This window comes from Malurus melanocephalus, unplaced genomic scaffold (assembly GCF_030028575.1).
Source record: "Malurus melanocephalus ecotype Western Australia unplaced genomic scaffold, MMel_1.1 scaffold_437, whole genome shotgun sequence".
Lineage (NCBI taxonomy): Eukaryota > Metazoa > Chordata > Aves > Passeriformes > Maluridae > Malurus > Malurus melanocephalus.
In genome coordinates, this window is record NW_026623669.1 from 81390 (window position 1) to 140444 (window position 59055).

At 38.5% G+C, this 59055-nt stretch overlaps 2 protein-coding genes and 1 long non-coding RNA gene across 9 annotated transcripts in view; 1 reads left to right on the top strand and 2 right to left on the bottom strand.

Annotated features, from left to right (window-relative positions):
• UHRF2 (ubiquitin like with PHD and ring finger domains 2) overlaps window positions 1–12045 on the bottom strand; it is a 75845-nt gene extending 63800 nt beyond the window's left edge. For 2 of the 3 annotated variants that reach the window (XM_057380107.1, XM_057380106.1), the window contains exon 1: window positions 11440–12045. In XM_057380107.1, coding sequence (XP_057236090.1) covers window positions 11440–11592 — 153 coding nt within the window. In that variant the 5' untranslated portion in view covers window positions 11593–12045. The remainder of the gene's footprint in view (window positions 1–11439) is intronic. The other variant, XM_057380105.1, reaches the window with a different exon arrangement.
• Window positions 12046–35578: 23533 nt separating this feature from the next.
• LOC130581800 (uncharacterized) lies at window positions 35579–50138 on the top strand. Of its 2 annotated transcripts, none has more exons than XR_008966267.1 (3): window positions 35579–35669; window positions 43781–43840; window positions 49960–50138. It is a non-coding gene; the product is annotated as an uncharacterized LOC130581800 (long non-coding RNA). The 2 variants fall into 2 exon arrangements; XR_008966268.1 differs by lacking the exon at window positions 35579–35669 and adding an exon at window positions 41362–41464.
• LOC130581799 (uncharacterized) lies at window positions 36997–56679 on the bottom strand. Of its 4 annotated transcripts, XM_057380110.1 has the most exons (8): window positions 56468–56679; window positions 55085–55135; window positions 53323–53487; window positions 51321–51443; window positions 49264–49335; window positions 46850–46938; window positions 45204–45296; window positions 39763–41365 (listed from the first exon to the last, which is right to left on the bottom strand). In XM_057380110.1, exons 3-8 carry the CDS (start codon window positions 53432–53434, stop codon window positions 41153–41155), a joined length of 702 nt encoding a protein of 233 aa, XP_057236093.1. In that variant the 5' UTR covers window positions 53435–53487; window positions 55085–55135; window positions 56468–56679; the 3' UTR covers window positions 39763–41152. The 4 variants fall into 4 exon arrangements, with proteins under 4 accessions (XP_057236096.1, XP_057236093.1, XP_057236092.1 ...); XM_057380113.1 differs by lacking the exons at window positions 39763–41365; window positions 55085–55135 and adding an exon at window positions 36997–39756 and having other exon boundaries at window positions 56468–56541; XM_057380109.1 differs by lacking the exon at window positions 55085–55135 and having other exon boundaries at window positions 56468–56678.
• Window positions 56680–59055: the final 2376 nt, after the last annotated feature.

The window sequence follows — 59055 nt, forward strand, 5'->3', positions numbered from 1 at the left end:
CAGAAATGACGTAACAAGGTCAGTCCTTGAGTAAGAAGCTGCCTTCTGTAACAGCAAGCACACACACACCACCATGCACAGACTACCTGCTCCTGCACAAGAGAAGCCTCTCCTGTGTAGGCACTCAAAACCCACCTGGACAWATCCCTACTAACCTGTTTTAAGTGCCCTTACCTTGGTGTGATAGGGTTGGAGAATAGGACTTCTAGAGTCCCCTTCCAAATCTAAATACTCTGTCATGTGGTGAAGACAGCTTTGATGAACTTAAACTAAATGGTCAGCCAAATAAACTGCTGACTGCAAAAATATCTAATTGAAAGAATGTATTTATAATAAATTAGACTGTTAGATGGTTAAGAAAATGGTTTGATGGTGGCATCCAGAGGGTAGTGGTCAGCAGCCCAGAGTCCAAATGGACATCAGGGACAAATAGTGTCCCTCAGGGTCCATACTGGGACCAGTGTTATTTAATTAATGATGCAGACAATGGGATCGAGAGCTCTCTCAGCAAGTTTGCCGATGACACCAAGCTGAGTGCTACTGCTGTCACACCTGAAGGATAGGAGGCCGGCCATCCAGAGGGACTTGGACAGGCTAGAGAATGGGCACCTCATGAGGGTTAATATGATCAMGTGCTGGTGCCGCACCTAGAGCAACCCCCAGTCTCAACACTTGACTGGGGATGGACAGATCAGAACAGCCCTGCTGAGAAGGATTTGGGGTGCTGCTGGGTGAGAGGCTGGACATGACCCAGCCATGAGCACTCCCAGCCCAGAGACCAAACGTGTCCTGGGCTGCATCCAAAGCAGGGTGGGCAGCAGGGCCAGGGAGGGGATTGTGCCCCTCTGCTCTGCTCYGTGAGACCCCACCTGCAGGGCTGCATCCAGCTCTGGGGTCCCTGCACGGGAAGGACATGGAACTACTGGAGTGAGTCCAGAGGAGGSCAAAAACATGATTAGAGGGGTGGAGCACCTATCCTGTGAGGAAATTGAGATTGTTCAGCCTGGAGAAGAGAAAGCTTAAGTGTCACCTAATTGCAGCCTTCCAGTTTCCAAAGGAAGCCTAAAAGAAAGATAAGAAAGATGGAGAGGAATATTTTGCAAGGGCATGTAGTAATAGAACAAGGGGCCATGGCTTCAAACCTGAAAGACAACAGGTTTAGATTAGATATTAGGAAGAAATTCTTTTCTGTGAGGGTGGTGAGGCATGGCTGCCCAGGGAAGCTGGGTGGATGGGAAGTGGATGCCCCATCCCTGGGAGTGTTCAAGGCCAGACAGATGGAGCTCTGAGCAATCTGGTCTATGAAAGGTGTCCCTGCCCATGGCAGCACATTTGGAACAAGATAATCCTTATGGTCTGTTGCAAGCCAAACCATTCTATGATTCTACAATCTGCCAAAGTGATTGTGGTTTGTGTTTGTTCCCTGTTTTTATCATCTACACTCTTTGCAGGAATATTTTATGACACATTATTCTGTGACTAGAGAGGCCACACTTAAGACTCAAAGCACAGTAACAGATGTAAGATTAGTATAAGCACACTTCACATGAGACGAGTTGTAATGTCTGGCAACATGATAGGGAAAGAGCACCTGTCTACAACTTAGGCAACAAATATGTTCATGARTATGAGGAACTGTATAAATTTAGACCAAGTGGATACACTGCAACACTGTCTGCTTAGTACAATGCAGAGTAACACAGAAACTCCACCAATGGAATCAATCTTTCACTTGCAAGAACTAACGTGTGAAGCTACAAGTATACCTATGCCTAGCATTACTGCAGCACTGACAACTGAAATCCTTGGAGTAGCAAAGTTGGAAAACAGTGTTTAAAGAAATCCATTTTACAAGAAGAGCAGAACTATATGTTTTCTTGAATTACAATAGACAAGGTTATCCCATTCTGCTGCATAAAAATACTAGGAAGATTCCCTGAAAATATGCTTGCCTGGACAGCACATTAAAAAAAAAAAGAAACAAACATTACACTTAAGGTCACTTGTCATTCMCAAGTTTATATATGCAAACAAGAAACAAAAATAATCATACAAGTACCAGATAACCAATCTCCTTCAAGTCAGCTATGATTTCTTAATAGGTGATTAGAGCATATACTAAAGCAAAAATAACTGAACCAGTAATTTTATTTATGAGATTTTACTAGCTCTTCTGATCCTACTGTCATAACATGCATTTGCTTCCTTAGTAGTAGATTTCACTTTCAGTTTTAATTCCTCTTAAAAGATTGGCAAGCTTCAAAAGCCTTCAAGGCTTCATTAACATATTCTGAATGAAATTACACTAAAGAGCAGCTAGCTTTACTGTATCTAACACTCTAGCACTATTCTAAATACACTCAAGTAGATAAACTTATTACATTTTTCACATTTATTTTCATCATATGTTACAGACACTATCCATTTCAAAATAGTCCTAGAGAAGGTTGTTATAAATACTTAAAGGTAACACAGCACTGTGCTTACACTACTACACAAGAGCAGCTGTAGCAATGCAATACTGGAATTGATACCTACTACCTACTACCACTGTTAGAGCTGTCTTGAAACATCAAGCCACAAATTACTTTAAAAGCATATAGAAGCTGCACTTACTTGAACATGAATAATTATGGAGAGTGTGGTATGATTACTGCATTACTTGGGAAAAAAATTGTCTGACAAGTAATTTACCAATTACTATCACATTAACTACAAGTCCCAGCAGAAGGACAGCTCATTATGGCTTATAAAGCATGTACAGAGACCTCTCAAGAAAGCACATAATTCTTATAAGAATGTCTTATGTACTGTTTTTATCTTAATGTGTGATCCAGGAGCCTAAATTCCCCGGTCATCTCAATCCAGCCATTCCACTTGACAATCAAAAGCYTTAATCACTTATTAAAGTGTGCCTTTAAGCATCTTGTGAGGCTTTCTTTTCCAATAAATGTGCCTGTATCTAGCAATACAGATGAAATAAACGAAAATCAATCAGACGAGCTCTTTGATTAACAAAGTACAATGAAAAGCTAAGTGGTATCAATCTTATTCTGCACAGACATTACACGCACCCCGCAAATTTAACAGGAAATACCTAAGGGAAAAGAGCTTCAAGCTCAAGTTCAGTAAAAAACCTTGATTAGGAGTTGTCAGAAGTTATCCAGAGGGTATTAGTCTGAARAAATCAAGAACCTGTAACTCCTAACTGGGTACTTAGTGAAAGCAAGTGAAGGGGACTTCTAGAAGTTCTGGCACTCTTCATCTKAAGACTGATGTACAAACCTAACTTTTTCTGCCTGCAGAAAGCTGTTTGAATTCCACAGAAGCATTCAAATGTATCTCTAATGAGCAACTAGTAGTGAAAAGCCTAGCTGAAAACTCAAAATCAGCTTTTCAGCATGTCACAGTTAGTTTTGGGCAATGGGCCCAGCTCAGGACAAAAAAATTTCAATAACCTTTACTACCCAACACTTAAGGACTTCAACCATTCTCAGAGTGTGCTCAGTTTGCTTACATTTTCAAACCTGAAAGAGAACCTGACCAGTATTTTTTATTTCACATGGAAGAACTGTAACCTGCACCTGGATTACTTTGTATCTGAAAAGAATGCTTAAGGACTCTGGTCTAAACCATGTATTAACCATTCAAAGTAGCAGGCACATGGTCAGGTTTTTACAGTAACTCTGTACTGATACTGTTTCCCAAAAAAGTACAGTTGTCTGAGCTGCAATAGARACAAAAGCTAAATAAAGGGGGAATCTAGTAGCCAACCCCTTAACAAAGTTACTGTCTTTATATGAATTGGGATGTTCAATATAGACTGCCTTCAAGTGTTTGCAACTCCAAGAGATCCACTTCCTCCTCAAGTAACTGTAATTTTAGCAGTACTTCTTACAGGTTCAGTACAGTACTTCTTACAGTCTGTTCAGTCAAAAAATATTTTGTCTGGTCATCACTCTACTAAAACATCCCATATTATTCTGTCACTTGGGGCAGTTTTGATACCATCAGTGATGTTTTATAGACATATATCAGTACCTGTTGGGTGTCCGAGAAGATATTTCCAGCCCTAAACAATTAAACTCCTCAAAGAATCCATTATATTTAGAGAATAAGAAGGCAAGCATCTTTAAGGAAAGATAGTACATCTAAGAGTTTAGAGGCTCCCTCTCACATGTCTACAGCAGACCAGTTTTGAAGTGCTCTTCCCACAATTAACTGAGGTTTTTACATATACACTCTGCAGTCATAAAGACACCCTGTTCTTACTGATTTTACTCGGCTACTCCTGAAAGTTTTCTCCTAACTCTCCCCTCCTTRTTGTTGCTGGCATTTTTAGCAGAGATTCTAATACAAACCAAATAGCAACACCTATCAGTCTCACACAAAAACCAACTACAATATACAGATTGATTTTCACAAGTAGGAAATAACTTCTATCTTGCTTGAAAAGAACCATCAAAGAAACCCTTGGTCACCATTAGAAATGAAAAAGAAACCATAGGTTACCCTTACTAATGTTTTTTGTCCTGATCTGTAGTTCATGGCTTGCTGTTGAAATTAAACAGATGCAAATTACAGATCATTTCCTCATTTCAAGAAGGAGTATTTACTGATCAATTAAAAAGAAAAAAAAAAAAGGTACAATCATTGTTCTGTCTTTGCTCTCTCTTTAGAGAAACACATAAGTAGGTGAATTATCTGAACAACCAAGTTCTCTAAYAGGCACTAGATCCACATTCCTCCAGATCAGAATACAGAGAGACCACAACATTTCATAACACAGTAACCAAAGAAGTTATTAGTGTCTGGAGAATATGATCCAAACTAGATTCAGTTCTGTCAATTTTTTTGCCACAAGATTCACATTTCAAAGCAGCCTACAAGAATATTTGAAGATACGACACCACCAAAAATCCCAACAACAAGGTAACACAGACTAGCCTTTACATCAGAGAATATGCTCCCTTTTGACTGCTTATGTGTTATACAACAGCTAATGATCTGCCCTGAACTCAAGGAAGAAGGCAGTCATAACACTGAATAGTATCAAATGACTTACTGTCAATAAACTGTATTCTACGTAAGTATCATAGTCTCACAGAGACTCACACAGTCTCAACAGAAAGCATACAGCAAAAGGAATTCCTAGGTAAGGAAGAATATGGAAGCTTCCATATTCTAAAAAAGGCTTTTCTACAACTTTAGTACAAGAGTTTGATGGTACCACAGTGTGCATATGCTGTGCTTGTTCAGTTCTCCCCAAAAAGAGGAAGTCTGGCAAGCTATAAAAAGCCACACAAAGAAAACATATGAAGAAATTTACAGAGTCTTGTTGCTGACACTATCTGTAATTACACATCAATCTCAGTATAAACACCATGATAAATGTACATCAGTCATCTTCATACTCAATCAACAAGACTAGCTTTCTCTGAGAAGAYGCTTATACTCTTCCTGAAGTTAAGCACGAAAGCCTACATTCTCCAAGAAACAAGAGGGTTTTACACCCTTTCTACACAATTATTTGCAGAGTGCATAGGTGGTAGTAATATATTTTATCTTTTGGTTTGCAATAAATACAATCCAAAATAGATTCCAGTGTACATGATTAGTACCAACAAAAAAACCAGCTGAAAGTCAAGAGCTGCAAGAAAAGACTTCTTGACTTTACAAGAAGATCATGGCGAAGGCAGCTATGCTCAGTCTCAACTAATGACTTCAGGGGCATCAGGTGTGCACCTCTTACAAGTTAAACTTTTTAAAAAGCAGTTCATGTTTTGAAGATTATTTATTCCTTTATTACTCGGTGAGATACATTAAAAAATAGTTAATTTAGATATGGTAGTTTCTTCTTGGATGCAACTCTAAATCCCATTAAAGGAATACTTGCTCAGTAACTGCTAGCTGGAAGATAGAGCAGCAAGGTTTCTTTTCTTTTGCCATTTTAAGTAGACTTCTAAATAAATAAATAAAAGTTAATGGTGTCTTTTGGACACTGTTTGGGATTACCTGATACTTGCATTAAAAAAAGAAAACAAAAGCAAGCATGTCAAATTATAAAGCTGCATGGCGATCCTCAGCAGCATGGAAAGATCATCATTCCTGTGCTGACCACATGAGAGGGGTCAAGTACCGCCTGCATGCTGGTAAGGGCTTCTACAGCAAAGGCAACTGAAGTTCAGCAACAGTGGTGCCAGCGAGAGCAAAAGGCTATCTGCAGCTTGTGACRACACTTGCCATGAAGAACAGGTTATTATCTCAAGCTTCCATACTCAACAACAAAAACCCAAAAACCACACCAAAAAAAAACCCCAATAACCAAGTAAATTTTAACATCATTTTACAGTTAAATCATTAAGACTAGAGATTTAACTAATATCTTTTAAAGAAGAGAATCCTCTCACATCTTCCATCTGCACTACTGGTATCGATGTTTGATTACATTTCATCATGGGCAATCCTCATCATCTTGTCAGTGTAGGCCTTGCATCAGATGTGTTCTGCATCTAAGGTTTTGTTTTAATACAAAAAATATTAATTTTTCAAGAGCTTCCAGATTAATTTTAAAAGTATATTTACTAAACTCTCCTAACTAAATTACTTGAATATGTTACTTTCAGGGGCATGATGTGACTCTCAGGGATGTCCTGTGCACAACTAAGAGCAGAATTCGATGATCCTTGTGGGTCCCTTCAACTCAGCATATTCTGTGATTCTGAGAGTAAACATACATGCCTTAAAATACAGCCTTAAAGTTGGCTGCAATTTCTTAGAGGCTACATCATGCTTTTCCTATTTCCTAAATAATACATCCAAGTAATACATACAAAACAGTATAAAGTAGTCTGTTTTCACCCATTTTTCTTTGCTTTGCCTTCTGTTTTGTTAGGTGTTTTAAATAACAGCACAAGACAATTGCACCAAAGAATGGTAAATTGCATTATTAGCTTTACAGCAACAATTTAAAAATACGATGATTCAGTAAACTTCTGCAATTATATAACAAAAACTCATAGGCCTACCGGACCTACTACCAGCTAAGTTTTGAGTATACACCACGAATTCACCATGCTGGGAATTCTGGCATGCAGTTTGATCATATCTGACCCAAAGACTCCAGACGACTCTCCTGACACTACAGAGCTACTTGTCACCAGCTTCATCAAAGAACAGTGATAACTTCCCTTCTAAGATTTCTTCAAACTGTTTCTCTAATATAAAAAACTTGACCACTCCAGCTGAAGATTTCTCACCCCAGATTTCTGCCTGAAGCAGATGGGGTTTGGACAGCTTCAGCTAAAAATGTTTACAATTTTCCAAACAAAACAAGCTGGGAAGAGTCTGCGCTAGGAAATTCAATTGTTCCATGAATAGGCTTAGAACTCCCATTCTTGGGGGAAAGCCTTCACAAGTATTGGTTTTCTAGTCTTCAGGAAATTCACTCAAGTTATATTAAGAAGGACTTAAAACATACAGTTTACAAACCTGAAGCTTGGAAGCTTAAATTCATCTGTTGATTCCATCCGTTACTCATGCSAGGTCACCTAGAAGCTAGAGATCTTGTATAACAAAGGCATGCCCTACTGCCACACTTCTAACTGTGCATTTTACTGAAGCTACTTTACCAGAAGGATGTTCTCATGCAAAGCTAAAGCTCCTCCACTCTTCCTACCCCTCCATTGTTTCAGTTAAATTTTACAGAAACAAAGCCCTAAACACTTGGATATTACTGCTTGGGTCTCACAAACTAGATTTCAAATATTCAACTTGCATAGCTAAGTAACATGATGTGTACTACCATACTTCTTCATGCATAAAAGCAAAGCTGAATTTCTTCTAGAGAAGTAGGCCTGATTTGCAGCAACTCTCACCTCAAGCAAATAAGCAACTTTCGCTTCAAGCTTCAATACTCTCACCTCCTCCTGATKACTTCAGTCTCTCATGAAACAGGTTAGGAGTGGTTTCCTCATCAACAGGATTAATGACTTCAAAAGCAGTTTCAGTCACTTCCTCCTACATATATTGGCAAAGAAACCCTTGGGCTCTGATGTCTTTTTTCCCCTCCTTTGGTAAGCATGACAGAAAAGATATTGAGATAATGGGGTTTTTTAACAGCACCCATTTACAAATTTTCACTGAATTCAAATTCCAACACAGTGGGATAGGATGATGAGAGATGCCAAGACATTACTTCTTATCTTCCACCAACAGTAAATATTGCTGAAATACAACAGTGTGCATGTTTAGCTCTATGCAAAACATAAGGTACAATCTAACAGAAAACCTTAAGCTCTCTGGTATGTTTTCAAATTTAAAATTTAATGTATTTTTACTATTCTAGCATTGTAACTGAAAGCTAGAAATCCCACAATGACTACAATTCAGTCCGACAGAAAATCTGCTCTATGCCAAGATATCTTCTTCCTTTCACAAATAAACTTAGAACTTCTATTCTCAAGAACAGCTTCACAGCCTTTCCAGTTAGGAGAGAGAATATGCTGCTGGAACTCAGATCGTCTTGTCTTGCTTTTCTAAATTTCTCTAAGAACAAGTTTACTCTGAGTTAATACATAACACAGAAAATGTATTAGATGTGAATAGTCTTTGGCAGAACAAGGCTAAAATACAATTTATTCCAGAGTAAGGAAGTATTTGCTGCCCTCTAGGAAAATCCTTCCGGACAATGATCCACCATCTTCAAGAGAGAAAGAAAGAGACATCACTGCAGGTTTCTGTGTTCAGTAGACTTCTCTGGCTAACTGCAGAGTAGGCTATTGCACCAGTAATGAACTATGTATGCATTACTATCCTGTTTCTTCTGAAAGTTCCACCTCAATCTAAAATATGGATTGACTTCTGTGGCGAGCAGACAGTCATTCAGCTCTGCAGAAATGTGGAACCCCAGAAAGCACAGGATGTCCTGTACATGTTAGAGAGTAATACTATCTTGGTCAATCTTCAGTGCCACATGTGAATGATAGGTCTTTCTGGCAATAAAAGTTTAAAAAACCTATTCAACAGAGTAGTGCTATTCCTGTTGTTGACAAAAAGAAGAACAAACAAAACACAGTAATACAAAGTACTGCAATAATGAGAACACTAAGCTTTCTCCAGTAGTTCTAGGGTGTTTTAACCCTCAAAAACCCACATGTGAAGCACTGCCCACTTAAGTTCTTGTAATTGTCTCTGAAGGTCTGACAACAGCAAATTACTGTGTAGCATGTAAATTACATTAGCTCATACAGATGCTCCTAAAAAACTGCAAAATAATGGCTCCAGCTCAAAATCTTAGTTGAAGTTGTATTCTACTGCCAGCTAAGAACATGACACTGTTGAAATTCAGCCCATAAACAGTGACTCACTTAGGTTTCTACATTCTTATAACCTCATATACCTCCCATTTTTAGGAGGACATTACTTAACCAGTCTTCCCACCTTCGGCAAGATTCAAGGAATTCTAGAGGTTTCCAGGGAGATAACAGGAAGCAGTACTCAGTAGCAGGATCATGGTTCTACTAGCAGACTGTACAGGTTTAACCATACTGAGTGATAACCGGATGAAATAGGAAAAGAATTTGGCCTAGGTAGTAGTTTTTACAACACATACACCAATCTTCAGGGKTTTTTTAAGTTTCCACCTCAGCATTCTCTTCATCTCACATTCAATGGGAGTGCCCGTTTTTATTCTTAATATTAAAATATTAATTATTTTATCACAGCCCTAAGAGAATGGAAGTTATTTACAGTTTCACATCTCTCAACATCCAGTTCTGATTGTGCAAGAGCAACCCTTCTGACCTTCGTTCTTATGAGCACCATGGAAACAGAAAAGCAACCCATAATCAAGAAGGAAACTTCAGAATTAATTACGGTAAATATACAAGAAAATTAACATTTGAGGGGAGTGAAACTATAAAAAAGAATTCCCTAACTCTTCACTGAACATGATCCCAACTGTGTCCGAAACTGGATATAGTAAGTACCAAACTCACAAATGCTGCTCATGTAGGCAACTTCATCTATAATATTTCACTATCCCATTTTCTCAAGCAAGACATCTGTTAACTAAAATGTTCACACTAATTGGTCTGGCCWCTGTCAGACTACACAGAAAAACACAACTCATCACAGCTCATCTTCCCCGCCTCTCAAATAAAGATTCCGGGGTAAAAACCTGGGGTTTGTCCCACACACACAYCATCTGTACCTGAAGAGGTACGTCAGCACAGAATAAAGGTAAGCAGGTCACACAGCTCCAAACTCATGTTCCTTGATTTAACCCCTTACAAGAAACAGGCGATTGTACACAATGTTCCCTATAGATCAGCTCTCACAAACGTTCATTGTCACCAAAGTGTAGAACACAAAACTCTAGTAATTTGCTATTGGGTTCACAATGTAGGCTTAGATTGCCTCCTGGTCAAGAGTTAAATTCCTATTTCTTAAGTTTTTTCCACTTATTTGTAAAGATACACACTTTATCTATCTCTTTTGGGGCAGAAATCTCACTGCCCTGAATTACTCAGCCCTGAATTACACTTCAACACTCATCTGCTCAAGAAGATGCATCTTAGGAGTCACTTTCCCAGAAATGTACCACACATCCGGTGCCTTTGCTGTCAGGTAATAGCTATGCCTCACTTTCACAACTCGAGCACTGCGCTCACCTCTTAGTTTACGTAACGCAGCTTCAAAGGTTACACCCTTCAGCAAAGTTACAGCCTGAGGCGACCTATTCGAAATCACATCCATTCATTACCCCAGGTGACAGGAGGTATCACCTCACGGAACGCTTCCAGCCAGTCACCCCTGCCATACCGGCTTCCCGYGGTGGGGATGAAGCACCTCTATGGACTGCCAGTCGTCGCCCTGATCCCGCCCGGGACACGCCGGGACTCACACATCACAACTTCTGCCCGCGCGAATTAACCCGGCGCCGCCGCCTCTCCCCGCCCCGCCACGTGTGGACCCGGGGCGGCGTTTTTCCTGGAAGCCTGTCGCGGTCGGGCCGCTTTCCCGCTCTGCCCGGCCGGGGTTGCGGAGGGGCGCAGGAGAACGGGCGTTGCTCCCTCCTTGCCCCCCGCATCCCTCGGGCTGCCCTGTCACTTGGGCAGGATGAAGGCGGGGGTCGAGGGAGGAGCCTCCCGCCGCTCAGGTGGGAAAACAAACACACAAAAGGTCTCGCCAGGACCCGCAGAGGGGTTTTACTCTCTGGGGTTTTTCCTTCATGGGGAAAAAGGGGGTCCCGGAGCATTCCGTCAGGGCGCGCTCCCCGCCGTGCCTCCGTTACCCCCAGGCCCGGGAGTAAACAAAAGCGGGAGCTCACAGAATGGCACATGGGTGGAGACGGGGACCCCCGAACCTCACAAAAGGCCGGGCCTGGGATTAGGGAGACGGCCGAGAGTCCGCCCGATACGCGAGTTCCCGCCTGACCTGCTTGCCCCGGTAGAAGAGGCGCTGGCGGTCGGGGCTCACGCGGAAGGTCTCCTGGATCTTCTCCCGCAGACACTCGATCTTGGTGAGGCGGCTCAGGTCGTCGATGGTCTGGGTCTGGGTGCCGTCGATGGTGCGGACCTGGATCCACATGGTGCGCGCCCTCCCGCCCGCTCGGCCGACCGCGGGCAAAGCAGGGCGGACCTGGGCAGGGGGTAGGAACGGGGACCGCTCCGCGGATGAGCGCCCGCGGCGTGGGAGGTGCAGGGGAGKGGTCCGGGCTCTTTGTTCGGCCCGGCGGGGCAGGAATTTCAAACCCCGCGCAGCGGGCGCGACCCTCCCGCCCGCAATCCGGGCCGCCCGTACCGCTAGGCGGGGCGCGGAAGACGGAAGGGGAGCCTAGCGGATCCCGCGGCACTCCCCGATYCCGCCGAGGCAGTGCGGGTGACGGCGAGTCCCGACGGGCCGGCGGTGACCAGGGCTATGCGGATGCGCCGGAAGCCATCGCCCGGCCCGGGCACTGTTTACCGGGGAGCGCCGCCGCGCTCACATGGAGGTCACGGCGCCAACGCCGATCTCGCGAGAGCGCCCGGCCGGGCCGTGCAGACAGCACGGCGGGGCGGGGGCGGGGGGGAGCGAGGCGGGCACGCGGCACCACCACGCCCCATCCCGCCGCGCGCTCCGGCCGGCGCCGGCCCTCGCGCCGCGCGCGGCACCGCGCGCTCCGCCCCGCGCGCCCTCCCTGGCCGGCGGGAGGCCTGCGGTGGGGCGGGGCTGGCGCGCGCCGGGGAAGCGGCCGTTGGCGTCTCCATGGCGGCGCGCGTGGCCTTGAGGCCTCTGAGGGCTTCGTGCTCGGGGCTGGCGGGCCGGGCAGCGCCTCAGCATCCGTGGCAACCGAGAGAAGAGGAACCGCTGGAGAAACCGAGGCCCAACGAATCCTATGACTTACCGCTTTCTCATAGCCGTATGTCACCCTACCCCAAAGATACAGATTAGGCTATGGCTGGAAATACGGAACGAGACTAGAGGAGGCAGGCTTCGTTTACACCGCGAATCTGGTGTGCATTTGGCTATTATTCTGCATTGGATAATTCTGCGAATTAACACAATGCAAATCTGGAGTTACATGGCTGTTGTGGGCTAGCCCTGGTGGGCCCCACACAGCACCTGTCACCTTGTCACTCTGTCACAAGAGGGTGGAGAACAAAGAAAATGAAAAGTGAGAAAATGACTATCCAAATAWAAAAAACAGTTTAATAGATAAAGCCAAACGCTGTGCATGCAGCAAAGGGAGGAAGTGTTTAAGTACTTAAATTGGCAGGCAGATGTGTGTTCAGCCATTTCCACAAACACAGAGCTTTGTCACGTGCGAAGGAAGACAAGCACCTTCTAACATCCTGGACTTTGTCCTTATCCCAGCTCTCATTGCTGAGCATGACACCAAGTGGTCTGGGATGTCACCAGCCTTCCCTTCTGGGTCCCTTACTAGCTTTGTGCCCTCCAGCCTACTCACTGGCAGTGTTGTCCCAAATACGGGTTCTTTTATGTGTTGCGTAAGAGGCCGACCCACACAGAATTGAGATACTTGTTTATTTTCATGTCTGTGCAGAGGTGAATTGTCAGAGTCAGCACACCCAGTTACAGTCAGGCTGCATATTTCTGCTTTCATAACACAGAAGTACAAGCTCTCCTAATTTCTAACTACCCATCTATTTAATAGCTTTTGAACTCAAACATGGGAAATTAAAGTTAGATATACAGAAGAAATTTTTTTACTTTGGGGTGATGAGACAGAGAAATAGGTTGCCCACGAAGTTGTGGATATTCCATCCCTGGAAGTGTTCAAGGCCAGATTGGATGGGACRTTGAGGCACACTGGTGGAAGTGCCCTTGTCCATCACAAGGAGAATGAAAATAGATGATCTTTAAGGCCGCTTCCAAACCAAACCACTCTATGATTCTACAATCATTTGTCCATTTCAGTGTAAGTACAATGCATTTTAAATTTATTGCTAATGTTCAGTGTGTGACTGACATAGGCTGGAGGGGGTAGCCTAAGCTTTATAGGGGTGGTTTTCGTGTATTTCATGTATTTCAATAATGAGCTAAGTTCATCTAAAAGACATGAGTTTAGTTGATTTTGCTCACTTGAGTAAAATCTATGGTGCACTGCCAGACAGTTTCATGCTTATCTGCATCTTTATGGTATTTGCTCTCAATTATTCACTCTGCAAAATCTTTTCCTTAAATCATTCGTCATTCGGTATTTCTCCCCTTTGAGACCTGAATTTCTCAATCTGAATATGAGACATTTGAGCCTCATTTGTTTTATCAGAAAATACCTCTTCTTGTTTTCTCTGAAATTCCAAGGGATTTTCTCATGCCAGCAAGTCCCACTATATCTCTTCCCTTGTAATTATGGTAACATCCCTCATACTGTTTTTCATATTCATGGAAATCGAGAATAATTAGCATTGATACTAATTATCATCATTATTGGGCATGTTCTAGAAAGTACATTTTTACTTGCTTCCATATGTATTTATATACACCGTAAGACACAACAAGCAGTAAGTACCAATAGTAAAAGGATAAATAATCAACACAATTGTTTCAGCTATCCTTTATTTGGTGACCATGAAGGTAGCCCAGAAAAATATGCTCCTGTATATTCTTAGTCTCCTGAATTATCTATGCTATGGATCTATTGTCTCTTCAATTAACTGCAAGTTCTCAAGTAAGTGGAAACAACACATCCCTATAAAAATTTTAAACCCATGATTGCAGTAACAAATAATCTATAGCTGTTCTGTTCTCATAGCATGATGTACTTGGGTCATTTCTGCATATAGGGCATCTGGGGCCTGTGAGCTAAAGTTTATGCTTTTTACCATGTTACATGTCAGCCACTTAAGGAGTGTGGTAACTCATTGCCCCCCCTGCTCCTGGGATCAAAAAGGGCACCATATTGAGACTCTGCAGGCTAAAAAAAAACAGCTTCCAGATCGCAGTTCAGATCAATCTGATCTAAYTCTCTCTTTGGTCTAGACAGTTCCTTTTTAAATTCTTCACCAAAATTAGACTTTAATGGAATAAATGCATGGGCTACCAGTGACATTTGCCAAGATATAGCAATAAGCTCCRTGATTGCACATCAAAAACCATCTGAAGGGTAGAGCTGTATGTGCCTTTGCAGTGCTGACCTCTTCTGTCCTATTACATCTAAGGGCGCCGGGATGCTGGTGAGATTTTTCCAGCTATTCATGCAATTTACAAACTTGTTCTGTTTGCAACACCTCTGTGCTGGGAAACATCCCCTCACTTTCAGCCCTACTGCAGGGAAAATTCCTTTGATTTTCAACTTAGGCTGGAGCATTTGGCAGAGAGGAACTTTCTGAAACTCAACAAAGGCACATGCACCTGGGGAGGAATACACTTGTACACCATTTCAGGCTGAAGGCTGACCTTCTGGAAAGCAGCTCTGAGAAGGACCTGGAGGTTCTTCTGAACAATTGTTACCAGAAATTGGTAAAAATAAAAATTCCTTGACATCATTGGATCATGAAGAAAAAGTCCTTTAAATGTATTATCTAACCAGTTACTTTCTAATCCTGCTAATTCTCTACTAGATGCCACAATACTATCCTTTCTATCTGATCATGCAGTTAAACAGTCGCATTTGGAATGTGCACACAAACAAGTATTGTTGTTTAAATTCAAGCAAACACATACTACACATTCATGTAACAGCAATAGAGCTAGAGCCAATCTGTTTTGTATAGTTATTTTAGCTGTGGCTTGCAACTGTCTATTTGTTTCAGCAAACCCCAGCTGAGTAGCATTTGCTAAAGTTTCCATTTGTGGAATCAAATTGTGTGTGGTTAGTCCATTCCTAAAGACAGATTTTTGAGGCGTAAAGATAGACTCTAAAGTACATCTCACTATAGTTCTCATACTGGGAGAGTATGAGACTCCAAGGAGTCACCACAGTAGGGTTCCCAGTGGTGACTCCTTCCACAAGAGGCATWGCGTTAATACTCCTAATGTCCATTGGGCTCTTGATTCTCCTAATGGTAAATGTGTGGTCCAAATTCCATTACTTCCTACCCATGCTGTGGGTCCTAATGATTTTATGATATCCTGCTGATAGTCTGTATCTCTCCAAGTCTCATTGTTTGTTAGGTGAGACCAGGAGTCATTAAGAAAGGAAAATAATTTCACCCAGCCTTAGACCCTGGGCCACTGACATGAGCTGCTTTACCTCAGGATTGCTACTAATGCAAGCATATGTTTGAGTGCAATTCTACTTTTCCTTTCTATTTCTCTATTTCTCCATGTGTTTCCTGATGTTTAGTTTATACTTTAATTGTGGAGATGTAATTACCTGCCCACATGAGGTTACTGCAATGGTTACTTTAATGATGGGACTAACTCCCTGCCCTTATTACTGCAATTTGGTTTTTGTTCTAGGACTTTCAACTTTTTTCTAGGCATTAATGAAAGATACTTTTTTCAGTAAGCTCTTTAGCTGTTTTGTCAGCTAATCAATCGCCTGTATTAACTGGGGAGTTTCCAAATGGATAGCTTTATAAAAGTGCATTATGGCCACTTCCTTTGACTTTTGCACACTCTGTAGTAGTTGACTAATTTTTTATTTGTACTTTACAGGAGACTCCTTTGTATGTAACAAGCCCCTTTCATATGGCTCCATAATCACGTTTATTTCAAAACTGTATTTTAAAAAGATGACTGAGGGAGAACATCATCAATGATTGTAGGTATCTGAAGGGGAGGTGCCAAGAAGATGGAGCCAGGCTCTTCTCAGTGTTGCTAAGCAATAGGACAGGAGATAAACAGGAACTGATGCTCAGAGGGTTCCACCTGAGTATGAGGAGGAACTTACATGCTGTGTGAGTGACAACTCACTGAAGAAATTTGCACAGAGAGGTTTTGGAGTGTCCCTCACTGGCAATATTCAAGAACCATCTGAATGCACTCCTGTGGGATGTGCTCTAGGTTAGTCCTACATGAGCAGGGAGTTGGACCAGATGTTCTGCTGTGGTTCTTTCCAACCTGACCCATTCTCTGATTCTATAAAGGGCTCAAAACCTTTATGTGCTTCTAGCCTGATCAGGCATTGTTTTTTGTCACTGGGTCTGCTCCTTGTTTGAGTTCTAATTTTAAGTAGTCATGTTGTTTGCCTTAGCTGGTTTCCTTGAAGCTCATACCAGAAGGATTACTGCATTCAGTATCGCATCCTGGATATAAATCTCAAGTTCTTTAGAGGTCTGATTTATTAGTAAACAGACTCATGCTTTCCATGCCTTTTCTGGTGGGTTGTACAGCTGTGTAGAGTTTTCAAAAATTTGAGCATTTAACTTGCATTAATCTCATCCTAACAATGGAAGGGGATATTCTGGCATATATAGAAATGAATGAGTCAATTTAGTATCTCCAAGTGTACAGTTTATGAGTTGTAGGAATGGCTGCAAAGCTCTTCTTTCCATTGTCCCAGCAAGTGGTGTTTCAACTTTGCTTGGCAGACCCTTACAGATAATTATTAATGAATATGTGATCCATCTGCATATCAAAAATCTCATTTCAATCCCTGCTATACTGGAACTAGGGTATCTGCTGGAGAAGCCTTGATATTTCCCCCCAGTCATGTTTGCTCATTGTCAAGAAATCCTCCAATATCACAACATTTACATCTTCTAATTAACCCTTCCTGCCTATAAATAATGCAAGGATTTAGGGCAAAGGTGGGGCTGAAGCTTCTTTCAGGCCCCTTCTCTTGTTTAACCTTTTCTGATGCCATTCTCTTTCTTACCACACTAAAACGGTAATCAATACCTCTTACTTACCCCTTGCATTACAGTTATGGGTCAACACCATAACTTCCAAAAAGTTTCTTCAAGATTCTCTTGGTAGGAACCAAAGATCATTTCCTGTTCAACAAATATGAAGTATTAAAATGGACATGTGTAAAAAACTGGCAGACCTTCTGCTTCCATTGCTTGATTGAAAGGTCACTAGCTGGGAGTGAATCTGACCTCAGCTGGCACACAATAGGACTAAAATCCTCACAACCTCCCATATGCCTCTTCTTTTGAGATATATCCTCTTTATCCATCCCCAAAGCCTCAATGCTAAATGTGGTGGAAAGGAGGAAACTAATGCTCRCACATGTTCTGGTTCCAGCCCTCCACAACATACTTGCTGATTTTCCTCCTCAATACATGGCATTAACATCAGCATATCTCATCCCATATTACACTTTTCTGAATATCTGGATCTTCATACAATGTAATAAAAACATCAACTTAGAACAAAAATCATCCCATTTACCAAGTCAGCAACAGARTAACATGAATTGTAATATAATAAAGTGCAACATCATGTTTTCCCTATTCTCCAATTTATAATGGTGACCACCATTGATCACACCATTATATGATATTGATTACTATCGATATGTCATAATTTTATCTGAAGTCATAAAATTTTCATCAAATTTATGCCTGTTTTTCAGAATGTAATACAGAGGGCTACAGGAGAAGAAGAGGTAATTATTTAGAGAGCACTAATGTCCTCTTTGGGCTATGATGGTGCTGATTAGGAAAATTAGGTAATGCTAAAGGGCAAACTGAGTGAGTAGTGCAGTATGTATGGGGGATGGGCACGACAGTAGCCCAAGAATGATTAGAATTAGGACAACAAGGAAAGGAGTCGAGAATAATAAAATAAAACATGGAAGAAGTGAGTAAAGTGCAAAAATCTAATTGGAAGCAAACTCAAGAAATTAGTGACAAAGAAGCATGGAGTTGCATAGAAAAGAAAAATTAGACATGATATCTTATGGCATAAGACAAAGCTAGTTTGCTTAGAAGAAAACTATAGAATATGAGTGAGAAATAAAATGGAATTTAAATAAATTGAGAATAATACAATAATAAGCATGATTTTGTGTTAGTGTTGATGTTTTTATGATGGAATATTCGAAAGAAAACCATGATGCAATTTGGTTTGGTGGTTTTTGTTTTTTTTTTTTTTTTTGAGATAAAATAGTTTGAGGTCTAAAGTTATGTAATGAAAAATAGGAGCTGCTAGAATGAGACCTTTGCAAAGTGTAGGAATTTTCATAGTTTTCCATGGGTATGTTGCTTTAACATGAAAATAAACATAATTCATCACTTSAGATAATATTTGTTCTGGAATTTGAAATGCTGCCTGAATTCTTAAAAACACTGTAGATTGTCTTACATATTTTATGTTTGTCAGTAGGAGACCTCTATAAGGACATTATGTGGATAAAGTAATGAGGATAAAGTAATGAGGATAAAGTAATGAGGATAGCAGAAGAAGCAAGCAATTAACTTGACAAAGAGATAAATGTGCGGGACATATGAAGAGGGAGTTGAAGAATGGAAGCTTAATATCAAGCAAAGAAAGTAGAAAGAATCCATTGGAAGAGGTAAACATGTGCCACAGTTTTGAGAAGGAGCTGTGCAAGTGGAGCAGTAAGCCAAGAAGGAAGTTTTTTTGAGGACTTACATTTCTAGACAGCCTTTCAGCCAGTGTAATGACCTGTGTGTGTGTGTGTGTTTTATTGTTGTCAGATATTCTGGTGTGTCTTCCAAGAAAGAAGAAGAGAAGGAAATTGAAATTGTTCTTCTGCTGAACTTAACAATAATGTGTCACTTAACTCCCATGAAGTCAATGTGACTATTCCAGCATGGAAAGAAAAGAGAAAAGCAGGATGGCTGACTTCATTAACCTAATTGAAACTTGATGGAAAGGGTGAAATCCAATGAAGTATAATTGTTACAGATAATGCAGCAAGTGTGCATAAGAATCCTATATAGAGAGTTGATTGTGCTTCCCATGCTGTTGGGAGAGATAGGAAAGACAGCAAAGTTGTAACAGTGAGAGTTCATAACATAAATATTTCTGTTATATTATAATGGAAACCGAACTGCTAATAACTCTGCCTCATTAAAAATGGTATCTGTAGCAATGTTTCTTCTGCCAAAGGGGCTAAGGCAAAAGTTGTTAGCACAAGTGTGGGCTCTATGACAGCTGGAATGAGAAGAAGCTTATGCTAAGCAGGGAAAGAGTTTATGGCAACAGAGCACTGAGTGTTTTGCCCTGGTTGTAACTGTTAAAAGTTCTTTTAATTTACAGGGAAAAGAATCCCTGTCGTGAGAACCGTACAACCTGAAGCACGTGCTGCCTGTTTCTTTAGTACACGGTACCTGTTCATGAAGTGATGTACTTAAAGCTCAGGGAAGTGAAATAAGCCTTAAATTTACTTTCTGCAATCTATACTTATATAGTTTCATACAATTTTTACAGTGAAAAACGTAAAAATAAGTAAGGGTACTACATAATTCTAGTAAGTACCTTCCAGAGCTGAGTCAAAAGTTCATGTTTCTTCACATAACTGCTCATTCTAGCAAACTTGCTTTAAGAATTTAATGCAGTATGTGATTTTGTCTGTTAAAAGCTCGTTAATTCCTTATAGTAAAGTTGTCAACTTTAATTATTTCAGATGTTAGTTATCTTTGMAGTGAAAAGTAGCATTTCATGAGATGACAGTCTCTGCGCTGTATATATTTAGGACCTTTTCCTTGGTTTGAATTGTTCAAGTTAATTTAGGTATCAATATGATATATTGTAGTGTATAGGAATCATTTATTTTTTAATGGAAATGCAGTGATTTTAAGAAGAATTATGGTTTTATAATTGTTTTTCAAACTCGACATTACTGAAATGGCTAATTAGACATTACATTTTCTTTCAAGTTTTTGTTTATTAACTCTATGATGTTTTAGAYAGATCTAATCATATTGCATTGTCTACATTCATTTTTTCTAAAAGGATCCTTGAGAGACAAACTATTGTGTTTAGTATAGCATTTATAGTTATGAAGTTTATAGTTTTAGTGTAAAGAAATATTTTATGTGTATCATAACACCAGTCTTCTCCAGCAAGGCAGACAATGTTAATTTTTTTAATAGCTATTTAATAGCTATTTAAAAAAATTAAATGGCAAATAGCACTATTAATGCTTTGTTGGTCAACGGGAGGTTTTGAAGTATCAGGGATGAACACACAACATTACATGTAAACACAGAAGTTAGAAAATTGAGAGTAAATCTGGTCAATGTTACTCACATTTTGTGAAGTAGAAGGAAAGGGGTATATCTACTCTATGTGTTGTTGTCSATTCTTTCTCTGACTCAGAAATGGTGGTCTCTAAGTCTGAGCCTCTGTTATTTTTTTTTTTTTTTTAATAATAGGAAAGGATAACATATACGGGGCCATTCAGTGCTTTCTACAGTACCGTTGTCTTTTGTTCATGTGGATGTTTCTGTGTAAAAGACAGAGTGATGTAAACATAGTCTTATTCTAGAGTTATATCTAGTCCTCCAAATTTATCTTGATCAGGAGTGCAGCCACTTTTCCTTTAAAAATCTCCAGGGAGTTTGTAGCCTTTCTACCTTATATGCCTAAGATACTACTTTACCAAGTCATCACTGTAGGACTGAAACTGTCCTATGATCTCACCACATGAGCCAGCAGTGTGCCCAGATGGCCAAGCACACCAGCCACCAGTGTGCCCAGGTGGCCAGCGGAACCAGGGCTGTGATTGTCTTTCTATACTTAACACTAGTGAAGCCATACCTCAAATCCTCTGTTCAGTTTTTGGCCCCTCATGACAGGAAAGATATTTGGATGCTGAAGCGTGTCCAGAGAAGGGCAACAAATCAGATGAGGAGATGTCTGGAGGATAAGTCCTGTGAGCAGTGGCTGATGGAGCTGGGGTTGTTTAGCCTGAAGAACAGGAGGCTGAGGAGGGAATAGTATCACGTTCTACAACTTTCTGAAAGGAGGCTGTAGTCAGGAGGGGGTCACTATCTTCTCCCAGGTAATAAGTGACAGGATGGAAAAAAATAGCCTCAGATTACACCAGGGGAGATATAGATTGGTTATTAAGAAATGTGTGAATGTGACAATTTGGGATGTGGTTTAGTGGTAAACATGGCAGTGTTAGGTTAACAGTTGGACTCGATAATTTTAGAGGTCTTTTCCAACCTAAACGTCTTTTCCAACCTAAACAATTCTGTAGCCTTACCTGATCAATTTACATAATTTCAAGTTCCAGGTCTTCTCCAAACTTGATACAATGGTATTATGTTTAACTGAAACCAGCAATTTCTTGTGGATCCACTGTGACTGTAGGGCAACTGTGTCTGGTCAGCAAAAACAGTATCAAGCCTAACTTTTAGAACAGCTCCCAGTGAAACAGCATAAAGACAAGCTCATCAAACTTTATTCCCAGATTCATATAACTATAATCCTAATACATCAGAATCAGCAAGTGCAAAGACTAGAAACAGCACATGAGGAAACCAGTTTCATGTCTAAGCCTACGTGCAATGACGTATCTCCATAATTTATCAATATTAGTATGGATTACAGCAGTCTATTTCTAGGTCTTTCATTAGCTCAGCCGACTTATTCCCCCCTGAAACTCTAGCCCATCAGTTTTATGAGTTGTAGGAATGGCTGCAAAGGCCATCTTCCAGCCTGATCTAGCCTTTCAGTCATAGCAGATCCAGCCTTTACTGCAGAACATTGTTCTTTGCTACCCTTCCAAACTGAAATCCTAACCTCATTTTACTGTCTAATTAAAGACAATTGCTTCTTTTGTGTCTGTTAACTTAGGAGTAAAGATTCTGGGTTTACAATTGTGTTAGTACATATGTTGACCTCTGAAAATTAGTGAGATAACCCTGTCCCTGCTTGRCCCTATTAAAAACTAAGAATAAAGTTGGTGCCTCTCAAGCAAGGTTTCCAATATTTGCTTAAAAAAGTGAAAAGGGCAAACAGGAAAAACATTTCCAGTAATTACATCTTAATTATAGAAATATTTACTTATGAAAGCTGAAGCAATTAGTCGTCAATTAAGGAACACATGCTTGCCAAATTTTTCTGGGTTTTATTTGCATAATAAAATACATGAAGTTTGATCTGCTGAAAATGTGTTCATTTATAAGGATATATCTTATGTAGTGGATTATTAATGAAAAATCAGAGAGAAAAGTATTTCAAAGCACAACTGCGTATACTAGGACCAGAATTTCTTAATGTCATAAGCTCCAGGAAAATAGAAGCAAAGGAACTAGAATGTCATTCTAGTTGTCATTCAAATTGTCATTACAGTATATTGCTTAAGTATGAGAAAATAAACAAAATCAAGATGATGTGTACTAAAAATTACTAAGTGTTTCAAATATGTAAGTAATAAAAGGTTAGTTGAAGTTACACTATACCCATGCTTGTGTGTTTTTGCAGACTCATAAAATCGCAGAACAGTTTAGTAGGAAGGAACCTTTAAAGGTCACTTTAGTCCAGTTCTCCCCTTGCAGTAGGGAGGGACACCTTCCACTGGACCAGGTTGCTCAGGGCCCCCTCCAACCTGGGCCTTGGACACTTCCAGGATGGGGCATCCACATCTACATCTTCCCTGGGCAGCCTGTTCCAGTGTCTCACCATCCTCATCATGAAAAATTTCTTTCTTATAGCCAGTCTCAGTCCCTTCATCCAACTCAGCCTGTGTTGATACTGGGGGTTACCCCAGCCAGATACAGGACCTTATATTTGAACTTTTTGAATATCATGAGGTTCTCGTGGGCCCATTTCTCAAGTCTACCAAGGTCCTTCTGTATGGCATCCTGTTTCAGCTGGTCAGCTGCCCCACTCAGCTTGGTGTTGTCAATAAACTTGTTGAGGCTGCATTCAATCCCTTTGTTGATGTCAGAGACAAAGATATGAAATAGTACTGATCTCAATAAGGACCCCTGACCGACACAACTTGACACTGTTGGCCCTTTGGACATTGACCACTATTCTCTGGATGAGAGCACCCAGTCAATTCCTTACTCAATGCATAGTCCATCCATCAAACCATACCTTTCCACTTTAGAGAGATGGATGTTGAGGGAGGACCATGTAAAAAGCTTTGCAGAAGTTCAGACACATTTCATCCATAGCTCTTCTCTTTYCTCTTATGGAGGTGCTCTGTCATAAAAGACCAATATGTTTTTCTGTCAAGGCTTGTCCTTGGTGAAGTGATGGTGATTTTCTCAAATCACCTACCTGTCCTCCATGTGTCTTAGCAGAGCTTCTAGGAGGATCTATTCCATGATCTTCCCAGGCATAGAGATGAGGCTCATAGGCTGGTGCTTCCAAGGGTCCTCCTTTCTACCCTTTCAAAAAATGGATGCAACATTTCCCTGTTCTTTTTGGTCACCTGGGACTTTATCTTACTGCCATCACTGTTCAAATATTATGAAGAGTAGTTTGGCTGCTACATCAGCCAGTTTCTTCAGGACTGTGGGATGATTTCATCTGGTCCCATAGACCTATGTACATTTAGGTTCTCAGGTGGTCACAAGCACAAGCACCTGATATTCTCTTACGGTGGGATAGGGTTTTCTTCCCCATTCCCTCCTTTGTGGCCCATCCACTCAATGTAGGTGGAGATTGCCAGCAAGGACTGAGGCAGAAAATTTGTTGAGCATATAAATTCATTGAGCCTTGTACACATCTTTTGTTACCAGTTTGCAAGTCTTATTCATTGAGGGTGGGGGTTGCACTTTCTTTGACCTTCCTCTTCTGGCTGACATGCCTTTAGAAATACTTGCTATTCCCTGTGCCCCTTGCCAAGTTCAGGACTGTGTCTTTCATGGTTTTAGCTATGAATAGTGCTTATCTAAACATTTATATATTATAAAGTAAAGGAGATTACAGTTTTACCCATTGAAAGTTATAATATGATTTCAAATACTTTTTAGGGGCAAAAAAAGTATCATTTTGGAAATAATTCTGTTTCTGACTATCCATCAGAAAAGTGATTAACGAGCTATGTGCAACCCAAAGAGCAACAACAAGACATTTCTAAATTATCCATGTTTGCTCCTCATTATATAGAAAGTGCAGAACATTCTTGTCCCAGGYTATCCTAAGAGCCTGTGAGAAAGACGGCTTTCTTGTACCAACTATTTACTGGAATCACTGAAGAGCACAAAACTTTGCAGTTAAACAGCTAGACCTTTGCAATGATGGGTAGGGTAAGTGGGCATAACCTCATAACAATGCAATACCTGGCACTTTTGGAGTCAGGTGTAGACCTATGAATTAAGCATTTAAGCTAATTGCATATCATGTGCTAAAATTAGATGCCCAAGGAGTACATCCAAAATTGATGACTCAACGAGTAATGAGCTATTTAGAGTCAGTATAGACAGTTTGTGTTTGTCTTGATCCAGAATGACAGAAACAACAGGGAAGACTTAAGTTCTGTTTTGCAAATAATACAAGCTGCTCTAAATAGCTAGTTCTGGATAACCACTTAGTCAATTTGCAATAAATAGGTTGGAGTTTTCTTTAACAAAGATACCTGTCTAAGATACTTTATACATATTATAAGCTGCCACTTCCTAAAGGTAATGTAAGTCATTTCTTATAGCTGATTAATTGTCTTGGCATAAGTGATAGTGATTTTGGTTTGCTGTGATGGCATTCTGAGCATCGGTAGGTCCAGTGTGGTGTAAAACTATCAGCCATCTGCACACCATAACATTCGTCCTTAATTTCTGAAAAAAAAATTGTATTTGTATATCCACAGTGCACACACTGTCACATACGTTACAGTCAACATACTACATATCAACATATCAAACATAAAACATAAGATAAAATAAGAAAACAGCAAAGACTGGAAAGTAAAGGTTCAATGCTATATGACATTACAATATTGAGTAAAAACATTCTTGGACATCAGTGGACATCCAATCAGAGTAAGGGATTAAGATGATTTCCCAAGAGAATGAAGCTGTGACAGAATCAGTCCATTGTTTTCATGATGCCTTTATTTTAAAATTGTTTTTAGTGATCTGTATGTAAGGGGATTAGCAGAGAATAAAAAAAAGGAAGAATTAAGTCATTTCATRTGGTTCTATGGGATATAGATGAGAAATTGAAAACATCTTAAGAAATTTATCAGAGATATTCAGGAATTTTATAGTTCACCTTAGTGGTTATTCCACATAATGGGCTTTGCAATAAAATCTCTTTAGGAATATTGTTGAAAATGTAACCAAAGCAAAACAGAGAAATAAATAGGGCTTAGCTTTTCAACACAAGATGTAGATTTGAGTTGTGCTTCATCCATGATAGCCGAAGGTCCTACCATGTGTTAACTTGTGGAGATCATGCAATCACAAATTTTACCATCTGCTCTAAAGCTGTTACATCAGAAAAATTCAGTGTAATCTGCTCTTTGAAATATCATCTTGCATATATCTAGATCTAATCAAATAAAGGACCATTTGTTTTAGGATCAACTTGCTGATAAAAGTAATGTACACCCTCAACTGCAAACTCAAACTACTGAAAGGACCAAAGTGTGCTCTGACTGACACCTCTCCTTTTTATTATCTTTGACTCAACACCCCTAAGCTGAGCATTTTCAACCCCTTAGCTTTTTTTTTTCCTGTTGCCTTTACAAGGTTTCTGAGGAGGATGGATTTATTCAGTGTTAGGATGAGCATGTCTGTCTCTTTCTGTGTTGCATTATAGAAGGATGGAAGAATCCAACTGCATTTTGGTTTTGCTTTTTTAAATTTGTTTATTTATTTATTTCTTTAATTTAATTTTTTTCCAGGGTACTGTTTGGGTTTGGGGTTGGATTGGATTTTTTTTTTTTTAGTCTGTTATTAAGAGAGTTTCAACCATCTTTTACACTCCCAGATTAGCAGCCACTCTGTTATACAGGAGCCTGATGTTCAGTATTTTGGGAGGACACCTTGTACTTGGAAACCTGCAGACCACAATGGAGATGCTTTTTCAATTACTCTGAGTAGTTTCCTGAGGCAGTGGAACCCACCTAAGGCAGTTGTAACATGGGAGTACAATGAGCGCTCAAAGTACAAAGTCTGACAGTGGTAAGGGAGCTTTTGTGAGACAAACAGCCACAAAAATTAAAATTAACTAATCTCAGGGGAGTTTCAGCCTTTTGATTGCAAGATGTTGGGTGTTGTGCTCTTATTCAAAGCCTGCTTGTACTATTCAATGCCAAATCTTTTACTTTTTGTCTTTATTGTAGAGAACTAATTTTCTCTGAAATGTAAGAGTTTCTGAAGATCAGGATATGGAGCTGCATTTTCTAAATACTCATTTAATTAAGCGGTGAGCACCAGCCTCTGGATTTTTTTTTCAGTTTATATAATGGAAAGGGAAATGCACCATGTAGTGATGTATGAGGTTGGAAGACATTAATTCATCCTTTGCTTTCTATTTTAAATGCAGTTTAATCTTAATGGTTTTGATGTTAAATGTGTGATATTTTACCTGAATTTTAAAAGTTTCCAAATTCTCATTAAAGATTTCTTTAGATCCTTTTAGAAGATTCTTACAGTTCATTTATGGATTACTTCCATTATTTGTTCAGTTGCCAGAGTACACTAAAAAGCAATGAAAATTATGTCTTCTAATGCTTATAGCAGCACAAGATCTGCAATCCAGAATATTTTACATTACAGCTCAAGGTGCAAGCCAAAACTGCCCGAAAATTTTACATTACAGCTCAAGGTGTAAGCCAAAATTCCTTTCTAAGCTTGGAGAAAAATGTTAATTGAAATGAAAATTAAGTTTTATCTTTGTTCCAAACAACCTAGCACATAGTAGCTTTTTTCTCTATCATTTTTACTCATCAGAACTTGATCAGGGATTGATCTTCAGTAAAAGCACTTGACTTTATTGCTCGACAAAGCATATCTTAAATAGTTGTGTGATAAAATCAAAAAGTAGAAAAAGATGCAGCTGAACAACTATTAATTGAAAAAGTAAGAAGAGCTCACCACAATACCAGAGATGGATTTTTATTCCTCCCTGTATGCTATGATACTCTGAGGCATGCTTCTCTTCTGATCAGCATTTGAATCTGTCACTATAGTACAAAATCTTTTGCTGAAGTTCCTCTGACATAACTGTAAGTGTAGTTTATTAAGTAAACCTTAACTTTTTTATCTCAGGCAACTTCTTTAATGTTGGGAGTTTTTTATTCATCTTTTAATAAATGATAAGCAAATCAAATTTTGGATAATCTTTATGAATAGTCTAGGTATGTGTGCAAAAAAAAGCTGTATTTAACTATGTTATAGTATCAAATAATTGATGTAGTTCCACAATGCGAAAAAAAATATGCCACAGTCATGTTCCTAAAATGTAATATTCTTATATGAATGCAAAATGAAATGTATAGGTTATATTACTTTTTACTTCCCTGTCTATTTCATATAAAATTTGAGATCTTTCCGATGTTTTACTCACTCTTTTAGATTTATTTCTTTCTTTTACTACAATGTCTGAAAACCCGTAAGTCTCTTACAAGTCTCAAACAAATGCACATACAAATTTGGGAACTATGTATGCACTTGCTCAGGTTATCATTTCTTAATGCTGTATCATATGAAGGATGTCTCTGGCTAATGTAACATTGCAAAGCCCTACATAATTTTTGTCGGTAATTTCCTTCAGTGAATTTTGCCATGCAAGTCTATGCAAATTTGCCTGTTGGTTGGACCAATAAAAGCCCTGGTAAAATTTGTCTTTCTCAGTTTCGGCTGAAAACTCAGAAGTCTGTAAAATTGTTGTACTCATGTATTTTTTTACTGTTACAGTTGATTCTTGGACAATTTTGTAAGACCTCCCTTGTCTTATGAAAATCTGTTTGCTGCTGCCTGTTGCATTCAAAATATAGTTATTTTATATTTCAGAGAGAAAGAAAGACTGGATTGGAGAATTCTTTGGAGAATTCTTTGTATAGTTATGTTAGTATTTTCATAGAGAATTAAAACAGTTGAAAAGAATGCATTTCAGGAGAAGGACTCYTTTTTCAGCTTTGTAGTGACTAGTAGTTTGGGGATGTTTGGCTGTTAAGTGAGCAGGTGCTGTTCTTAAATGTAGTTTGTTTCCTCTTCTTTGTATGACCACCACMATTTATGCTGCTGTTTGAAAAAGGCTTTTGGGCCTGTTATGGTGTCTATTGCATGACACATTTCCTGATAACTCAGAACAGATACAGAATGTTTTCTCCTTTTCTATGGTAATTTTTTGACCTCCCTGCTTCTTTGTTTTTTTGTTTCTTTTTTCTTTTTTTGACGGAGGGAGGAGAGGGGCAGCTTTGGCTACATGAATACAGTTTCTTGCCAGTGCTGGGCTATTTTGTATGTTGAGGGAGGAAAGATCAACAAATAGACCTTCTGTATTGATTTCCAAGAGAACTGAGAGGAAGCAAGCAGTCCAAAACGTATTSTACTTGAATCTCTTCGCAAAGGTCTGGCGGAGGTGACAAAGTCTGCCTCTAGAATACAATAACAGAGGTTTTAAAAATGGCAATTTAAGAACATAAAGTAGTGAAACTGATAAATAAAATAAAAATTACTGTTCTGACATAGAGTGTATTTCATTATTATACTGCTAGAAATATATCAGAATGTTACAGTATTCACGGCTACTACATGAGCAGCTGCACTATATAAACTAGACTGCTAGATGTTAATGAAAAGCAGTTCCTTCTTCCAGCATCTAGAGCAAAAAGGGACATATCTTTTCATCTCAGGATTCAGATCTTTTATCATCTTCCCATGCTTCTGCTAAAAATGAAGTCAGATAGCTGATCTTCTAGTTATGGGACAGCACCAAGCAATGTTTGACTCATCTATTTGCTGAATTAATCAGTTACTGGCCAATACAAAATATTTCAGTAGTGCACCCTGGGAAAAAGGCACTTTATTTCTGAGATTAAATTTTCAGCCTATGAAATCACATTCCAGTTAGGGTCCTATTTTCAAAGTAAAWTTTTTTCAAAAAATGAGGTAAAATTCTTAACGGTTTTGCAACTGCATCTGACCTGATGCTAACCAAATATAAGGATTTAGTGCTATGTTGCACTGTTTTGATCAATCTCTTGCATTAAAAACCCATTCAAACATAAGAGGATTCAAATACAGTCTTCATTGTGTAGCTGAAGTGGCAAGGGTTCAAGAAACAGAACCGTTACTAGGAGATCTGAGAAGCCATAATTCACAGTAGCTCTAAAGCCTTTCTAGAGTCTGCCTCTGCCAAAATTAGCAGGTTCCAAATGAAAAACCTCAGAGCCTGTTTTCCAAATGCCAACTCCACAGCCATGCTACCTCACCCTGGTTGATCTGTCCTTATTTTTTTAATTGTCTCAGGCATTACCAGTGTGCCTCCCTTTTGTAAATGTGTGGCTGGTGATTTGCCCTATTTAAGACCAAAGTAAGAGCAGAATTTAAAACATTTGTCTTCTAGTGCAAATGGAAGCATAGCATTCAAGCCCAAGGAAAACTGACTGTACCACTACTATAAGCAGTACAGCAATAGTCAGCTGTTTTGAGTAGAACTGAAATTCACAGTTCAGCAGTAAAATGTAGAGGACTGAGGGATGCTTCTTCCATTAACGACAGCAGTTGTTTACTAAAATATTTTTACTAGAAATTACCTTGTCAATGTCTTTATTTTCTTTGTGCTGAACACAGACAGAAACAGTCTAAATGCAAGCAATTAGGTGTTTTTTCCAACCACAGAAAAGGGTGGTGGTGTATCGTCCAGGGAAGAGGGGAGGACTGACTAAAAAGCATTAAGGGTGTCACTGGCATGTCAGGTTATGACAGACACTGCAGCTTTCCAGGTATTTGTTAGATAAACAGTGGCTCTTATATTTGTTGGTGCCAATACCACAAAATTGCCCACAAATCGGCTAGTTCGTGTAGAAGTGGAAAAATCACTTGTCAGCAACACTTAATACTTATTGTTAATAAATAATTAATTATTAGAGCTGTTACAAGAGTAAATCTCTTCACGTGCATTTATTGAGTGATTAAGGGTCCATAGTCAGAACTCGGGCCTTGCTGAAACATTATTCCAACAGAGTTTGTTTAGATGTCTATTTAAGGTCAGGCATGATAAGAAAGTACAACAAATTATAGAGAGACCAGGATTACAGGCAAGAAAGGATAAGGGTTGGAGTGTATTTTCTTGTCTGACCTGCTCTTTCCTGTGGAGCACCATACTTTTTGTGGATTTTAGTACATTTATGGATTTAAGGGAAAGCATAAGCAAAAAAAAAAAAGTCCAGGGCTAAATGACTAGAAACTGAATGTCTATTTTGTCTCTAATTTCACAACCAGAATTTATGGCTCAGCTGATTCCTTCAGTTTTCATGGTTATTCTGTATTTACACAAGTATTTTGTGACTTTCAGCAATCCATGGTAAATATCTGGCCCTATGAAATTCGATTTGAAAGTCAACTTCAGGTGGTATTAGGTTTAGGATATTGTTAAATGAAAGCTGAAAAATTCTGACTAATATATAGAGACTACCTTAGGTTGTAAATAAAAAGAGTTCTTCATCATTAATTAGTGTTTTCATAAGTTGAACAGGACTAAAGAAAAAATAGAGCATTTTTATTACATCTGATTGCCCATAAATAAACCATGCCCTGCCATAAAGACTACAGGACTAAAGCCCACGAGGTACACACTTCAGTGCAAAGCTAAACATACTGACACTTAGGTTTGCAGAAGGTTTATAATAAGGTTGTGGTGTATCTATGTTTCTAAATTGTCATTTCAAAGCTATCAAAGCCTTAAATGTGTTGTGAGTAATCAGTAGGAAAGCTGTGTGAAGTTGAGTTCATTTTTCCTGATCTTTGTCTTATATTGAAAATTGCACTGTAATAAACTTAAGACAAACTAGATATAGCTTATATGCTAAAATTAAAGTGAAACCATGATTAAACATGTGTAATAAGACAAGGTACATTAATCAACTAATTGTTTTATAGTAAACCATTTATTTAATGTTTCTTTAAGGAAAATTATGTCATGGCCATGAATGCATCAGCAGACTCTGATTGCCTTGAGAAGCCTGTAACCCTCTTTTCTCTGCTTCCCCCCCTGTACAAATTCTTCCCCTCACTGAGTGATTCACTACTTTCAYTTAAGGTCAAATCACTTTCCTTTGCTGAGAACGCAACCCTTGCTGCTCCCTGATAAGTTTATTTGCCATTTCTTCCTCCAAATATCTGTTATTAGCTCCTCAAAAGTGCATCTCCACTTTTTAATAAAAATATATGTAAATTCCCAATATTTCTTGTGTGTGTCACAGCCATGTTAACGTAAATAAATTGAAAAAATTTTCTTCAGAGTAAGAAATCACTTAACAAAGAGTCATGGCAGGGGTTTGCAACAGATTATTTTTCTCTGTTTCTCTGAAGGAAGAAAAAAAACTGCACTTAGAAGGAGAGGATGAGGTTTACTTCAGTAGTGTTTGCCTAAGTAGATTACAATTAGAACACTGGCATCTACTGTTTTTACAACAACTACTGAAATAAAAAATTTCAGTTGCCTTCTAAAAACCATTTTTATAAATCTTCTGTCAAACTCAACAATTCTCTGGCATCCGAATTTCTATAGATACTAATTTTTGCATTACAATAAAGGCAGATGAAGTTTCTAATTTTAAACATTTTTTTCTTTTTCTTTTTTTTTTTTTACAATTAGAATAATATATGAAATTTTGTAACTCTGTGCTGGTAAGCATTTTGTGTCCACAGTTAAAACCTTTTAAATTTACCGAGTTTTGTATAGAACACATATACCTAAACATTGCAGATCACCTCATCTGGAAAAAGTAGAAAGCAACAGATGTGGAAAATACTGCGACAGTCAACAAGTTTTTGCCTTAATCTTCAATGGCAACCTCACTTCCCACAACTCTCAAGTGGATGGACAGCAGGATGGGGGCTGGGGTAACAAAGTCCCTCCCACTGTATTGTAAAGATTGGGTTCCGGTCCACTTAAGGCATCTGAGTTTACTTCAGTCTATGGGGCCTGATGAGACATATCCCAGGGTCCTGAGGGAATGGGTGATATAGTTGCCAAGCCATCCTCCATTATGTTTGAAAAGTCTTGGCAGTCAGGTGAAATCCCGGGTGACTGTAAAGAGGGAAGCATTGTACTCATCTTTAAAAAGGGTAGAAAGAAGGACCCTGGGAAGTACCAGCCTCACCTCTGTGCCTGGGAAGATAAGTGGAAAACACCCTCCTAGAAGCTGTACTAATGCACATGGAGGACGTGGAAATGGTTCAGGACAGCCTGCACCAAGGGCAAGTCCTGCCTGACCAATTCAGTGGCCTTCTGTGATGAAATGAGAGCATCAGTGGACAAGGGAATGACAAATGTCATTTGTCTGGACTTCTGTAAAGCCTTTGACACAGGCCCCCACAATATGCTCTGCCTCAATTTGAGAGAGGTGGATTTGTTGAATGGATCGTTTGGTGGATAAGAAAGAGGTTGGATGGTGGCATCCAGAGGGTAAGTGGTCTATGGCTTAGAGTCCAAATGGACATCAGGGACAAGTGATGTCCCTCAGGAGTCTGTACTGGTTCCAGTGTTATTTAATATTTTCATTCATGACATAGACAAAGCGATTGAGTGCACACTCAGCAARTTTGTATTTGTTTGACACCAAACTGAGTGATATGGTTGGCACAGCTGAAGGATGGGATGTCTTCCAGAAGGCCCTGGACAAGTTAATAAGTGGATCCAGGGGAATCTCATGATGTTTAATGAAGTGTACTGGGCTTGGCTGGGGTAGAGTTAACCTTCACAGTGACTGGCATAAGGCTGTATTTCTGGTTTGTGCTGAGCACTGGGTTGATAACAGAAATGTTTTTGTTATTGCTGAGCAGGGCTTGCTCAGAGCCAAGACCTTTTCTGCTTTTGGTACTGCCACACTGGGGAGGAGACTGGGGGTGCATGAGAAATTGGAAGTAGACACAGCTAGGATGGGTGACCCAAACTGACCAAAGGGATATTCCAGACCATATGGTGTCATGCTGAGAATATAAAGTGAGGAGAAGAAGGAAGCGGGGCAGGGGTTACATTTGGAGTGATGGCACTTGCCTTTATGGATCACCTTTACCTGTGATGGCGCCCTGTTCTCCAGGAGATGGCTGAACACCTGCCTGCCCATGGAAAGCAGTAAATTAATTCCTTGTTTTGATTCGCTTGTGTTCATGGCTATTGCTCTCGCTATTAAATTATCTTTATTCTCTCCCCAATCCCACTGCTGGGGAAGTAGGGAGACACTACGTGGGCTTGGCTGCTGGCTGGATTTAAACCATGACACATGACTGAGTGCTCGTGCTGTATCACGGTCAGGGCAACTCCTGTGAGTTGCCAGCAGAGGCTGGGGATGGACAGATAAGAACAGCCCTGCTGAGAAGGACTTGGGGTGCTGCTGGGTGAGAGGTTGGACATGACCCAGCCATGAGCACTCCCAGCCCAGAGAGACAAATGTGTCCTGGGCTGCATCCAAAGCAGGGTGGGCAGCAGGGCCAGGGAGGGGATTGTGCCCCTCTGCTCTGCTCTGCTCTGTGAGACCCCACCTGCAGGGCTGCATCCAGCTCTGGGGGCCCTGCATGGGAAGGACATGGAACTGCTGGAGTGAGTCCAGAGGAGTCCATAAAGATGATCAGAGGGATGGAGCACCTATGAGGAAGCTGGGAGAATTGGGATTGTTCAGCCAAGAGAAGAAAAAGCTTTGGGGTGACCTAATTGCAACCTTCCACTACCTGAAGGGAGCCTATTGGAGAGTAATTCTTTATAAAAGCATGTAGTGACAGTCCAAAGGACTATAGCTTTAAATTGAAAAATAGTAGGCTTAGATTAGATATTAGGAAAAAAAAAAATATTTACTGCTTTTTTTCTCCAATTTCAATCCTTTTTTTCTAGACTTTCTTGCCCCATTTTTTTCATGTATCCCTTGTATTTGTCTCTGTAAAACATCTTAGAATTGCTTTGTCARTAAACTGGCAGCAAAGATATATTAAATAATATTTTCAAGTCTCCTGACAAGGTCTACTAATTGCATCTGTTATTTGCTTTGACAGTGGTTAGGCTTGAAGCCTGCTACATCAACAACTTCACTAAAATACTGAAAATCTAGTGGCTTTCTCCTCATAAGCATTTTTATGAGAAAGCAGTGGAAATGTCAGGTTTGCTGGTATAGTGCCTAACAAGGCACTATGGTATTTCAGAAAATATCATACCTTTCTTCAGCACCAACTTCAATGTATATAAGAGAAAAATACGTTTTTATTGCAGGAAATTAATKTTGCTGATGATAATTTTTGTAGCTTGTAAAATTTAGGCAACACAGGCAGCTAGGTCTATCAGATCTCTTAGCTTGTAACATTGTTATGATAATTAACATATATTTTGATTTTAACAAAATTGTAGTTTATTCATTACTTTTAACGTTGGGGTGGAGGGTGGAGTAGATCCTTACAGAAGTGACTTGATTTCTCTCTAATGAGATGTTCTTACTGAGTGCATTCAGATATTGAGAGGATAGTTATTGCAAGAACTACATCAGAAACAATCAAGTAAAATGACACTTACTTCGAAAGACTCCTGTTAGTCATATTGCAATTATTTTTTATTTTCCRAATGAATCCTTGTTCTCCTTATATAATTTTCTGCTTTGAAGTAGCCTACATTTTTTAATTTGAGTTTTCTGGAGATCGAGAGGGAATCTTTCACTTGTAATAACATTTTTACTGACTCTGAATGTATTTTCTCTTGGCCTCAAGCCTGTATGTAATCCTGAAAATGTTGCACTTTGAGGTGAAATCAACAGGATGGGTTTTTTTATTTTCTTTTATGTTGTTCATCTAGGTGTAGTTTCTATTTAATTATTTTACTCTTTGGATTAAATGCTCTCTAAGTTCCAAGACACAGACGTTTCCTTTGAATCCCAGGATCATAGTATAGTTTATGTTGGACAGAACTTCTTGAGGTCATTTTTTCAAATCATCTGTTCAGAGCAGGCTTGTCTTCAGCATCAGATGAAATTGCACAGAGCCCTGTTCTACCGAATTTTGAAAAACTCAGAAGATGAGCACTTTGTAATCACAAATTACTTCAATTRCTTAAATTCCTATCTATCTATAATTTTTCTTTTTCTTTACAGACAATCAAAATTCATAACTTGTGACTTCTGCTTATTGTGATTCTTCCGTGCACCTCTAAGGAAACTTTGGTTCCACCTCTGGACAATCACCCTGCAGGTAGGAGAAGAGTCATCCTTCTAATCTCCAGTCTGAACAAAGAAACTGCTGTCCTAGCTCTTCCTCCCCAAATGCTCAATCCTCCTCACTTTTTCATGCCTCTGCTCAGCCTTGTTCCAGTATGTGTTGGAAAGCCCAGAACTGAACACAGTACTGCTGTGTTGTGGGTGCACTTCACTTGTAACAGAGAGGCAGCAATAGGTTTTTTGATACAAAACAATGATTTCACAAACTTTCATAGTAAATGTGACAGTGGTTTAATCAGATTCCATAGCATGGAGCTCTTGATCATTAACTGCATAAAGGACAGACTCAGGCAGAGCTATGGGAGACCCTGCTGTTGGGCCATGACCTTCAGGGAGGATCCCATTGCTTTCTAAACTTCTTTCATGAGGAGAGCTCAATGCAGCTGGATCCAGACTAAGTCCCAGACTTGGTCAATGATTCATGTCTAAATATTACATCAACCAAAAGGGCACAATCAACCCTTTATGTCACTGAGGTAAGATTTCAAAATTTAGGGTCCTACTGGTCAATTACTGYGCATCTGTTACAGCAAGRAGRATGTTACAGCAACACCTGTTCTCAGCCTTGAGGATTAACTTTGAGAGGTGTCCCTGCTCAAGGGGAGATCCTGGCTGCAGCCCTGCTATCCCACGGGAGAGATCAACAGGCCCTGGCTGTCCTTTGTGTGTGGAGGAGGATGGTTGATTTACACTGGCTGTATTTGGGGTCAGCACCTGCTCAACCAGCCCTTGCCTGTTGGACAACAATTGCAGCCCTTGGCTGCTGAGCAAGAGTTGGCTGTGAACTATTGTATCCATCAGTCAGATGCAGCCACCACAAACATCACTCATGCCATTGCTCGAGCAGGAAGGGGCAAGTGGGGGCACACCATCACATGAAGACATAGTSTTGAAAATGCCAAATAGAGGGGTAAGTTTTCAATCTTTGACCCACTTGTCTGCCCCTTTAGTCATTCAAGACACAGGGAATCTAGGCTCTATTCATCTGGAAATTAGTATCAAAGTTTGAAAAAAGAAATGTATTTTTGTTTTCAGCTGACGAGCTGAAATAGCTTGCTGGTGTAATAAAMTGTGGATCACAGTTTACTACAGTCCACGAGATGGTGCTAGAGATGGACGACGTCAAGGAGGTGTATGACAGCAGCCACAAATTTTTGTTTCTGGGCTCCTGTTAGCCCATGCAATTTGCCAGAATCAGTGAAGGGAGGGGCTGGTAGAGAATCTTCTTCTCTGCAATCTCTTTGTGTAAATAGGAAATACGCACATGTAAAGCACACAATTTGTAATAATTCCAACTTTTAGTTCTTTTGTCTCCCTTTTAATGAAGGTGGTGTGTAGCACAGAGAAGGATCACCTGCTTTACAGCCACTGTAGTTCTTCTAACAGGTTTTATTGCAAAAAGTAAAAAAAAACAGTCAAAATATTAGAAGTTATAAATGAAGAATACTTGCATTACATTGGTCTACAGAAAAAAAAAATGCAGTACTTTCTTTTAGGCACAGCTTTAGAAGGGCAGAAATACAAGAGGAAAACATCTGCATTATTTTAATAATTATCACATCTGCTAAATAAAAATTAAAGAATATTGTTGCTTTTGACAGAAAAATACTAACTGCATTTAATATTCAAATGTTAAACACATTGGATTTTTTATTGTTAAGTGTTAGAAACTATATTTTTCTAAAATACTAACTGGCTTTCATTTTCTATTTTAAAATAAAATTTCTATATGGTTTCCACCTCACATAACAAAAAACCCTGCCACTCACAAGACACTTAGATTAGTGGGAATTGGAAAATGTTAGTTTGAAGGGATTTTATGTTCAAAATAAGACTACAGCAAAGATTAGGATAGAGATTTTTTTAACTTGCTCTACTATGTACATTTAAAGTTACAAAGATGTCTGATTTTGTTGTGTTTTGTGAGCAGAGGAGCCAAATAATGCCACTATATTAGATATAAAATCTGAAATTTTACAACATTACCACTGCTCCTTTCCATAAGGGCTTTTTTAACTTGAATAGTTAAAAAAATAAGGTGACAGATAGTAAAAGTACAAAATTCTGCATATAACCATAATTTAAACTATAAAACAGATTCAAATTTCACTGATGTAAATGTTACTTTTGTAGTGGTGTCAACAATGCTGATTTCATTAATATGCCTTGTACAAGCTTTATGATGGCTTCTTATCTTTTTAGCAACTTGCCATCTAGCATGTTCAATTATTTGGTGAGGTGATTACAGGACCAATAATAAATGTATTACTATGAAGTGTTAGTGTATCAGATAGTGAAATTAATGTACTCACCACATGACCAAATCTATTTCTTGTGCAACATCATAGGTAATGCTTAAATAATTTGATTCTAGGATAATATATGCTGAAATTAATATCTAGAGTTTTGAGGCTCTTCTTTTTCACACTAACTTGATTAAACTCTTGACAATTCCAGCAGTTGTAAATATTATTTAGAAAATAATAAAGCTCTCTTCAGTGAGCATTATAACCAACATAACGATTTTCACCATTTGAAGAATCCAAGCAAGGCATGAAATCTTCTAAGGTCTCACAGACCTCTGGAGTTTAGTCTACAGCAGGCTATGTGCATTGGTCTGACTGACTGACTGACTGACTGACTGACTGACTGACTGACTGACTGGTGTTAAGGTCCTATTTCAGGTGTGCATTTTTTATTATGTTTACACAGAACAATTCTTGCAAGTATCTTGTAGGCTGTTTTGCTGCAACTACGCATCAGCCTCTTGGCATAGGTGTATCATGTTTATCATTTATATACACATGGTCTCAAATGACTTGCATCACAGAAAATTGCCACTGAATCGCAGTGGAATTTCATGTACAGCAGCAAAGAACCAGATCTTTAATACCTAGTGATGGTCCTGATAACATTTCAGTTGTCTCATGTATTTCCAAGGTGTTACGCTTTGCAGGGTGTGTTCTATAGACATTTAAGTGTCAGCATCTTCCATTTGACTCTCATATAGACCATTTGATCAAAGGTAGGTACTCTTATGGCTCCTCCAGTGTAACCCACATAAGCATCTAGTGTTTCTTTTGTTCAGTAATTTTGACCCTTATGAATTTTCTGATGTTGTTCTGCACTCTGCTTTGCAATTGTTCTGCACTCTGCTTTGCAATTTGCAGTTTCCTCTATGATTCAGAAGTGAAAGCCAATGTGTCAGAGCAATTTTCTGCAATGTCCACAGGCATCTCTTATGACCAGTCAGTTCAGTGTGCCTCCCTCCGTCTGCCTGCATGTTGTGCATCTGATGCTCTGTGTTCATTTTCTTAGAGAGCTGCCATGGTAGATAGATGATAAAATTGCATAATGGAGTATATGAGCTGACTTGGAGCTACAAGTGCAGATATCTTCTAATTGTCAGCATTTTCCCTCATTCTCACATAGACCCAAGACAACTTCTCCACTCCTCTCAAAGTCAGTCAGTTAGGATATGCGTGTATGCATTCTAAATGTTTTCTTGTCAAGTTAAGGTGAGCTTATAATAGACATTTTTTWAAAAAATAAAACGCTTACCACATGGAGAACTAACTCCACATTTTATGATCATATTCATATATGTTCCTTATTGTTGCCATCTTTAAAATATCCCCTGTACATTATGTTTCTTTAAAAACATGTAGGTAAGACACAGAAACTGATCAGTTAGTATGCTTTTCAAACTTAGCCTTCCTGTATTGCGACTGAAAGTACAGAAATAAAAGATGTTGGTGACCTAGAAATTATAAAAATGCAAGAATATAGCCTAAACAGAAATTAGTTGATCTCAACCTTCCTCTTCTTCTTAGGAGCTGTATGGGTGCTTAGGCCACTGAAAGTTAGTTGAGTTATTTTTCCTGTAAGTATGACACCCTGAAGAAAAAATTCTTTTCCTCATTGGGTTCTTTGTTTTCCAGCTTGCAAATATCAAGTGAGTCGTCATTCACACACAGATAGTAACTTGTATCTTCATAGCATTGGAACTGCACTGAATCTCCTTGGTAATGCATGATGAAAAAGTTATTATCTTCACTCAGCTATGAAAATACACAGAGTAAAAAACAGGTTTTATTTCCAATGCCTTTCTATAATGTTAAATGTGACAAAACTTCATGTATGTTGTTCTCTTGTTATATTTTATTCTTGTATGCTTTTCTCTAGTGACTCATATTTACCAATTTTTCAATAAATCTTAGACAACAACTATTCATTTTGGGGTATATTCTGTGGTAACTGTGAACAAAAAAATACCCATCTCCCTCAAAGGACAGAATAATGCCAGACTAATAGATGATCCCTTTGCTTCACAAAACCACCAGCACAGTTTCCTCAGTGGCATTACGATAACTTAGGTTTTTCATCTGGTGGTTTTCTTACCTTAGGCCTACCCTGTTAACTGCCACTAGCAATGCAATGTCAATCCACAGCTTTTCTTGCCTATTTTGAAGTAAAATTGGAATGTTACAGTAGAAATTACTCTTAAAAACAACTGTTCTGTTACCTATGGCTTTTCTGTACATCTCTGTTTTCCAACGCACTTTTTATTTAAGATCCATCTGTGGAGGAGCAGCTCTTGTACAAAGAGCTCTCCTGTGTGTGTGTGTGTACGTATTTTGGTTTAGTAGGCATCTCAGCTCAGAATAGAAGCACAGTGAAACACTATTAGGGCTGGGAGGTGCAGCAGGTCTTTGAAGAACAAAAAGTTTTGCAAGAAATCATGGCTGAGGTCTATTATGGCCTGTAATGAAGAATGATGATAAAATCTGGAGAATGTAGTGGACTACTACCAGATAAAGTTCCTCCTGAGGACATTTTCTACAATAGCAGACAAGATAATTTGCAAATTCCAAGCAAATAGCTACCGATTTTTTATTGCAATGTGACCATCTGTTTTCCATTGCATTAAATGAAGAAGCAATTTGCATCTTAGGTTTCACATTTAATTGCAAAAATTACACATTTACTCATGTCCCATAGGTGATTCACAATGCACTTGAAACAGCCCACATATGCTCATGTCAGAAAAGTGCTACAAATATTGTGTTCACAGGCTAAAGAAAGACATGACTATGATGGAAACTACAGGAAGAGATGAGAGACTACCATACAAGTTTTAAAATAAATAGACTCAAAATTATATAAGGTCAGATTCAATATGGTACAATGAGCATTACTCCAAGTTAGRTTCAACTGCTGCTCTCCAAACTAGGAAGAAACCAGAAGATAAAGGAATGTATTTGAAGGCTAGCTGAAGTGTTGTTATGGCATGTTACACAAAGGAGTGTAGGGCACGCTGCAATCTACATTTTACCTCAGATGATGGAAGGAAATGAGCACGTGGTCAAAGAGGCATGAGTCATACAATGATAAGCAAAACTGAGCTGCCACTGCACTTGCATCAGAGAAGTAATGGACCTTGGCAAGTATTATAAATTAATTATGTGATTTGTGTCTAAAACAGTGTTGATGACACACCATTGTTTTGGCTGTTGCTGAGCAGTGTGTGCACGACACCATGAGCTTCTTTTTCTTCCCACTCAGCCTCGGTGAATAGGCCAGGATGAGCAAGAGGCTGGGAGGGGACACAGCTGGGACTGCTGGCTCACAGTGGCCAAAGGAATACAATGTCATGGYCAGTCGTAAAGCCTGGTGTAGAGGGTGGAGAATGTGGATTTAGTGTATGCTTCCAAGAAAGCTATTGCCCAGAGACTGCCTGAGCATTAGTCTGCTTATGGGAGGAGATGAGTAAGTACTTTTACATCACTTGCAGGTTTTTCTGACCTTCGTGTGTAATACTTTCGAGTCTTTTTCTTGACTCAGAAGTTTTCTTACTCTTGCTCTTGCTATTCCTTCCCCTGTCCACTGTCAGGGAGTCGGTCTGAGTGAATATCTGGGATAGGGGCTTGCATGCTGGCTGGAGCCAAAAGAGCTTTTTCTTACACAGCTGGTCCTGCCTGACACTTGGAAGGGCTGTGCTTCCAGCCCTTGGTCAGTCACTGGCAGATGTATTGGACATCTCTCCACTGAGAGTCAGCTTTTGCCTGCACATTGCTGCCAAAGGGATGAAGAAAAATGCTTTGGCAATATAATTCACTCTACCACCTTTGATTCCATTCATACTGAAGGTATAGGATCTCTGACAGAGCAACCCCTAACAGTGGTGTGACTTTGTTCACCCCACAACAGTCCATTTTCACCCTCCATCAGACTGGCCATATGTGACTACTGAAGGGTGACTCAGGCTTGCTGATCCCTCCTTAGCTCTCCAATAGATGAATCAACTTTTAGAGCAAAAGAAAACCCTCTCAAGCTGCACAATGAGTGCCAGAAAGGACTGTGTCCCTACAACCTGCTGCCAAGCACTGTTTACAAGGTCAAAACTTCTGAACCAAGCTACCTTGGTGGGCCTAATTTTCCAGATTTTACCTGTTTAGTTTGTTTATTTTGTTCTATTTAACTGGAATAAAGGGTAGTATCTTAATAAAGTCTTTCATGACTGTGTAGCTAGCCTCTGGTGTAATCTCTCTCTTATTTAGCTTCATCAAACTACGCAGTAAAATAGAGAGGACGTGGAATAAAAACTGTTATAGCTCTTAATAGAATTTTTATGGCTGTACTCTTTCAAGTTCCAGTCCACCCAGACTGGGGTATAACAGTCAAAATTTGGAGAAAATGCTGTCCCGATACAATCACCTAATAACTTCGCATTATCAAGCAAGGAACATCTTGAAGAGAAGCAGCCAGATCAAGAGACTGGAATTGTTGAATTCTATTTTTTAGTAATCTTTTAAGCAAATGTGTTCATTTGGGAAGATTTGAAACTGAGGGAAAACTGAGTGCTACTAGTACTTAAGAAAAGCTGAGAGGTTAAGTATACATCTGCATAAGTCTGAGGGCAGTAATGGGTCAAAAATATGACCTATGTTGAATCCTATGGTTGAATCAGAACAGAAGTTACACTGAAGTGAGATACTACAAATATGTACCGAAGAAGATGTGTACTTCTTTGATAACCAGTATATACTCACTAATTCCTGTGTTTCTGGATGAGTGAAAAAGAGAAGTAGTAAAAATTTACACGTAATTAGTGAAAATTGTAAAATGAGAGCAGCCTTGTCTACAGGGAAGATACATAAGGGGCAGGGAACCTGGGAAAACCTTTTCAGTGGAGGAGCTAAAGGGAAATGTTTTTCTGTAGCTCTTAGGTCATCCTGCTWTGTGGCTAACTGCATTTGCTTCTATGATATTATTAATGATGATAAGCATACTCTATTATAAAGTAATTACAGTTATCAGTAAATGCTCCTGAGTCAACTTCTGGGGTTGGTTTCTCCACTGCTGCTCTGGCTGAGATGCTGCACTGCATGAGGCCACAGTTGTGCCTACAATGCAGTTTTCGGTTCTTAGCATGGCAGCATTGCAATAAATATTGCTCATCACCTATGATACCTTTTTGACTTAATCCCCAATCAGAATCAGATGTTATTGTAAACTATTACTTGCTGCATTTTTTTTTATAATTTTAGTGTTATAATAACCTAATGAAATTTTTTATTAAATGCAATAAGAGATGTTCCAATTAATATTGATTGTGAACTGTGCTTCCATAGCCTTGGTTAGAGAAATGAATGTTTACAGCATTTTATGCAACTCTTCCTGGTATTTCAACAGGTTCCACAGATTCTCACATTTCTGGTGATTCTACTGGCCATCTTCAAATTAAAAGAGGGAAAACATCTGTTTTTAAGATTTACTATTTAAAGCTAGCAGATTAAATATCATGTTGCAGCCCTGCATAGCTGTGTCATTATCTGTGAGAAGTATTTCTCCATCTCAGTGCACTGCTCCCACACTTTCTCATACTAAGGACAATGCAGGCTTTATTCATCAGACTAGAAGTTATTTGCTGATAAGTGCACTCATTTTAGAAGGTTTATTAAGAATCTCATGATTCAGAGTTGCCTCTTTGCATTTTGCCTCTTTGCTCAACTAGATGTGGTTCAAGTGCAGGTTTCTGATCTCTTCCCATACAAATGAGTAACATTTTTTCTTCTATTTCAGGGCATCAGCAAGAAACCATGATGAGAAGGTCACTCTCTATCTTCACTAGCAGATCACTTGGTAATTAATGGGTTCCCAGAAAGATTTTTTCATTTTTACTATGTTTAAAAACCTAAATTGATAAGCTGGTCTCTACAGGCAACTATTACAGCTATTTCCAGATGTCTCTCAAAACTTGCAAGCATCAAGATAGTAAGTCTTTCTCTGTGAACAGCTCCACAGAAAAGGCATTGGCTTTTATGTTAAAAAAATGATATTAAATGTAATTTGCAAAATACAATAYGACTGTGACAGTTTACAGCATTCAAAGAGGGAACAATAAGCTGCCTTATAAATTTCCTAAGCTTTGTTGCTTTGTCCTTCTGTGTAGAGCCAAGGAATATTAGTGGCAGGTGAGTAACTCAGCAGAAGTTAAACTGAAGGGCCCACTTCAATTTTCCAGGCCCAAAATGCAGAAGATTTGTTCCTTAATTATTAGTGGTGTATCTCATAACTTTTGAAAACCATTTCAGAAAGATTTCATTTTGTTGGAATTGGTAAGAAAAGTTAGCAAAGTTAGAAATATTAGACTGGGAATTTCAGGTTCTCAGGGTTTCAAAGCTGCTATTATGAAGTTCTGAAACTGTTTGAGCCCAGATAGCTCTAATTTTTCCTACTGAAATTGGAAAGATCATCTTTTCAGTTGAATAATAAACCCACAGCTCTACAACCTTAAAAATTATTATTAATTAAATTTCCTTAGTTTTGCATGTTCTTTAGTTTGTAATGTCCAGGTAAGGTATCCTAAAGGGCAAGTAGTTTCCTTCATGTGCTTACCATGTTTTATCATTTCTATCTAGAGAATGCAAACAAAACCAAGTTTTTGTAACAAAAACTTTTTAAGAAGCCACCCAGCTATCTGCATTTCTGTCCACAATGCACTGCTCCTGATTTATAATCATCTACTGATACAAAATTCAGTCTGAAAATATGACAGGGCTTTATTACTTCCCAGAATTTTATGACTGATGGATTCATTCGTTCTTAAAACATAACAGCTTTTGTCATCTGATCCTTCTAGATCTGCTAATACACTCATCCAGATTTTCTAGACCTTGTGTAAGAATTTATGCCAGATGAAATCTACTTTGTATCTCCCTCCATTTTGTATAAGCATAATAATATAGGAAATATATCCACCTTTTGTGTTTTAATCAAAAGTCAGATATTGTGCCTTGAGATTGAGGGAGTTACTCATAAATAGAAAGGTAAATTTTCTTATTTCCCTTTTTCTGASGAAAACACTGAAAGCCAGCTGAAATGAAAGTAAGCAATTTGTCACTTAATGAGCAACAGGAAGAATTTAGCTGCCCTTTTCACCCACCTACTTTTGCATACATAGCCTCACACACAGGTTTTTATTTGTTTGATCATAATTGTATACCTGTTTAAAGTCAGGATCTTCATGGTTGCATGTTTTCACATTGCATCTTTCCACTGAAGGATAATCTGTCTCTGAACAGGATGCTTTTAAGACCTGTGTTTACAACCACACAGATTTGTTAGTTTTGTAATTTAATATGGTTTGGGGTTTTTTTTTTTCATATTTTGCTTTTTAAACCCATCAAATGTTGCATTAATTCTAAAGAAAACTATCTTTAAAAAAAATAATAATGAATTATTACATTCAAATTATCCAAAATTGATAAATTGGTAAGTTCTTGAAAAACTTCTATTAATATATTCCTCCGTTACTATTTGCAATGAAAAATTAATTGGGTTGAAAGTGAATACTTAAGACAGTCGTTCAAACTGTTTAATGCCCAGATTCTGGGCACTATGATTTAGTAATTCAACCCTGACTGAACCATGTTGTGCCAGGATAACACAACTTTATTCCAGATAAGAAGCGTTGTCGTCTTCAGAATTCTCACTGACATTTAGAAAGTTATTTGTTTTGTGCTGGAAAAAGAAAGGTTTATGAGCTTTCCAAGTTTTTACATATTCGGTAGACACCAAGTATGTCTTATGTCTTATCTTTTTATCTCATCTTCAGACAGCAACTGCTTTCAATTATGTCAAGAAACAAAATCTGGTAAACTCTGGAATTTTGTAATAGTTCATTGGAAAGTAAAAGCCCTTAAGGCTCAACATTCAGTTTTCTGATTTGCTGGAGAACTTTTAAATTAATTTATGAAAAGGTAATCTCTGAGTCTGAAACATCTTTTTAAAATAGTTGCTATTTCAGGGACAGAAAGGAAAATCCCTTTTTGTGAGTAATAGTCTATAAATATAATTTATGTGTTTTACAACATACATTTCCCTAGGAAAAGACAGGAAATAGATTTTATGTGGAGTCATCTTTGAGTTAAAAACAAATGAAAAACATCAAAGATTTTTTGAGAAGCATTTGGTGATTTACACCATCCTGCATGGCTGACTTTAGATCAAGGGTCATTCTTTATCTTAACATACCTGTGTAAACAGAGGTTCTTGGACCTTTGCTCTGTTTTAGACGGTAAATTGCAACATAGCATTCTTTCTCAGCCAGATTTTAGCAATGCTTATAATCCCTTATTACCGAAGACTATCCTTGCCTTCTCTTCCTACCAGAAATAAACCTTTACAAGGCTGAGAAAATGAGAATGTTTAGAGAACAGATGGAAAATGTTTTAAACAGGATGTTCAGCTGTGTTTTGTTTTCATCGCATTCCTTACCTTGTAATGCGGGTTCCTTGGAAGAAAATAATTTCCATTTTAAACTAATCTCTTTCCTAGGCAAGAATTCTACTTTTACTCCTCTTTTCTTTTCCTGCATGTTTTCTGGCTAAGAAGCTTCCTCTTCCTCCACAGAGACTGGATCCCAACATTCCCAACTGTCTTTTACTGGCAGTAGTTAACTACCCAACCCAAATATTTTTGCAATAACCTTATTTGATAATTTCCCAAGACAGAATAAAAAGATGTACTCAGAAGTTATGAAATGTGGAAGGCAGTAAGTAAAGAGAATTTGAGAAGGTCTGTAGGGGAAATCACTCTATAGTAAGAAAGAGCACCCTGAAGTTATAGTAAAAGTAAGCAACTTCTTACCTTCAGAGAGAGATGCTTCTTACCATTGCACAATAGAACAAATTCATTAAGCTTTGATCTCTGTGTGAGGATCACCAAATTTTTCGAATCTGTTTTACACAGAGAAGAGTATCGTAATAATGAGTATCATTTTATAAAATGAAGCAGAGCTGAACTCTACAAAGAGAACACTTTCATTTATAGATGTAGGAATAGAAATAAATACAATTACTCATATTGTTCTCTTGTCTAAAACATTTCAGACCTATGACTTTGTGAGGATTTTAATTTGCCATATATATATTTCTTTACATTTATAATCAATGTATGGAATATCAATTATACATTAATATAAATAATATGAGCTACAAAGGCATAGATAGTAGTAGATAACACATAGTTGTAATAAACATCTTTATGGTACATACCTGACTATGTATACGTCACTATGGAAAATGTAGAATTTTTTCCTTTTTATTTTCTACATTTTTCTACATCAAATTCCTTCTATCATAATTGTTGGTGCATTGGATTGATTCAATTTTTGAGCTATCCAGCTAGCACTGTTTTTTTTTTTTTTTTTCAGCTGCAGGAAGTAAGACTATATAAATAAAATGGGACATTCTTCAGCCTGATAAACTGACAGTGTTTGTTGTTACCTTCTGGTACTTCAAGGCCTCAGCAAAAAGTAATTAAAACTCTGCCAACTGGTACAACACAAACCATTACATTAATGACTAGTCAGTGATGCTATACCAATCTGACTGACTTTGCAGACTTACTTCAAATAATACTACTTGTATTTTAGAAGTATCTCCAGTGTACCATTTAGAGCACAAAGTATAAAAGAAAATGGCAGTTGATCTATGTGTTTACGTCTGCAACCAATAAATGCAAATTTTAAAGACTTTAGACTATTATGCATTAACAGTTGCAGTTAAGGAATTTAGGGGTTTTTTCACTTATTACCAAAGGCATTTTTTTAGCCTTTGCAGGATATTTGGAATAGCAGAACATGTTATTCCCACCTAATTTTAGCTGCTCTTGGCTCTGATTTTAGTTGTCTTAATTTTCCTTACCTATAATGCTTTTGTGTATTTTTTTCTGAGACAGCTACAACTGTCTAATAGCACAAAAATCCTTGTCAAAAATTGAGAAAAACTCTCTAGCCTAAACCTAGTATGCTTTACTCAGTTTACACAGATATTCAGATAAATATAGTAGACTGTAGGTCTACAATTCTGTAATTTTTATTAGTTTTTGTGACATCACCTTATATTGCCTCAGCTGCAATTGTCCAATTTGAGTTGCAGCATTTAAGAAGCATATCAGCAGTTAAGACAGTTTTCTTATCCAAGTTAACAGTGTTCTCATTTGGAGGGAAGAGTGGCAAAAAAAGAGGTATGCAAGAGTCCATCCAGTTGACCAGGGACATCCATCAATTTGACCCATATCCTAACTATCCTTGGCTTKCTCCATCTGTAGCATTTATTGTGACTTATATATTATTTAGTCTTAGTAAGACAAAAGGAACCCTACTTCTTCTCTCACCTCTGAAAGACAAGTGGTCTATCAGGGAGCCAGTGAATGGCAAGGAAAGYAAATAACCTTTCCATGACTGCATATGTGATATTTCCACTCTCTAATGGCTTTTGAATGAATTACTTCTCTTTTGTCATTAAAACCTTATCAGAGTAAAATGGACAATTTAAAAATCTGTGCAAGGAAAATGGCTTGAAATGAAAAAAAAAAAAATTAAATAACTTCTTGATTGAGATATCCCTAAAATGCAAACCATTGGGATTTGGGGGGATATCAATATATTTATATTGTTCCCTAGAGATCCACATTTGGCCCTTCTTCAAGGTACAGTACTGGACCAGATGGATATTTGCTCTCATTGGTTACAGGAGCCTTTGATTCCAGGCTGGAATTAGAGTGCATTTTTCTTCTTCTGTAATACTTGGAACTAATATATCATCAATTTTTGCAATCTTTTCCTATGTATACAATATGAAAGTTCCAGAAGTGTGCCTCACCTTTCTTCATATTAATTTCCTTCTGATTTCCTCTGCTGCTAAAACAGACTTTGTTAGTTAAGAYTCATATACCAGCAATAAGACATTCACATTTTTCTATTTAAAAAAATTTATATCTTATAGCTTGTATACAATATATTCCCTTATCTACATTCATGTTCAGTCAAAGCAAATTTTGTGTCGTTGAAGGGTTCTTATGGAACATAGAATGGCTCTTTTACTTTTGGAGCTGTCCAGTAACATGAGCTAAGTACAAAAACTGGTACAGTATGTTACTTCTAATGTCAAGTCTAGGTGTAAAGCMCTACCACCTTCTTTTACTATTCTCAAAGGTATTTTCAAAACCAGATCCTAACAAAAAGATGGTACATTTTATTCTCACAAGAGACTTTATACCTTTTATTCCCACAAGAGGCTCATCAGTAACTGGTGCTTCATTCCTTGTGAACACACTTAACCATGCAATATCTAAAATAGAAGATATTTAACAAATATCTGGAATTAGAGATACAGTCCTCAAATTTAAAAACATTACAAACAATTTAAAGAATTGTTTTGAAACGTTTGAGAGAGAATGTGCAATAGCAACAGRCATCAGATTTTTTTTCTTGAGGTTCTCTGAATTAATTTAACCCTGGAAGGCTGTACAGGTAGACTTGTGAACAGATACATTGAAGTCCSATCGCTGAGTCTAATAAGTGTATCGATTCATTAATTATCTTTTGCAAAAGAGGATGCTCCTCAGAAACTAGAGGTTGGTGACCAAAGATAAGGTCTAATCTGCTATTAAAGAGGAACATGAAATGCTTTGGCGGTGAAAGTGAGGGCCCTAATATGAAATGTAGGAAATTGGAAAGTAACAGGTAGCAACAGCAGGTGGTTTCTGGCTTTTCTAACATCAGCCTGAATCACACAGCCAGTCAGCTGGGGAAAACATCATCCACTTCAGATCAAAGCCACAAACRTCTAAGTTACAACTGGTTGCTAATATTTATGTTGTCTTAACTGCATCATGAATGTATGTCTGTGGTGCTTATATTTGGATTCACAGTTATGTTATACCTCATTTCCTTTTTTTTTCCTTTCTTCTAGATATGTCATTATCTTCTACATCAGACTTGTCAGACCATGTATGTATTCACAAACTGCTCCCATTGTATACCTATACAGGTTTTGATTCTSTTCATAAAGTAACAATACTAATTATTGAGCAACTTCAAAATTCAATGGAGTTATTAAGAAAAAGATACTGAAAAATATATAAAGCGCACTTGAACACACTATCAATGTCTGCTGTCATTATTCACAATTTAATAGAATAAAAGTTTTAGTAATTCAATAGCTAACTTGAAGATTTCAAGTTTTACCTCTAATTTGGTTGGAAATACGGTTTATTGGTTCTTTTCCTATTTTCATATCTCTGGAAATTGTATCATTCAAGAATAATTGCATCATTCTAGAATAATTGCATTTGCTATTATTTAACTGTTCTCTACCAACCTTTACCTCTAACTGTTTCCATGATGATAATTAGGACAACATCTTTGGTCTCAAATAGAGAAACCCCATTTGAGACAAAAGAGTTACATGAAAAATAAAATAACCCCACAAATTCCAAAATATGCTCTAATTTTCTCCACCTAGCACTTGTTACTGATGATTATCTTTCCTTTCTCTCTCTTTTTAGTGAAGTCTAGACTTCCCACTAAGTCAAATAGCATAAACAATCTAATCTTATTATTTAAATATATTACATACCTACTGTAAACCAGGATAAAAGTTTTCTTGTATCATTATCCATATTCATACAGATACAATATAATTTTATGTCTACAGAGAACAGGAAGAGAGAATCATTTACGTTGGAAAAGACCCATATGATCATTGAATCCAACAACCAATCTGACACTGCCGAGTACACCATGTTCCTAAACATCACATCCAAACACCTAAATCCCTACAGAAGTGGTGTATGACACAACCACTTCCCTGGGCAGCCTGTTCCAAAGTTTGGCAGCACTTTCACTAGAGAATTTTTTCTTAATATCTAATCTAAAGCTCCCCTGCACAACCCGAGACCATTTCCTCTCATCCTGTCTCTTGTTACCTGGGAGAACAGACTGACCCTCACCTCAGAACAGGCTACAGCCTCCTTTCAGGCAGCTGTAGRGAGCGATAAGGTCCCCCTGAGCCTCCTTTGCTCCARGCTAAACAACTCCAGCTCTCTCAGCTGCTCCTYGTAGGACTTGCGCTCCAGACCCTTCCCCAGCCTTGTTGCACACTCTGGACACTCTCCAGCACCTCGATGTCCTTCTTGGAGTGGGCCATCAGGGAGCCAGTGAATGGCACTTGGAGGGGCCCAGGATTGGACACATTACTTCTAATAATACATTTTAAAATGTCCTGAGTACTATACATAGAGTTGGTCAGTTTTGGTATATAAAGCACACTACCTTCATGGGATTGTGAGTCCTTGGTAGATATTTCATGATGACCATCTTCATCTATGTCAAAATGCACTGTTTTTGAATCTTCAGTTAGTATATAACATTTCACTGTTTCTCGCAGGCTAAACACTAATAAAAAAAGAGTTGCAATTAATTTTATTATCAATAGAGAAATGGCAACCTTCCATAATGAAAAGATCTAGGTTTTCTTTTCTAAAAATCTGCTTGATAATCCATGCACATTTGAACTATGAGCAGTAGAGCCAATGTATATTAGAAGTTACATGGTAGGCTTAAGCAGCTGCTCTGAGGGCTTGATTTTGGTGCAAAGAAGGAAAATAAATATTTCTTTGCTTAGAAGGTTATGCCAGTGAGCAGAAAATATGTATGCTGAACTTTTCAGAGAGGCAACGTGTGAAAACTTGAGTTTGACAAAATGGCTTCCAACCCAGGAGCCTGAGCCATAGGGGAAGACAAAGGGATGGTGGACAGCATGCAGATAGCTGTGTTGAAAAAGACTAAAGGGGACTGGATGATTTTGCACGTGGGAAAGTGGGTCTACGTTTGCAGTTAGCTGGTAAACGAATAGACTTAGAGTATCCTATGGAGCTCTTTGGGAAGATCTATGAGCCAAAGCAAGGCTGTTCACAGACATCTTTAAATGGAGAGATGTGAAAAATAAAGTTAGAAGTCTTCATTATGAAGAAAGTAAGACGTAAAGTATGGAATTTTTCTCTGCAGTATATTGTTTATTGTTTCCTGTAGTTCACAGGTAAGTACTTTCTCAATTTTGCATTTTGAAAATTGGATCTATGTATAAACAAGACTTCTAGGTTAGAGTTCATATGGTTACCTAAAATAGCAGCATTTATTTTGGGGATCAGAAATCTCTTACTGAAAATAAAAGACTTCCCCCCCACCTCCCCCCCCCCAGCTAAAATCTGACAGGAGGGAAATAGTTCCCTTTCATTCCTGAATGCAACTGTGCTGTTCTGGATGTCAGAAATATTTAGGTCCAGACACCAGGATGTCAGACACCTGCAGAATAACACCATAAGGCACAATTTTGATTATGTTCAGCAGAACATGGTTTTACTGGAAGGGGTTTGATGCTTTCAAATGCAGTTTATGAGATCACACAGACCTCCAGGATATGGTGCAAGATAAAAAGTCCWGTCTTTGCCAGAAAAATTAGGTAAGCAAAACAACAGGACACACAGAATGCATCAGCAGTGGCATAATGTCTTAAGAATGCTTGACTTCACCAAAACTTCGTCACTTCATTTACAAGATAACTCCTCTGAAACATCTGTATTTAAGGAAGTATTTTGAAACAATGTGTTGTTTCCAAGAAGCTTTCTCTCCACCCTAATTAGGCTGAGCAGAAACTCCAAACACACAATGGAAGAGAAGGATGGTGTGCATTCTGACAGCCCAAATCACACCCTCCAGAAGGGGCAGGTCTGACACGCTCTGTTGGATCTTTTATTATATGCATAGCTTATTTATGGTTGGACAAGGGTTTTCTCTAAAAAGGCAACTGAAGATYAGGCTTCTAGAAAAAAAAGGACGTGTTGTTCTAAAAAGCAACAGGAAAACAACTACAACAATCARTATAGCAAACCTTTTAAAGATTTTGTATTGTAGTAACTGTAGTTTAAGAATTCTACTTTTAACTAGGATTACAAGAACTAGTACAATGCCCAAACTAAAATGGTTGGCAGGCCTGCTTATGTCATTAACTCTTTTCCAGGRAGGTACATTTGTATATTAGGAACTACTGGTCTGAACTTGGTGAAGTGAAAGATATAACGTCAGTATGTTAGGGAGTGTTTCTGTTCTTTTTATTTTAAAGGTAGTTTTTGGGGTCTTTTTCTCACCAAATATTTTTATTCTTGAGAGCWTTCTAGAAAAGCTGTTCCAGGTACTTAATTTTGTTGGCTTCTGTCTTGGACTGGAATACTCTTTTCATAATTATAAAAATACCTGTCACTCAGTTAAGGGTTACCTGGCTTTCTAGGCGCTGTTCTCATATTTGCAAGCAGAATTCGCTTCCTCACAGGCTGCCTTCCATGGGGAGGTCTGTCATAGGGCTTTTCACGGCCTGAGCGGAGCAGCATTGCAGAGGTACTTGAGAAATACCAAACACCTCCGTTGACTTCCTTTTCCCGTCCTAAAGGGGGAGTTAGAATTTGTCACATGTGTTTCCATTGAGAAACAAGTTTTCAAGCATAATTTTGATAAATGACAGTTAATGGAAGCAGATAAACTCAATGAATGTTTGACTGCTTGCATGACCAAGCCTATGTCTTGCAAGGCAAAACCAATGTGTTTCCAGCGATATTAAATCAGCTAACTATCTACACATGCACTAAGATGCAGGCTAACATGCATAACACAGTTGTGTTGAAGGAATATATTTTGAAACACTTCCCTTTAATTAACATATAGCAGAATTTGTGACTAAAAGTTTTTTTTTTGTCATAGGAAGCTAGCTATGCTTTGCTAACTTAATTGAAAAAACACATTCATTTTGTCCTTCAGAATACAGTCTAAGATAATTGCTTTCTTAAGTGTTCTTAAGTGTACACAAAAGTGATTGAAAATTATGCCAACTTCAAAACAGCATAAGCTGACTCTCAAAGGTATATGCAGGTGTATTATAATTTTAAACTAAGATTCAGGAAATCTTGCCTTAGGAATGAGGACCAGAATTTGGAAATTTGAGGACTATATCGTAATGATTAAGGAGTATCGCTTAGGTTTGATATCTGAAGGAGAGGTTGATGTCTAAGAATGTGAACTATTTTGATGGTGGAACCACTCTGGCAGCTACTAGGGTATACTGAAGTTACAATTTAAATCACTRTATTTCAGAAAAGCTAAGGACCTTGCTTTGGTTTGAAGAAAGGGAAACTGAAATTCTGAGCCTACATGCTCTCCCGAAGTCAACTGTTTACGACAAGTGTTTATGGCAAGTGTAGATAAAAAAAAAAAAACCAATGAGCTTCAATTCCATCTGGTATCCTGGTGAATGAACCAAGTGAAGATGGGTACAATTTTCATTCCCTGAAGCTTTGTACACAATAAATAAATACATGTTAGGCCAGAGACATCATGGCTCTGACACAAGTGGAATGGCTTGTAAATTCACCAAGGAAGGGCAGGGCAGTATTAAATATTTACATGAAAGGCTTCTGYTACTGGCAATTTTCTTGTCACTAAACTAAAAAGTGTAACTAARGCTCTTACTGACTCTCTCTGACTCTCGTTATAACAACATTCAGTTAGGTCACTGTAAAGTGGAACAGTTACTATCAGGAATTACTCCTCCTAGTAAATAGGCCTCATGTTTTGAAGTGTTTCATAACTTGTAGTCAGAGGTAGAAACTAAAGACTGGRTCTTCCTCATCTGGCTGAAACTGCTCTATCACTGAGCATTCTAAGCAAAAGAAAACATTCTATGTGTTTTATTTACTAAGCCCTAAATGGAACCTGCTTTCTGGAAACTCCTATCTGAATCAGTCACTGTGGTGTGCATGGGCAGTAACACCAGGGGTCTTGAGAGATTTAAGTTTTCTAGGTGTTCAGCAATAACAAAGCATTGAGACTTTGCTACTTCTATAAGGCCCAAAACCAGACATTCACTTACTGAAGATTCCTACTGAAAAGAAGTGTAATTCTAGTTTGGCTGCTCTTGATTGGAAGGTCTGAAGATCCCAATTCCTGATTTGGATCTACATTCAGAATATTACACCTGYATTACTTACAACTGTAAGAAAAGAATGAGGATGTTCACAAGTCGGGACTCAGAAGAATTCCTGAAGAGGGCAGGAAAGTTCAAAGTCATTTTCAGAAACATTTAAGAAGTAGATAAATTCTTGGGAAACTTTCTATGATGAATGATGGACAGGAAATATTGACATTCTGAAGGACTGCACTAAAGTGCAATTCTTCTGTCTTGTTTAAACAAGTAGAAAACAGAAAAGCCCGTAGTAGAACTTCACCTCTGCTGGCTCTCAAGAACAATTAAAGCTCTCCACAGTAAGTAACAGAAGCTTTCATACTTCGAGTTGCCTCATATATTCCTTAAGACTGAATGACATATAAATACTCCCATTTCAATTAACCTTTCCTGTCATGACATGTTCTTACAGAGCTGTCACCCACTTCCATGCTTTTCATTCTTTGTTGTAGTTTATAATGCTGTGTATATCTCCCATGCCAATTTCTTTATCTTAAGGTCTTTCATACTTATCCTCAGTTCTTTCTTCTGTAAGATATACACTGAAGAGGACTAGGAAGATCTAGGTATTGTTCTTGACTACAGGCCTGTCAACCACTGGTTTGGAAACTTGAATCTGATTTGTTTCATTTTGCATGTAAGCTAAGTACAAGGGAATTAAAGCAATTTGAACTGCTGAAACCAGATTCAAGTGTGTATGTTTGTAGCCAATGATAAAAAGACCACACTAAATGCAGATGAAATTTGATTTTTTTTCATGCTACACAGTCTACATAAATTAATTTATATGAAGACAGCAATGAAAATCTTTTATATAACCTCTCTTGCCCCTTTGGTGATCTAGTTTATTCTTAATCATCATTCTCTCTTTCACTTAASCCTATGACACATCAGATCATAAAATTAAATTAAACCAAATTCAGTACATGAAAACAACATTTAAAAATTTTTTGCTTTCATTCATATTCCAAATATTCATTTCCAAATATTATTTCACAGTGTATTGGTATAATCTTAACAAGGTATATCTAAAATCCTTACAGGGTCACAACCCTGTTTTTATTGAGGGTATTGGGTTGCAGCTGTCAGTCCTTTTAATAAAGATCATAGTAACTCCTCCAAGTTTGTTCCAATTTAGCAGTGGATTAAAAARAACATCTGGCATCCTATAGCTAATATATAATGAGGTTATAATCTCTTTCAAATCAGACTTTACAAAATCTATCATCTAAACTAGACATAGGAATACATAAAAATGCACATAAACTAGATCAACAAAGATATTTCATAAGAAAACATTCAAGTCAACTGAAAAAATTGTTGTTTCAAGAATCTAAACAAGCATTCTGATATATAATCTTAAATTAAAGCCTATTTAACCATACTGTAATCTTCCACTCTTGCTTACCTTATTTGTGTGGTTTTGTCTCTGCTGGGATACTGCTACTGAACAGAATGCTAGAAGCAGCTCTGTTACAGTCAATTTATTSCCTGAGCACAGGGCAGGAAGCCAAACCTCTGAATAAAACAAAAGTCTGACGTAGAACTAATCTTCTCGATCTCTACATAATCTCATTTATATCAACATTCTAGTGGTTCTAACTGCTCCTGGAATTACAGGAGGGCTGGAAATTTTAAGAACAAACTTTCAAATGTCTATTCTTTTAAGATGCCACAGAAGCTTTTCTGCCTAGAAATGCAAGCAAATTTTTGGCCACTACTCCTATATGTTATGTCACTAATATTGTTCTTGTTATCTGTCATTCTCTCAAGGCTGAGTCACGTGCAGATACTGGGTTTATAGTAATATAGACATATTAAAAGTAGGAGTGTAGCCTCTGTTGCCGGGAGCAAAAKACAAACGTGCTGCTTAAACATTTACCCACCTATCAAATGGGCTTTGCAGGCATTGCATCAGTGGGAATTTTTGGACTGCTTGTGACATGAGTGAGCTGGTTAAAGTGGATGTKCTGCATTTTTTTGCCTATGAAGCCCAGGTAATATATAGGGTTTTTATTGTCAAACTTAGCATATTTAGTTGGCTTTATCTATCTATGTACTTACATTTCTAACCCTTCACTCACTTATTGGTGAATTGTCTCTAGTCATATTGTCTAACTTTATTTTATTTAGTGAGCCTTGCATTTTTACATGACTGAATCACACTTTTATTTACCTCACTGMAATTATGAAACTCCTCTAAAAACAATGACATTGATTCCTTTTTTTTTTTTTGTCAGTTTTCTTAAAATCAAGGAGCTACTGTTTTTACCTAGAGTTTGTTGACTATTTGGAGGAAGTTCTACATTTTAGCTATGTTTGTTTAAGGAAAAGTCTTTTTTAGTTTACTAAGTCCTTACTGGACACTGRTAGTGTATCAGGGCAGCAGAAAGACTTCGTTAAAATATATATTTAATGATAAAAAAATGTGAAACTTTGAAATCTCAAGTCTTTGTCTCTTACCCAAGCAGTCTGAAAAATGTTGGAAAGTTTCTAAATGGCAAGATGCAAGCTTGTTCTTTCAGTATACAATTGTCCTAATTTTGGGTGGGATAGAGTTAATTTTCACCCTAGATGATATAATGGTAGATGGAATAATGTTCTGTGATTTTAGACTTAGGATGAGAATAATTTTTATAACACACTGATGGGTGAAGTGTTAAGTGCTAAGTAAAGGACTCTTCTGTTTTTCACACCACAACAGCAGTGAGGAGGCTGGGAGGCACAAGTGATATTGCTGACCCTGACTGACTGAAGGGATATGCCATACTATGTGGTGTAAAGCTCAGTGTTACCAGCTAGGAAWAAAGCTGGCTGGGAGCTGCTTCTTGGTAACTGGCTGGATACCAGCTAGCAGGTGTCTAGCAGCTGCATTGTGCATTATTTGTTTTGTATATTCTAATTTTTAATGGTAGTTATTTTTGTTTCCCCTCCTGTTTCTGGCCTATTAAYCTGCCTTTATCTCAGTGGGTGAATTTTATGGGTTTTTTCTTCCCCCAGTTCTCTTCCCCRTCCTGGGATGGCAACAGGGGAGTGAGCAAGTGGTTTGTGTGGTGTTGAGCTGCCTGCTGGGCCAAACCACAATAGTCTCTTTTGGCACCCAACCCATGGGACATGAAGGGTTAAGATAGCCACAGTTCTGACATGTAAAGACAAATTTGGTTTAAGCAATTTGTTGTACTAGATATGGTGGCTGCTCATTATGCTGATTTATGTGATCTCAGAGTGTGTGTTCTCAGAGCTGCATTATATAACATCTTACTTGCTGTGTGCATTCCCTGTTGTGTCGTTTCTCAGCTCTGGGTTAAGTTTATGATGTTCAYGTACTTTGTAACTCAGGTTTTTGTCAGGATAAGATTCCTGTTGGCAGGAATGAGGCAGTGTATCCACCCAACACTGCCGCTTYGCCTACACAACAGGAGCTACGTGTCGCAAATGACTCCTAACTAACCCTCCAAGAGCCTATCCATGGGGGAATTCCTCTCTGCCATTCTTTCCTTCTCCTCCAGGYGACTTACAACAGCTCTTGGGAAGTCCCAGTATCCTCAAGGTGTCCAAACCTTTGCTATGATGCGTGAATGCGTTTCAGGTCTTGTGTAAGGTTACACAAYCAGGTAAGAACATCATCCAGGGATCTGCCCAAAGGCTGGATAGTTATGAGTAGCACGGAGTGTGGGATAGAAAGGGCAAGTGCCTGGGACGAGTGGGCACCTCCAGTGTTTTGGAACTTCACCTCTGCACAAGTGCGGAATCCAGAAAAATTAAGTAAAATTGGAAAAGGTGAGCTGTCACCAGACAATTCCAGTGAGACATAAATCACTGCAATGTGCTGGGACCTGGCCCAAGCTGACTGACCTCAGTTCAACAGAGCTCAGCACTGGTGGCTGGAAGGGAAGGTCTCTGGGTCTGTATTATGATCTGATCTTAACACAGACAAGCAAAGAAAATGAAGTCTTGAAATACACTTGAAAACTTGATTGAAACCAAATGAGGTTA